Source organism: Rhinolophus hipposideros, assembly GCF_964194185.1.
Source record: "Rhinolophus hipposideros genome assembly, chromosome: 8".
Classification (NCBI taxonomy): domain Eukaryota; kingdom Metazoa; phylum Chordata; class Mammalia; order Chiroptera; family Rhinolophidae; genus Rhinolophus; species Rhinolophus hipposideros.
Genome location: NC_138054.1, coordinates 11397546 through 11469634, shown reverse-complemented (window position 1 = coordinate 11469634; position 72089 = coordinate 11397546).

Here is a 72089-nt window from a genome sequence, read left to right as displayed (position 1 = left end):
TGTACCCACCATCCACTGACAGCTTTGCCAATTACAGTGATTATCTTCATATTTATTCTTTGTTTAGGTCTTTGTAAACTTCCTTATTGCCTAGAATTGGTAATGTAACACTTCATAAGTTCATAAAAATGTTGCCTTTTAACATCACAACAGCCAAATGATTAAGGAGCTATTGAATTCACTCGTGTACCCTTAGAGATTTTCAAAAGCATCACTTAGAGTTTCAATGTACAATCCCCACCAAAGCTAAATGTAACTGGAGTTAAAAATCCTCAAAAATCCTTATACAAAAGTCCTCCTTGGATCTCTTTTAGGGCAAGAATCTTCCTAATTCAGATATTTGGAAAAATCAACTCAGGGAAAGAACTACAGTAGTATAAGCAACGCACCGTTTATCTGTTCATTCAACCGTTACTTGTGTGTGCTACTAAGCTTCTCAAGAATGACAACTATGGGCCGGCTCGGTGGCTCAGGCGGTTAGAGCTCCATGCTCCTAACTCCGAAGGCTGCCGGTTCGATTCCCACATGGGCCAGTGGGCTCTCAACACACACACACACAAAAAGGCAAAAACAAATGTAAAAAAATATATACAAAACAAAAGAATGACAACTATATGAGGAATAAGCTGCTGACATCTCAGAGAAATATAATATACTTCTATAATATATTGTTGAACATATTTCTATATTAATTAGCATTTCATGTCGTCAGTGTAATATGCTTCTGTCCCATCACAGGGTCATACTTATGAACACCTTAGGTCTTAAGGCTTAATGTAATGGAGAGAGTTTTCTGTCAAGTTTGTGTCATGAAACGAGAGCATCTATGAATGGGGTAGCAAAGACAATCTGGATGAGACTTACCCAAGAAGCCTCCTCTTGGACAATAATATTGAGACCAGAAGAAATTGAGACTAGGCAGCAGCCGCCAGGCTTATGTGTATCTAAGGACAACCCACCCACAGGAAATAAGTATTCTTCGATAAAGTTCAACTAAGTTTGATTCACCTAGAGCTATATTATCATCTAGCTTCCATTTCTCCATCAACACCACAGAGGTAAAAGAGCTTTTTTCTAAAACTATAAAAGAGTTGAAATCTTGCTATTGAAAATATTCTTCAGGCTGGTAATCTTACAGGAAAAGGAAATGAACTCTCTTGGGTGTTCTTAGTGAAGCCTTACTGATTTGCTGTGACCTTATCTTCTTTTACCTCTGTTCACAAGTTTTTTTCTCCCTGTGTTTACTTTTCTAGAATTTGCCAGTAAAAGATGTCAGATTCACTGGTCTAAAATTTGTAGAATATCATCTTTTGTAAAACCCAAACTATGTTTTGATCTGAACTTCCAGAATCTCATCCGATTTCCAACACTCTTCAAAGGCTACCTGTGACTTTCTCATGGAAATTTGTTGCCTTATAGTTTCAATCCTCTAAGTTGAATTTCTTTACTGCATACCACAAAACAGATCTCCTTACTGTTTCCCTTATAAAGAACACTTTTGATCAAAATGTCACTCTCTAGGGTATGACAGCAGTAACTACCGTGGAAAACCAACAGATAAGAAGGTTTCAAGATCTTCCAATAAATTATTATCTTTATGGTCAACAGTCTTGATCTAAAAAATCTCTAGAAAGATAGGATCAAGAAACCAGTAAAATGGACCAGATTCTTTGAGTGTGGATATGAGCTACTGAAATAGCAGACATTTTCTGGCATCATGCTTTTTTATATTGTAAAAGATGTAAAGTCTTTAACATGCAGAGAGGTAAAATAAAACACTGAGCCTCTGAACAAGAAGCCTTGAAGTAACCTCCTGTCTGAAATGACAGATCACAGCAATCAACGAAGACATTTATTCTGTACTTGAATCTTCACTGGTGCAATGTGTCACTCTCTTCTAGACTCTAAAGAAGAAAGCTTTTCAAGTGTGTTGTTATGGGACTAACACAGGAGCAATGGGAAGGATAGGCATAATCCCTGGGGGAAGCAGAAATGCCGTGAATCACATGCCCCAAGACCTGTTGGAGGAGTTTAGGATCTTGACCGATGAACTACTCAGAGCCTTGGGAAACATAGATAGATGATGAACCCAATTTCCCTGCCTCAGGCTGAGGGCAATTGTGTTGTTTCAACTTGAGCTGACAATGGGGAAATGTCTCCCCTCCTCATTTCTCTGGTTCTTAGGTGCACCTACAGAACCCATAGCTGCTTGTATAACATGGGAGGCTGGTATATGGCTGTTACATGTGAAACATGCCAAGGTGGGAACTCCACAGTGCCCTCTGTTTGGTATAACCTGGCAAACTGTGCTCATTTCTAAAGATACCCTCAATTCCATAATGTCTTCCCTGAGTTTTTCAATATCCATCGATCATCCCATAGTTTGATCTTTAAAATTAATTGTCATGGTACCTCTCACTTTAGCTACTTATTTTATTGTCTCTCTCGGTGCCTCACATTCCCTAGCCAGTTCAACAGTTTTTAGTAGTAGGGACTATGTTTTAATTTTGCTTGTTATGTTTTCCTTTTAGTGCCTTTCACAAAGTATGAGTGAATGAATTTATATATGTTTGGTTTTTCTATATGTCATCCCTGGAAATTCTAGGTTCTTGATGGTCTGAGACAGTCCCGACTTTCTCCCATAAACGCTTTTTAGCACGTGAGTCCAAGGTTTTGATTAAGAAAATATGATCATGGGATGGCCGGTTAGCTCAGTTGGTTAAAGCATGGTGCCCTTAACAGCAAGGTTGCCAGTTCAATCCCCACGTGGGCTACTGTGAGCTGCGCCCTCCACAACTAGATTGAAAAAACCACTTGTAGCTGATGGGTCCTGGAAAAGCACAATTAAAAAAAACTATGATCATGGTACCTCATTATAGTAATTTCTCCAATATATCTCAATCTTTATCGAGGGGTTGATCACCGAACAATATCCAAGTCAGTTGTAACAACCGATACCTTCCTTCCATGGGAGAAGCAAGCACAATGGTTCACACTGGGCCCTCCTCTCCTAGTCTGTAAATTGCATCCCCATCATCATCTATCAAGGTAAGTTTCCATCAAGAAAAGCCTGAGGTCACCTCCTTTAAATGAATGTGCTACTGCGTTGGTTTTTACTGATACCCTGTCAGCATGACATGTATTTTCAGTTGTTCCCAGGAATGTTGTTTGTTCTTTGGCTGATCTGGTTTCATTTATGATCAACGGCCCATGAGTGTCAAGGGTGCTGCTAGAGTCTGGGGTCTGAAACTTTGGATGAGAAGCTAAGTGAGGCTGCTATAACCCAGTTGTAACTTTGACTAATTTGCAGCATCCTCTGTGCAAACAGAGATGCTGGCCGCACGAGACAGTGCAGGAATAGGCCAGGAAAGCTTTTCTTCCTGTTTCGTGAGTCTAGAATTCACCTGGCTAGATACTCAGGTGAATAAAACTTGATACCAAGGTTTTTAAGCTTGTACAGACCAGTATCTTTTTGTGCGTGAAAGAAGACGCTAAAAACAATTTTAAAAAATATATGGAACTACAATAGGAGCAAACTGCTGCTGTCCCAGAAAGTATGCACTTGAAAGTTCTGAACCTTCTCTAAATAACAGCTCATACACATACATGCTCACACAATTGTGCAGATAAATTTTAAGTTTTAATAGAGATCCCCTAAAGCCAATCCAGGGACCCAGCTGGAGTAGAGGGAGGGACCCAAGGCTAAAAATGCCTGATTTGGAGAGTCTGTCATTTACTTTGTGCCAGCAATCCTGCTACTTTTTAGCTTTTATTCATCCTTTCAGTGACTTGGCATACATTTATCAATTACCTGCTACTTTAAGAATTTTTCTGGATCATGGAGAGAGAAGAATTATGAGAATCCTTCCCCTTGAGGCACTACCCTTCTGATTTGGGGGGCAGGTAATTACTATGCTTTAATAGGCGTATCAGTAAAGTACTGTCATGGCTTAAGAAAGAACATCCTTCCTTAATTCAATTTCTGGATTCTCTTTTTGAATCTATCTTATTGCTGAGGCTAGCAAAAGAGGAGGTGATATGTGAGTTGGGTTTTGAAAGTTTAGAGGTAGTTTGCCAGTGATAGAAGACTGATTAAAATACCTAACTTGTGTGAAGTGACCGATCTTTTGCATTTTTTCCAGATGCAGAAGTAACAGTAAGTTTCATCAACCTGAAGACCAACACAATTGCCAGGCAGTATAGAACAGGGGTTAAGAATGTAGTTTATTAATCTAATGACCAGCTGTGGTAGTTAGTTTTATGTGTCAACCTGGCTAGGCCATATTACCCAGTTATGTAATCAGACACTAGTCTAAGTGCTGCTGTGAAGGTGTTTCATAAATATGGTCAACATATACAATGAGTTGACTCTAAGTAAAGAAGATTACCCTTGGCGATGTGGGTGGGCCACATCCAATCAGTTGAAGGCCATCAGAACAAAAACTGAGGTTTCCCATAGAGGAAGACATTCTACCTCAAGACTGTAGCATCAACTTCTGCCTGAATTTTGAGTCTCCCAGCCAGATGTCAGACTGGCCAGCCCCTACAATTCCTTAGAATAAATCTGTCTCTCCCTCCCTTCCTTTCTCCGTCTCTTCCTATCACCTATTTAATCTTATTGGTCCTGTTTCTCTGGAGAACCCTGGCTGATGCACAAGGGTTGAGTCCTGTGTTTGAATCCTGGCTTTGAATCCTGATCTCATACTTCTGCAGCCATGTGACTTTACACAAGTTATTTGACTTGCCAATATCATATCAATCTCTTTACATGCAAAATGACATAATAGTAATTCCTTCATGAGGTTGTTTAGAGGATTAAATGAGTAAATGTATTTAAAGCACTTCACATAATGCTTAGTATGAGTTCAAGGCTCAGAAATGTTATCTCCTCTTCTATTTTTAAACATTTGTTGTGCCTCAAGTTAATTTGTTTGCGGTATGGAGATAATACAAAATTGTGCGTCATGATAGCCTCAGTTTTTCTGGGGGGAAAGCAACATGTTTGATTTTAGAAGTGCCTTTGACCCAGCACTTTCCATCAGCCACATAAACAGTCACAAGACTGTTCTGCAACTGCTACTTTCACAGCAAAGTGGGTTTCTCCCCAAAAAACTAAGGAAATGACTCTGGAAAGCACAGTCTGGACTCAGACACTTGTCACTGGGGAGCAGCAACCCCAGAGAGATCACTGTAGGGACCCAGGATTCAGGATGCACACTGGGGGTCCTGTGTGAATCAAAATACTCTCTACCCAGGAAGCAAGATGAGGCATCTAAACAGCATTGGGCTCAGGATACATTAAGGTTACTCACCAAAGTTGATTCCTTGGCAAAAATGAACTGCTTTACAGAGGTACCCATCTAATGTTATGTGCTGTGTTGAGCCATTCAGCATTTTTAGTTGGTAATCTTGCTGCGTTTGTTTGTACTTGCCTGCTGTGTACAGAAGAGTCTGTATGGTGGAAATTAGCTGAATGAAAAAGCCCAGTGTCCAGCTTATAATATCCAGTGCTGTGCCATTCCTGGTGGAGGCCATTGGAGAGAGCTGTGCCCCTTGGGGCAGGCCCAGGTGTGCATTTGTACAGAGTACAGTGATTTGGTTGGATCGGAACCTTCCTCAGAGAGGACACCTGAGGAAGTAGTTCAGTGTTGCCCCTAAATATTTGTTGGAGGATTAGCTTAACCTTGGAAGAGATTGTTGGTTGTTTTTGATGGTGGTGATATTTGTTTACGGTTGTTCGAATATAGATCAGGAAGCTGTTGATCCCTGGGAAAGAAATGGGTGAAATGACAGTTTTCAGTTTTAGAGGATGGTTTTATATAATAGGGATTAACTTGGCACACATGGAAAGCATAGATACAAATCACTTGTTCTCTTTTCCAAATATCTTAAAAAGCATCAATGCCCAGTAAATAAAAAACTGAATGATGATTAAGGGGAAATCCCTTTTTGATGGAAAAGTGAAATAATGTGACTATATTCCAGCTTTTTACCTCCTTATGGCCTCGAATCTGGCCCGATACTGCTCAAGTATCTGACTGTGATATAAGGGCTTCCTTCCAGTCTGTATGGACCTAGGGGTCACATATCATCCTGGGTCATACTTGTGGAGACTGGGTAAGTTTAGGATCAATCTGGGACAAGTGGTGATCATAGATCTGTGCATCAAACAGTTCTGGCTCTTCACCTTCTGGACACATAGTAAGATTGCACTTCTTGGTCCCCTTGCAGTTGGGTGACACCATGTGACCAATTCTGGCCAATGAGATAGAATAAAAGTGACCTGAGTCACTTCTGCACTGAACCATGTATTTATCTATGTGAGACCCTATAGTGTTCACTTTTCTTCAGGAATAGCAACTAGCACTACTTGAGATGGTGACTTCTCCATGAGCCTGAGTTCCTGTGTGACTGCAATAAAAAGAGCCCTCCTGATGACCAGAAATGGACATACATCATGATCAAGGAATAGATCTTTTTTGGGGGCCATGTATAGAGATTTTTGGGGTTGTTTGTTATGCAGCATAACCCAATCTGTCCTGATTGATTCAGAAGGCTGATCATAGAGAGTCATAGTTAGATAGATCAATGATCTATGACTATCATAGAATATCACATAAGCAAATTTTCTTGCATTTCCCAGGTGCATTTGCATTCCTGAAAGGTAATATAACATACTCTCCCAAATGTCCAGCAGTCCTCTCATCTCGAGCTTACTCAGAATAGTGCAGATACAGACCCTAAACTAGAGCAGACCTCTTCATCTTGTTCTGGAAGTAAATATTTGAGGACTTGTATGGAATTTGGTCAGGATCTAGAAGTGAGAAGGTAATTTTAAAGTTATTAATTATTAGAATTGGAAAGACCCTTGGAATTATTCATCCAAAACTTTAATTTTACCAAGAAGGAGATCAAAGCTCTTAGAAACAAGGAGAGTGGTTTAACCAAGGTCACATAGCTTGCTGGTTAGTAGTAGAGGCAGGACTAGAACTCGGGGCCATTGATTACATTTTTTCTGTGTAATCAGGGACTACTTATAAAGGTCAAAAAGGGGTTCACTGGGTGCTAAGTCAGCTCAGCAAGCTACAGATGTGTCATTTTTTAGTAACTACATAAAGAAGTAAAAAGAAAGAGATGAAATTAATTTTAATAATTTATTTTATTTAAACCAATATGTCAAAAAATAGCATTATATTTTAACATGTAATCAATATAAAAATTATTAATGAAATATTTTACTCTTTCAGACTAAGCATTCAAAATCTGATGTGTATTTTGCACTTATAGGGACATCTCATGGACTAATCACATTTCCAGTGCTTACTAACCACATGTGGCCAGGGACTGCCATATTGGACAGCACAGCTCTAAATTATTGGAGGGCAAGAGATTCCCTTTGTAAAATGCCTATTTTTGTGTCATACATAACGACACATTTCTCAATTTTTTTGTCTGGATACTATAAACATCATAATACTTGGTCCCTTCATAGGGATGTAAAAGCAATTAATGAGATACTGTCTGAATTTCATAGAAGGTTCTATCTGTCTAAATTCAAGGTGCTATTCTCTTTCATGGATCTGCGGGGAAGTCCCATTAGTACCTATGGGAACTATGCATGCTACTGTAATGGAAAAACAAACATTTCTCATCAGGCAAGGAATAATACTAGGTTACTAGCAGGGGTTGGCTTTCCCAGTGTGGGTGGGGACTTTCTGTTGAGAACTGACGGAGTTATAAGGTCTTCTTGTACTACCACCTGGGTGAAAATCTGGATCATGGCAAGCTGCTGGGTGGGGGAGGTGGGGAAAAGTAAACCCCAAGGGATGAAGATGACATCTTTATGTAAATGAATTTGCTACTTCTCACCAACCCCCCACTCCCAACCAGCTTTTCAAAGTTATAACACATACACCGTTTTTTTTTTTTTTTTCTTCAGAACACAAATAATGAATTGTGGCAGGTTAGGGAAGAAAGATTTAGAGAAATATTGTTTATGATTACTGCTCCTGATGGCTCCTTTTAATTTAACACCCACTCTGTCTCAGGCACTTTGTATGTACTATTTTTCCTCCATACAACTGCCCTTACAGGTGGGTATTATTATCTCTATTTTATAAATGAAGACACTGAACTCTGGAGAATTTAGATCACTTGTTCAAGGTGGTGAGAAAAGTAATCTGAACTCAGAAATAAGTAAAAGGATGTATAACTGTGTGCCTGTCTTTTCAGTATCATTGGAAGCATTGTCGAACAGGTCCACCCAAAGATTATTTAATTCTGCGGAGAAAGGTACCTTTGATTGATTGACTATTTCTTAGGGTTAGGGCCCAACTATGTGAAATTACAGAATCTAATTTATTAATTTGTAGATGCTAAATTACAACTTTTTTTTTTAGTTAATGTATAGTTGACATACAATACCCTATTAGTTTCAGGTGTACATCAAAGTGAATCAATAGTTATCTACATTACAAAGTAATCGCCATTATAAGTCTTATTACCATCTGTCACCATGCACAGTTATTACAATACTATTGACTATATTTCCTATGCTGTGTATTACATTCCTATGACTTATTTACTTTATAACTGGAAGTTTGTACCTCTTAATCCCCTTTACTTAGCCCCACTCTGACCCCTTCCTTCATCTGCTCATTTCCTATATCTATGAGTCTATTTCTGTTTTGTTTTGTTTATTCATTTGTTTTGTTTGTTTAGATTCAATGTATAAGTGAAATTGTTACAACGAATGTTTGTCCGGTAGAGATGCAAATGAATTTTTCTATTATAAAAGATAATCCCAAAAGTTGTGGAGGACACTACCCAGTTTTGTATTTAATTTAACTACCTTTGCAGCATTTCTAAATGTCCATTCTCAAATGCTCGTAGAACTACCTTTATCATCTTATTGGTTGTTTCATTAGTGACTTAAATCAGTCTTTGATATGTACTCACTATAAGTTTATATGAGAGTCAAGATTTGACCTGACTTGTGAACTAACAAGTTAGCCTGCCATGGTTTCATGGATGCTGGCAGAAGACCCAAGATTCCTGGGTGAGAAAAAAAAGAACTTTATGATTATGGTACAGCAAGTAGCATGCATCAGTGTGTCTGTGCCAGTCACCCTTGCCCCCAAGTCCCACAGAAGTGACATGCATTATACTAAGCCTAGGGAACCCAAAACTTTCCTCCTGTTCAGTGAGTCTGCCTTTCCTTTTCTCCAGAGGGAGACACCGTATCTTCCAAGGCTGTCAGCTGTGGAAATGTCCTTGCAAAGATAGTCTGGAACAAAGGATAGCTTGTGCTTTGTTTGTAAGATGTGCAGAAACTCAAGGGAGCCATGGAAAACTGTCTCTCAGTCATCAAATTTTTAAATTTTGAAAATTATACTTTGACTAAAATCTCATGGCCAGTAAATGGCTGAATCTGGATTTTTTTCCTGGCTGCAAAGCTTGAGCTAAATCCCACTACATTTGACCACCTAAAGAGCTCTCACTATTATTAGTTTTGGGGACTTTTCTATCCTAGAATGGAAGTGGTCTTGGCCTGGAAATGATACATCAGGCATGAAAGAGATGGAAATTAATTTTATTACCAAAGTCCCATCTGTCTTGAGATGCCTGAAACACTTATTCTGATGAAACTTTAATAGGACTCTAAAATTAAGAAAACTTTAGGCAATTAAAAAAACTAATCTGTGAGAAATTTAAGAGCAGGGACCACATTTTATTAATCTTTTTATCCTTCGGCCCCAGCACAGTGTCTGGTATCTAGTAGGTGCTCAACAAAATTTTTGTTGAATTAATGAATTATGGGAAGGAGAAACACTCTTATTTATTCCTCTGATCCAATTTCTCTTTGTTTTTTTTCCCCCTCTTCAAGCAAACAAAGCAGATATCTGTTGAACTCATTTATGCCCTTCACTCTAGCTGTTTGTTCCAATAACTTGTTCCATATGTTTATTTGCTTTAGTGTGAAAAGAATTGGCTCACGTTTTCTTTTTTATTTATAGTTTCCTGAGTTTTCAGTCCTGTCCCTGCTTGCTTGTTCTCTTTCCCATACACACCCCCACCCACCTTAGAAGTGTGAAATGTCAATGTGAAGATGGGTGTAACCTCAATCTATGGATTCTTGAAAGAGTTGCCATGGTTTCCAGACAGTCCTCCCAGGCTGCTCTCCCCAGGCCAGTGGATGTGAACTGCTTAGACTGCAGCCTGGGCCTTTACTCCTGAGACACTCCGTTGCTGTCCGTCTGAACAAATGCCCTCTCTCCTCAGGTGAGTGCAGCCCATATGGTGGGAGAGTGAAATGGGAACAGACCCACTGAGCTTCCAAAAGGGGCCTAGAGGAAGTTGACAAAAGGCCAAGCTTTGAAGGGCACAGTGAGTCAATCTACAGCTCAAAGAAAAAAAACAGGAATTAGAGAGATCTACATTTAATTAACAGCGGAGGAGGAAGCCATTTTCAAAGTTACCCTTCACTTTCAGAAGCAAATTATGAATTATTGCCTGAAGAATTGAGCTTTAGAGGGTCAAGTCTATTTTTATGTCCATTTCTGAACCTAAACAAATAGTAATCTACAGACATTTTCTGATTTGACATTAAAATGCCCTAAAGGTCAGGCATAATTAGTGTCCTCCCTCTGGGTGGTTTTAACGCAGGCAATTGGGATAAAGGGCCTCAGGGACTCAGGCCAGCTGAGAGCCATAGTTCCCCCACCTCTATCACCAACCAAGGCCACATGTAAAGTCCCATATTCTAGGTTCATGCTGGTCTTCTTTTTTCTATTCAGCCTAGGAAATGGCCCTTCCCTTGCCTGTCCAGGGATAGGTAATGACTTGCATGTGCCAGGAGGGCCACAAGACTCTCTGCCTTTGTCACATTTTCTCTGGTCTCCCCAAAAGAGGGAGGCCCAGTCAGTAAGAGGATTTTGGCAGGTTTTGTCCCACTTAGAGCTATGCAGCAGTTGAACAGGCAGACTGTCTAGTCTGGAACTGTCCACACAGCAGAAGGATTCCTGTTTGATATGGGAGACTGCAATAGATTATTTCTAAGGTTTTCTCTAAAAGAAAGCCTAAGGTTTTCCAACATTTAGCTCATTTACAGGAAGGCAGTGAGGTGATGAAAAGCAGAGGCTGAAGCCAGACTTTCTGGATTTGAAGTCTGTTACTCACAACCTGTGCTGTATGACCTCAGGCAAAACTCTGTGCCTCTGCTTCTCATCTGTACAATAGGTATGATTATAGCAGTAACTATTTCATAGGAGCTATGCTGCCTTGCCTCATGGGGTTTGTATAAGAAGTGAGCGAATACATGCAGAGTGTAGAACAGCACCAGGCCCAGGGTAAGTGATAGATAAATGCTAGCGATTCTTATTAACTATTCAACAACTCCCACCCCAGCAAAAAAAATAAATAAATAAAAATAAAATAAAAGTATAAAAAGAAATGACTCCTCTTCATCCTGATATTTGGTGGGGCACTTTCAACATTTCCTCCTGATAATCACATCCCACACTGATGAGAACTGGGTGGGGCAGGAGGGTAGAGGAGGAAGCAAAGATGTGATGTGATAGCAGGAAATTATGGAAAAATTAGCTCTGCCCTCCTACACAGTGCAAGTCACAGCTGCAATCATCGTTCTTGTTTGCGGCAGGAAATGCGCAAGAAGCGAGGAGATGGCAGATAGGCAGGGTCACCTTCAGTCATCGTCACTATCTCCATTGTCTTAATACCCTTTTCCCAAGCCGCTCAAAAAGTATTAGTGATGAAGCAATAAAACACCAAGAAGTTTAACAGCATTTTCAAGCTTATTAAGGTCTCCAACTTTCCTGGGTGCATCAATTTGCGCAGATCAGTTAAAACTCTGCCCGCACAGAGAAGGCGCTCAATAACTGCGGGTCCCTGCCTCCGTGCGGGTACTTCCTCCATCTGCACTTCTCAGTTGGCTTTCTTTCACCTATTCCAGGGCTGTGATTTCAAAATCTCTCCAGTTCCCTCAAATCTGTTACCCCCACATCCCTCAAACACACACACTCTTCACAGATTCTATCACCGCCTTCTTACAGAAGATAACAGAGACCGTCAAGATAACTATTCACTGACCCTACTTTCAACCTGGCTTTCCCATGTCATTACTTGTTAATCCATCTCTTTATGTCTGAGAGAAATGGCGTGTCCCTTCATCTCTGAAGCAAACTCAGCTAACTGGGCACTGCCTTTCCATCCTGTCTGCCTTATCTGCTACCTTTCCTCCCTCCTTGTGTTTATAGTTACAGCCCTCTTTTCTGAACATTCTGTCCCCTCTCTTTTAGCTCCTTCCACTTAACCAAGAAAGTGTCCGTATCTCTTTAAACCTAAAATAATCTCCCACCCCATCCCCACCATCCTGTTTCCAGATACTACTCTGTCCCTCTCTCTTCTACATTGCTAAATTTTGTGAAAGAGGACATCGTTTCTCTTCTTGCTCTGTGTGCTTTTCTTGGATGATTTCATCAGTTTCCACGTCTTTGATCAACATCTTCATCATCCGTTGTGGTTCCTGCCTGTGTCTTCTCCTGAATTTCCACAGTACCTCCAATTTACTGTGTCCCAAATGAAGTGCATTGTTCCTCCCAACAAGGTTGCCTTCCTCCTCCCCCGTCTTCCATTTTGGATAATGCTGTCACCACCTCTGCCGTCTCTCTGACCAGAACCCTCAGCGTCATCCTTATTCATTTCCCTTCCTCAGCCTCCACATCTAATGAGTCACAAAAGATTTTACTGAAAGATAATCCACAGCACACACTTGTTGACTCCTCTTAGACATGTTTTTCAAATCTGAATTCCTATTCCTTTTCCCACTGGATGCCTCTGGTCAGCCCCTCACCTTTCTCCTAAACGATATTGCACCTGTCCAGCTGGTCTCTCCCTTGCACCAACTTCACACCTCCTAGTCCATTCTCCAATCTGTTGTCAATAGAATTTATTTAAAATTAAAATCCTAAAAAATTAAATTAAAATCCTTTAAACCTTCATGGGTTCTTTGATACTCTACAAAGTCAAGTCCAAACTTCTTAAATCCTTAATATGGCCCATAGAGTTATCATATTGCTCCACAGTCTCACCTTGACAGTCACCTGCAGCTTTTCTTGAGAGAGTTCTGGAACAGGTGCCCACACTCCAGGCAAGTCCTACTTCTGATCCTTTTCTATGCTATCACCCCTCACAATTTCAGTCTTTTCATCTCTGCTGAAGTCCCCTTTCTCTCAGCTCTCTTCCTGACAGATTCTTTTCCATTCTTCAAAATTTAGCTTAAGAGTCCCACCTTCTGTGAAGCTATTCCCAACTCCCCCCGGCCCCTTAGTCACCCTTCTGTGCTCACCAGTTGTTGTTCCCTCATTCTGCCCCTATTCCCCTGGAAATGCTCAATTCAGTTTGTTAAAAGTGTGAGCAGGTACAGGCAGAATCAGATTGATATAACAAATTAATAGGCATTACGGATGAACCTAAAGTGAAAGTTCTCTGTATATGTTTGCAGAAATATGTTGCTATTTGGAATGATTTCTCTCACTCAAACCAATTTCTAAGCTGCAACTTTCATTTGATTAACATTAGCTATAGGTAGATAGATATAGTCCACACAGAGCAATGTCTTCCCTTCTGAAAATTGTAAAAGTTTGGTTATGCTAAGTCTAAGTGAAAATTTTATCAATAATTAAGACTTTGGCGATCATTGCAACAATGCTTCAAATTTCTGTTTTGTGAAGTAAATGAGTCAACTAAAAGATTTATAGACAATCTAAGGTGGTCCTTCGGGGGATACCTCACCTAAATTGCTAGCTGTGGTTACGTGTGAAATGATCAGAACAGACAATAGGCATTGCAGGAGGCTAGAGATAGTTCTGAACAGAAGGAGGAGAGATTGGACCCATTGGAGGGGCAGCAGTTGTTAAAAATTATAAAAACAAAACAATAATAATAAAACTGGATAAATTTATGTAAAATATTTAAACCCCTTATAATGGGTAGGCTTTTGAACTGGGGAAAAGAAAGAGAAGTTTAAAGCAAGAACAAGCATATTTTCTGCAGAGAACCCTGAAGAAGGTAGCCTGTCTGGGGATGGTGACAAGGAGGAACTTCTTAGGGAAGTGACAGAGAAGGTTAGGGGTCAGGCTGACAAATGGGGACACTAGTAAGTGTTCTTAGTTTGGGGATGACATAGTAAAAGCTTTGAACCAGGAACCGAAGTGTGTCAGTGCACAGATCTGTGTGGCTGGAGAGGCGTGATCAAGGGGGAGAAGGGTGCGAGTCAGCAGCTAGATGACTAGGGACTTGCAGGCCATAAGGATCTTGAATTTTTATTCTAAGTGCAGTGGGAAGCCATTGGAGGGAGTTGAGTGAGGAAGCAATAATAATAAAACTGATTCATAGTTTAAAAAAATTACTATGGGGGCACCCGGTTAGCTCAGTTGGATGGAGCGCATGCTTTTAACAACAAAGTTACCGGTTGGACTCCCACATGGGCCAGTGAGCTGTGCCCCCCACAACTACATAGATTGAAGACAAGGACTTGAGCTTAGCTGCCAGTGGGCGGCCGGATGGCTCAGTTGGTTAGAGCTTGAGCTCTTAACAACAAGGTTGCTGGTTTGATTCCCGCTATGGGATGGTGGGCTGCGCCCACAACTAGATTGAAGGACAACGACTTGCTATGGAGCTGATGCATCCTAGGAAAAACACACTGTTACCCAATTGCTTGGCTATCGTAGAGTAGAAGTGATGGGGCCTGAAGTACAGGGATGGTAGTGGAAGTGGTGAAAGGTGATAGGGCTCAGAATATGTTTTAAAATTGACAAAGGGCTTGATAACGGATTGAATATATAGTAAGAGGGAAAGAGGAGTCAAGAATAACTCCTAGGTTTGTGGTATGAGCAGCTGGGTCATTCATGGAGAGAGGGAAATTAGGGGAGGAGGTGTTTTAGTTGGGAAACAAAGAGCTCTGTTTTGATGATTTAAAGTGAAGACACTGAGTATTACATAGAGAGATGTAGTAGTCTGGAATTGAAGAGTAAGCTTAGAGCTGGAGACACACTTTGAGAGTCACCAGTGTGTAGACGGCATTTAAAGCCATGTGTCAAGAAGATATCACCTGGGAGGGAGACGCTCACCCTGAGGCTGGGGCTGAGCTGAAGAGCACAGACATATTTAATGGAAAGTATGAGGATGAGAAGCCACCAAGGAAGGTTGAGAAGGAAGAGCCAATGAAATAGAAACCCAGGTGGACCTGGTATCCCGAAAACAATAATGTTTCAAGGAACACGTGGTCAACTGTGCTAAATCCTGTTGAGAGGTCCAGTAAAACAAAGACAGAAAATTGACTCCTAGATTTGATTTGATGACTTTAACAAGAGCAGATACAGTTGAATACTGGATATGAAATACTGAATGAAATGGTTAAAGAGAAAATGAGAGGTAAAGAAGTGGAGACACCAAGTATAGATAATTCTTTCAAGTTTTACTGAAAAGGGAGGAAAATATAGGAGTGTGGGGTCAGGGTGGATTTTATAAAAAGGGGAACTATTAAAACTTTTTTTTTTATATACAGAGGGTGCCAAAAAAAGTATACACATTTTAAGAAAGGAAAAAACTATTAAAATTGTAATACTCAATATATACCGATAACAAAAGATAAATACAAGTCACATTTGACTTCTGCAATTACAAGAGGTGCTCAAAGTGGTTACCATCAGCATCCACACATTTCTGATTATGGCGAACTACTGTTTGAGCAACGTTGACCAAAGTGTCCGCTTGTATACGTTTTTTTGCACCCCCTGGTTCATAAATGGAAGTAGTATAGAAGAAAGGGAAAAATATGTGATCAGGAGAAAAATGAAATAAGAGTTGCTAAACCCGTAAGTAGGCAAGAAGCATGGACTCAAGAGAAGAAGTAAACAATTGACCTTAGAAGGTGGGAAATAGTGAAAAGAGTTATGGTTACAGGTATGTTGGTAGAATTGGATAACGAGAAAGCAAGATTCACCTTTTTTTTTTATTAGTTTCAGGTGGATTTACCTCTTCTTATTGTTTCTATTTTCTCTGAGACATATAGCAGTGTCATCTAAGAGAGAAAGTGGAGTAGAGGTCTTTGAGCATTTTAAGCAGAGAGGAAATAGTGTGAAATAGTCATTTTGGAGGATGAAAAACTGAACTGACTGGGCATCTAGTATTGTTAGGAAGTTTTGAAAAGCCAATGAGAGTTTTGTTCATAAATTTAAAATAAAATCTAAATTAAAAATGAAATCTGTTAGTGTAGTTGTGTGCTTTCCTCTGGTCACGTTCTGCTGGAGGGCAGATGCTGAACAGATGGAGACTTGGGTTTAACCAGGTTTGGGAGTTTTGCCAAGTGATTTTACATGGGAGGGAGAGGGAGAGAGAGAGAGAGAGAGAGAGAGAGAGAGAGAGAGAGAGAGAGAGAGAGAGAGAGAGAGAGAGAGAGGAGTTGAGGATGTGTGCAAGGGAGAGAATACCTGGATAGAGCACGGACTTTAAGCTCTGTAAGTAGGAAAATGCACACCTTACAGGCCTGATAGACAATGGAACAAAAACTTGGTGGAGTAAATAGACTTGGGGTCAGTGTGGGTCTGAGAATTGTGGACTTTTACAGTTTATCCATCTATTTCTTTTTTCATGCTTCCACTTGAAAAGACTTCTGAATTTCTAAGACCCAGGTAATCTCCACCATATAGTCATCCGTGTAACTCTACTCTTAATTGATGTCTCCTTTCCCTGGACTCCTGTTACATCTTATTACATATATTTTATTCAAATGTGTTTATGAAGAGTTTCCAAGTGCAGTTCATTGTTAAAAGTACTGGGAACATATATGTGAGCAAATGCAGGTGTGTACCTAAGCCCTCATGGAGGTGTGGTCTATTATAGATTGACAAATGGTACATATTACATGGAAATGGCATTGCACAAGAGTTGAAAATTCTTAAAAATTTCAGGTGTGGTGAGTATTTCTTTACAACCAAGTTGTAAGCCCCTAAGAAGCAGGACTTTGTGCCACTCCAACAACAGGGGCTCAATAAACTTGAAGAATTGATGTTCCCTTTACCTTGAAGATGTTTCCTTCAAATTCTTGAAAGAAAAGCAGTAGGAAAAAGAAGGCACTAGGAAAATTTTCTTGGAGACAGAAGTTTGAATTTATAGTATACATCTAGTTTGGGAAAACCTAGAACAATTATGGAAAAATGTCAAAGAATTCTGGCTGCTTCCTTAATGTAATAATTCCTTGTATTTGTCCCATGATTTGTTAGGACCATATGTTTCTGGTAACCCATCATCTATGTCCTGCATGTCCCTTTCCACATTTATGTTAATTATCTTGAAAGACTAAGCTGAAAGTGTGACAGTCAGATCTAAGTAGGAGGAAATACACTGATTTCAAAATTGTGGTTACCCCAAGTTGTTGGAAGACTTGGTGCTTAAAGGGATAGCTAGTAACCAGGTAGTGACCATGTGTTGAAATCAAACACAGCTTTCTTTTCACCAGATGTGCACATTTATCAGGGACTTTGTGCTAATTATTCAGAGGTCCTCGAACAGCACATGTGTTCTCTCCTCAAGGACAGCCCACGTTTACAATACACATTTATAATCATTTACAGATACATCAGCCAGATGGATTCATTGTTTTACATAATGTCCTAATTGTTTTACATAATATTATGTAATTCTGTCAATGATTAAGATGCATTTCAAGACACAATTCAATGCATAAAGTTTGAATGTAAGCCCAGCTTTTAGTTATGAGAGGTTAAGAAGTAAAGAGCTATGGTGGGTGCCAAGTGGAAGGACTCAGGATCCTTTTATTCCTTTGCACCAGGTACAACTGGTCAGTAATATCTAGTATTCTTTTTTGTTCAAAGAGAACATCTGTCTCTGCAACTGGGTTAGGGAAGTGAACAATTAGTTCAGATGCTGTGATGTGCCTGAGTGCTGGGATGTAGGATAATCATCTTAATTCATGTGACTTGGTAGATGCTAAATGCCCAATTCTACTGCCATGGGTCCCAGTTTGGTGTACAATAGCTCTAGTTAAAAAAATGATAGATGTTCCACTCATCTTTTCTGTCACTACTATCCATTCTATAGAGTTGCATTTATGGACTTGTTTTCAAGGTTGGGATTTCCTGAAAGAAACCATCCCAATGTCTCAATGAAACTTACCTGGCCTTTCAGCTTATAGGTGAAGTACACATTCTAGGAAGATGGGGTCAAGTTAGAAGTCACCCAGCACTGTGGGGATCATGGCAGACAGACAAGTGTCACTGACTTCCTATTCATCTGATCCCACCAGATCATAACACAACAATGTACAGGGCTTCAGGGCAATGGCTGGTGATGTTATAACTTACAAGATGGGATGATACCAATGGAATCTTTACAATCATAGAGAGCTTGGGATCAATCATATCTGGTCTATTAGTTTGTTCAGGCTGCCACAACAAAGTACTACAGATTGGGTAGCTTAAATGACAGAAATTAATTTTGTCACGATTCTGGAGGTTGGAAGTCAGAGATAAAGGTGCTGGCAGGATTGGTTTCTCATGAGGAGTCTCTCCTTGGTAGATGTCAACTTCTCACTGTGTTTTCACATGACCTTCTATCTGTGGTGGTTGTTCTAATCTCCTTTTCTTATAAAGACACCAGTCAGATTGGTTTAGGGTCCACCCCAAAGACCTAATTTAATGTTGGTTATCTCTTTAAAGACCCTACCTCCAAGTGCAGTCACATTCTGAACTACTGGTGATTAGGACTTCAGGATATGAATTTTGGGGGACACAACTCAATTCATAACATCTGGAGAATTTTGGATCCAGTGCACTTCTTCAAGAGATCCACTAATTTAGTTTCTGAAATAGAACCACATAGTAACCCAACAATTCCACTTTTGGGACTATACCCAAAGAAAACCAAAACACTATGTTGGAGAGATATCTGCACTTCTGTGTTCATAGCAGCATTATTTACAATAGCCAAGTCATGGAAACAACCTAAGTTTCCATTGATGGGTGAATGGATAAAGAAGTTGTAATATATATAATTATTCAGCCATAAAAAGGAGGCAATCCTGTCATTCTTGACAACATGGCTGAACCCTGAGGGCATTATGCTAAGTGAAATAAGTCAGACAGAGAAGGACACCCACTGTATGGTCTCATCTATATGTGGAATCTAAAACAAAAAATAACTCATAAAAATGAGATAAGATATGTGGTTATCAGAGGCAGGGGTCGGAAGAGGGGGAATTGGATGATGGCAATCAAAGGTACAAACTTCCAGGTATATGATAATAAATAAGGACTAGGGAGGTAACGTACAACATGATGACTGTAAGTTAACACTACTATATGATATATAGAAAATTGTAAGAGAGTAGATCCTGAGTCCTCATCACAAGAAAATTCTTTTCTTTTTCTCTTTTGTATCTACATGAGATGATGGATGTTAACTACACTTATTGTGGTGATCATTTTCACGACATATGTAAGTCAAATCATTACACTGTACACCTTAAACTTATACAGTGATGTATGCTAATTATATCTGAATAAAACTGGAAAGAAAAGAAAACCCCACATTGATTCTATGAAGAGTAACAATGAATTTTCTAAGCTAATTTTAACACCCAACTTCTCTAGGCCTCAGAGGTCTATTCTGAAATATGGTGTTAATAATACTTGCTTTAATTTCTTTTTCTGATGACCCATTTGATAAGATGTTGGTGATGAAAGTGATTTGAAAATATAAACTACTACACACAAAATATTAATATTAGTAATAATACTAATACAATTATAAAATACCTCTCTCTGGAGTACATTTTATGGGCAAAAGGTCTTTCTGCAAAGGTGATTCTACTACTTGGAAAAGCGTTGGCTGCCGTCTCTTTTCTACATGAAGAATCAGCATTCACTATTGAATGATGGCAGCCTCAACTACCATTTATATGTCTGATAAAATTTCTTAAGTGAAAATATGTCAAATATAAAAAGGAAATAAAGACAGGTAAGAAGTTTTTTGTCTATTTTGCTTTTGATATTGGCCATTATTTCTTTTCCCACTTTGATTTGCTTTCTAGAAATCATCCTGGGGATATTTTTTGGATGTAAAAGTTTTCTAAGCTCATAAGTAATAGACATTTATTATTGCTTTTTTCTTTTTGCTTGTAGAATATACTTCTGTTAGCAGTACAGTCTATGAGAATGAATAGTCCCATTTATCGTGAATCTATTATTGACTATGGAGCATACAAAAGAAGAAATTGTAAGATTGTTTTACATGATTTATGGAAATCTTTGAACCTATGTATCTAATACTGGGTAATGTTTCTAATACTGGGTAGTGTTTCAAAGAAGCTAATTGAGAACACAGCCTGGAGCGTCCTTGTCAGACACTCATGCTAAACACATAGGTAGTGCTTGATGTGGCTGGTATTTATCTGGAGACTTTGATTAAGTCTTGGGGTCACTCTGGGATATTGTGGGGTGAGAAGTGGGTACATAAAATGGTGAGAAATTGGTGAGGGGTGATCACTGGGTTATAGTTACTAATGTGAGATGTATATTTTCTAGAATCAATAAGTGGGAGTGTTAGGAAATCACAATTACTGACATACAACTAATCCCCTGGCTCCTCTCTAAAAGGCAAGACCTTCAGTAAAACCAACAGATCCCTTTGGAGTGGTAGAACAAGTTGTGTGAGATGCTAGGCAGCCTTGACCAGGAGGAAAGAAATCAGCCAAGACTGAAATACATCTCTATCAAAATCATAGTCACCATAAAAGGCAGTGAGAGATAGGTGGCCTTATTCCCTCTGTTACGGGAGTCTCGGTTCTTCTTGACGATTCAGTGAAGAATCAAAGGTCAGCAAGCTGATAAATATGAAAGTAGGGTTTATTAGTGATACATTCTCAGGGAAGAGAATGTGCCTAGCTGAGATGGGGGAGAGGGGGAGAGAGAGAGAGAGAAGCCTAGGCCCCTGGTATTAGTGATATGTTCTTGGGGAAGAGAACGTGCCTAGTCGAAGAGGGAGAGAAAGGCATAGTCTCTCAGTATTAGTGAGAGAGAGAGACAGAGAGAATGAGACAGAGAGAGACAGGGAGCGAGGCAGAGAGAGCAAGACAGAGAGACAGAGAGAGACAGAGAGAGGGAGAGAGAGAGAGAGCAGAAGAGAGGGTGAGAAAGCCTTTGTCTGGAGGACTTACAGTTTGCTGGGTGGGGTGAGGGAGTTACATATTGATTTGGTGGGAAAAGGAAGTGCATGCTCTTCCATGGGAGGGCTTGACCTCCTAAGATGGGTGGAGGTCTGTTGACTCAGATCCTTATCTTGCTCCAGACCACCTCTCATCATCTGTTGTTGTAAAAACATATACTAAAAACAAATATGTGGCTGGAGGCAGTTAATCAAAGCTATTTATGAGCTTTTCCAATAGGCACTATGGACCCCATCCTAACCCTCCTCCTCCTACATTTTCTAACTTCTACCTAACACCTCTCTTTGCTAAACTCTGTTTTCTTTTCCTGCTATTGCCAGCCAGTGGCACAGACAGGTGGATAAGAAAAAGCAAATACTCATTGAAAGCCTATTATGAGTTAGGTCCTTTAGACATCGTAACACACTTCATTCTTTCGATCATCTTCTGTGGGTGGGTTACTATTATCCCAATTTAGCAGATAAAGAAACTGAATCTCCAAAAGACTAGTTGGGATCTAAATCTGGATCTGTCTGGCTCCATTAGTCCATATATTTTTTTTCATGACATCGTGCTGGATAAGAAATGGAGAAAGGTGGATGATGGCAGATGTACTATACCTGTCGGGACATCATACATTGGTTATTATTCATTTTATTAATTATATTACCATAGATGTAAAAATTGCTGTAATTATAATTCCATGCTGTGACATTCAGAATCTCTGGCAAAGAATGCCTTTTTTTAATCAATCAAATTTTAGATTACTCCCTCTTGGTAATCTCTTTACTTTCACCTCTCTTGTGAAATCCTGGATATACTTTATCATCATTGAACTTTTAACTCCCGTTTTTAGTTCTACATCTCCACCTGCCCCTGTCATCTCTTAGAAGTCTCATCATGAGATTGACTGGGTCAGAGCTTATCAGGTATCTCTTATTCATCTTCAGAACTCCACCCAAATCTACTCTTATCTCTATCTGGATTCTCATTTTGAGCTACACCCTTCTTACCACTCCTCTTTATTCCACAATCCTCATTCCTGACCTCTAGTTTATCCCCCTTTCCCATCATTGTTGTAACATCTCCTTCCAGTTAGTGACTTGGCTTAAACATCTAAAAAACGAGTGCATGTCAAGTAAAAAAAAAAAAAAAAAAAAAAAAAATAAAGTCCCTAAAAGTATAGGCCATGCAGATTTACACAAAAGAGGATATATGTATGACACCGTTTACTTTAGATTCCCTGACCCTGTCTCAGTGTCATCTGGGCAATTTTTCACATCCTTTCAGGTATTTTATGTAATGTGAATCTTAGGTACATATTGTTTTGCCACCTCCCTTTTTCGTCTAGCATGCTAATAACATAATCTTTTACAATGTAGTTTTTAATATTTGCATAGTTTTTCCTCTATATCTAGCACTTTTAAATGTAATCAAACCATTATTATTGTACCTTTATTTTGCTTTGCATTTCTTCTTACTATAAATTACCCTGCTGTGAACATCTTTGTATCTTTGTGGCTAAATCATAGTGCATTTCTCTGGTTACTTTCTTTTTTTAAAATAATTTTTTATTTGTCAATTGAAGTTGAAACTAATATATATATTAGTTTTGCTCTACTTTATACCCACTATTTTGTAACTACCAATTTGTACTTATTAATCTCTTCTTTCCATCCATGCCCCTAAAGCCCCCTCTCACCTGGTAACCATCAAAATGTTCTCTTTATCTATGAGTTTGTTTGTTCATTTATTTTGTTTTTTAGATTCCACTTATAAGTGAAATCATATGGTATTTGTCTTTCTCTGTCTGACTTATTTCACTTAGCATAACACCCTCCATTCATGTTGTTGCAGATGGCAAGATTTCATTTTTTATGGCTGAGTAATATTCCATTGTATATATGTACCACTTCTTTATTCATTCATCTATTGATGGCTGCTTAGGTTGCTTCCATATCTTGGCGATTGTAAACAATGCTGCAGTGAACATATGGATATATATGCCCCTTCGAAGTAATGTTTTGAGTTTCTACAGATTAATACCCAGAAGTGGGATTACTGCGTCCTTCTTTGTCTCTTGTTATAGCTATTTTTTTTTAAAGTCTATTTTGTGTGGTATAAGTATTGCTACCACAGCTTTTTTTGTTTGTTTCCGTTTTTATGAAATATCTTTTTCCCATCCCTTTACTTTCAATTTGTGTGTTTTTCGATCTAAAGTGAATCTCTTGTAGTCTCTCTGGTTACTTTCGTACAGCAAATTCCTAGAAGTAGAATTTCTGGGTCAGTTTATATGCTTATATCTAGGGCTATTGAAAAAGATTGCCTAAATTACTTTTCAGAAAGGTTATCTCAGTTTGCTTTCCTAGCACAAGTATGGGAAAGGTTCCTGTAAATAATTAAACAAGAATAGTATCAGTCACTAATTAGTCATGTGGTCTTCAGAAGACCATATAACCTTTATCACTCTCAGTTGATTCATATGTAAAATTAACGTAAGCTCTAAGCTCTTCCTCCATCTATCTTGTTATGCTGCTTTCACATAGTGGGGATAATTGCGCTCCTGAATGTTTTGTCAAAAGGGAACATTCTCAACAGGGATGTGAGATAGCTGAGCCTTAAAACCGAGGAATGGCAGAAACAAAGATAAGGGTTTTCTTGAAGTTTTCTCTTGGGAGAAAGACAGGATTTCTGATGTCTTCCCTTTCACTTTGGCCTCGCTAAACATTGTTCTTCGTGGCACTAAATACTTAATAAAATTGTCTTCATCTTGTTTGCATTTCAGTGGTTAATGTTGGCTATTATCATCATTCCCATTCTACAGATGAAGAAGCAGGAAGTAGGAGGCTGATAGCTTGTTCAGCCTTAGAGGGTGAGTCAGAGGTTAGGCAGGAAAGTGCTGGACATAATTCCTCATGGGATTATGCACATTTAGGCTAGTACTCAGGGCAGAGAATGCTCTGCCTCAGGATATTATTTTGGGTCTATCCAAGAAGGTTATAAGAACCAGTAGGTAAAGCCTTTCAAAACACTCTCCTACAACAGGGAGGGCCCTGATGCCATCAGCAGCTGGGCACTCTTTTTTCGGATCTGATGTGGATTCTCTGCCTCTTTCTCACACCTCTGGCAATGGGCATTCAGGTCACCAGATTATCCCTGCCAAAGGATGAAACTTGGTAAACATGCTGATGAACTCAGACATGAGCTGGTAAAAATAAAGTTGAAAACAATGATGAAATGGTAGCATCAAGTGCAGGAATAATTGCAATTTGGTTTACTTAAATTTTAATTGCAATTTACTTAAAAATAATTGCAATTTGGTTTACTTTGTTGAGCAATGAATATGTGTAGATTCTACGAGGGCAGTACCCAGAATACTAACTGGCTCTCAGTTAAGAGTTCGATGTATGTTGAACACCAGGCTCAAGAGGTACCAAGATAAACAAGCCTCAAGACCTTCCTTCAAGCAGCTCACAGTACAGCAGAGGAGATAGGCAGGAAAACAAACATAGCAGCAAAATCATAAATCGAAATTTATACAAATACCAAAGTAGCGCAGAGGAGGGAGTGATTAACTTGAAAGGTGCACTAGAATAAAACTTCAAAGTCTGCAGCGTCTGATGGGTTGCAGGTGCAACCCCCTTTCAGAACAGATGGACTCCTAAACTTTTCTCTAACATGAACCTGTATGTATCAAAGCCTATACGGTTTCATTATAAAACTGAACGCATGTCCATTAAAATCACATTTGATATTTCAAGCCATTAAATTACCTTTCTTAGCAAAGTAAAAAAAATTTCTTAAGCGAATAGTCACATTGAATTGAAGAGTCATTTGTTTCTAACAAATTGACACTTCATTATTTTCCATTGGGAGCAAATGTGCAACTCCTTTTGCTTCCTCAGAGCTTGTTACACCGAACAATAAGGAGGCGGCTGCATGAGAATGAGCAGGCGCCTCTAGACTGGAGAAAATGCAGCAATACTGTAGAGATTGAGTCTAATTGTTTCAGTAAATGAAGTAAGGGGATGAGGAATGCTTACTGGAATATATGACTGAACAGACTTGAAAATTATGTAAAAACAGCTTTGGGATTATGTGCATTGAGTTAGTTTTCCAGTTTCTAAATTCTACAATAGTGAATTTCAGCGGATCAGATTTCCGCATAACGAGGTGTATATGTGAGAGCTACATATACAAATCCACTTCCCAACTATTTCCTAAATGATTTGTGACATTTAGCGGAACTCAATGGGAAATTAATACTAGAAAATTTTCTTATCTGTGTAGAAGAAACACTGTATAATGTTAATTATCATAATGTTTCTTTTGTAGAAAATAGTTGGAGAAAATCTATGGTTGAGAACAACAGATGTTCTCTATATTGAAACGTTAAGCACTATACTGAGGAAATTCATCTACCAACGGAGTCAAGATTCTGGAGAAGGTAGTAGCCAAGATTTGCATTTGAAAAGAACTCTGTTATATTTATAATTTTTATTTAGCTTAATAAAGTTTTAAAAATTCAAAGATTTTTTGATTCTTTTAGAGTTCCAGGTAGAGGAATTAATCTATGAATGGTTGGAATATTTTATAAATAAACTCTTCTCTATGAAACTGCTACTCCAAAAGATGTTAAATATTGAGTGTGACAGGAATTAGTTCTACATTTAGAAATAAATGTATATATCTAAGGGAAAAATAAAAATATGAGTATGTCGTGCGGGGCGGCCTGCAGGGTCTCAGCTCCCGCTCCCCACATAAGAACGCAGGATGTGGCTAGGCCAAAAAGGAACACCCACGGAGCCATAGGTAGGGGAGTCATATCACTGTAGTCTCACTGGAGGCTGGATTCACACAACATGCGACCTGCTGTCTACTTTTCTGCCAACCCACCGACTCCCCCTCTCCAGCACAGCAGTTATATCAGTGGCTAACTGGCTACAGATGACAGCCGACCAGCCACAGCTGATGGCCATCTACTACCTGAGCCAGCACCTTTCCACGTGAGGCCGAGAGCCTGGAAACTGCTCTCTGGGGCTTTGTCCCCACAGAGTGCTGCTGTGTCTTAGCTTAGAAACATTTCTCCTTCTCCTTCTCCTTCTCCTTCTCCTTCTCCTTCTCCTTCTCCTTCTCCTTCTCCTTCTCCTTCTCCTTCTTCTTCTTAATAAAATGAAGGGTTCTTGAAGAGCAGTACAATACATGATGGGCCATAAACATGTGTGCAACTTCTTCTGTCCCAAATGCCATCAAACGGGTAAGAAGTATTCTCTTAAATTTACCCCAGACTGACATGGGGCACAAGAGAGGAAGTGACTCACCTGGAATCACAAACAAGGCAATTATCAAAGCAGGAAAGAGGATGAGAGCTTCAGAATGTTTCCACACTAACCTTTAGAGGGAAGAAGGTCCCTTACCCCACTAGCTTTACACCACCCAGACCATCTGATTTTCCTATACTTTGTGTAGAAAAATATGCCGATGATAGAATTTGGCTTTTAATGTTTCTAGGCAATTTGGTGGGAAAGAAACCCCAGTTGAGCTTTCACATACTTTCTTTTCTTTTCAGAAATAGAGATATATTTAGGAAGACTGGAACCATGGAAACTCCTATCCACTTTCTTCATTGATCTTTTTTGAGTGCTTCCAGAATCTCCAAAACGAGGACCCCTCCCCTTTATATTTTTAATCAGATATTGCAAAGTGAACTTTCAAATGAGTTTGTCAGCAGCAGATTGAGAGAGGGTCCATGTTCTGAACATGTTTAGTCTGGTTTGTGACTTGGTTGGATTAAAACCCCACAGTAAAAATAAGATCTGGATAATGCCGATTAAGAGGGTTCCTTTAATTTCTCACGCAATAAATATTTAATGAGTATTGGTGTTGGTCATTTTCAGAAACCCACAGACAAAGAATTTGTAGACAGGTACTGCATCTGTCCTCATTTACTGATGTGTCCCCAGAGTCTGGCACAGTGATTGGCACATACATGCTATTTAACTGAATGAATTTGTGCATGCATGCATGCATGAATGAATGAATAAATGAATGATTGAGTTGATTTACTTATATGTTCCCTCAGGCTTTGCAAGTCCAGTACCAACTACAATGCTTGCCATATATTAGGCAATCAGTAGGGGTTCTGTTGAGTTAATGAATTCGAGAAACCATTCAGTAACTTATCTAAGTATTCTGTGTGATTATTTGTGACCCTTCAAAATTATCTATTAGGATTGCCATCTTTTCTCAATTAAAAAAAGTATTATTTGAAAAATAATAATTGTCATGCTCGTTCTATAGTTCAGGTCTGCAGAGGGGCCACTGATGGTGGCAATCCCATGTTTCTATTTAGCACACCTGTGAGGGTGGCCTGGTTTTAAAGCAGATGGATCCAGAGAGAAGCATCTGTGTTGTAATTAGGCTAGAAGAGAAGTTAGGATGCTGAGACTTTAAGGTAATCAGTTAACAAGAGCTCCTGCCAGCTCAGGTATTGACTCCTCTGATCAGGGTTCTCTTTTATACAGTCTATTCCTGCTGTTACGGAAAAACAGTCTGGGAGGCACGGAGAGAGCTGAAGACAGGGAGCAGCCCTACAGCTCGTGCTAAGTGAGGGAAAAGGGCAAAGACTACTTGTTCCTGGTGATCTCTCTTAATATTCATGGAAACCTGTGAGGTAGACATTATTATTATCATCCCCATTTTACAGGACACTGAGACCCAGAGATAGTAAGTAAATTGCCCAAGGTTAAACAGCTAGCAGGTGGCAGAACAAAGATTCTAATTCTCATTCAGGAAGTTTGCCTCCATTGCTAATCACTTTTAACCATCATGTTAGTTTATATGTTCTCTTTACTTGGCAAATCTTCACTTATAGAATTTGGAATAAGACAAGTATTCACTTTAATAGGACACTTCATTTTAAACTTTTTAAAAAATAAGGTGTCCTTGCCTGTAAGACAAAACTCAGAGAATAGTATCTTGGAGACCATACAACAAATCTCTAGTTTAAAAATATCCCCGATGCCTATTAATGAATTATTTTAACAGTATCCTAAAATATATGGCCCTGGCCTGGGAAAGTAAAATCAACTGCCACAGTGGTCTTGCACACTGGGACATTTTTCCTCACTGTCAGCCTTTTAGGTGTGGGGTTAGCTGAGAAGAAGGGTCAAGTGGATGACTTTGAAGCATGCCAGGCTGAGGGTAATTTGGGAGGCCTTGGTTGGCTTCTACTGGGCACTGCTTTCTTTTTTCACCCTTATATACTTTGAGAATGCAATATAATTGATACATACCAGTAATGAAAGCAAACTCAGGGACAGATATTAGACACCACAGAAATAGGTGTGCTCTTGAATGAAACGCTTCGAAGTATATTGCTGTATTACACTCGTTTTAGCTTTGGTTTTTATTTTATGCTTGAAATATAGGATAAGATTAGTCGTGTTTCTGTTTTTACAGTTACTTCTTTGACCATGTTTGGTTTGGCAGTTAAGAAAAAAATCAACAGAAGGATTACATTTCAATGGCACAACACCTAATCCTCAGGCAAATGATTTGTCCACGCTTAATATAAAGTACTTAGGATGTATTGTTTGATGTAAACACTAGTTCTAATAAAATGGTGCCTGAGGTACAGTTCTTTGACTTATAATACCCTATTTGTGTTGGTCTGTACATGTTGGATATAAAGCCATTATGATAAAATATATCCTATTTAGCCTGATAAAAACGAAAATCAGAGTATAGGACCCATACCACGAGAGACAAGATGCTATAGAACACAAAGTCCCTTATAACATTTGGAGTCAGCACTGGGGACAAGACATTCAGCAATTCTCTAGATGGAAACTTCCCAACCTTAGAGGAGCATCAGTTTAATCATTTCAGGCACTTTATTTGGATCTAACATTGTGCTGAACCCAAATCCATTTACCCCATTTACTTGCTGCATTTGTGGAGTTTTTATAACCAGGAAGGAGCAGCTGCATCAAAATAGTGAATTTCAAGCACAAAGGAAGGTTAAAGGAGGCACGTACAATTCAGCCTACTTTGGATAGCAATCTCTGCTCTCAAATATCCACTTGTTATAACCTTTTTCTCCAGGACCCCGTGCTGCTTAGAAGCATGCAAGGTTAATAATAGCAGGCAAAAAAATGCTAGGCATTTCAAGACGCAACATTCATCTTACCGTTGCACTAATGCAGGGATGACAGAAAGTCACTTTCAACCTCCTTTCCTGCTGCTTATATTACCTGCGTGTTGCGAGATACTCCTCCAGGTATTGGAGAATGATCGCTGTTCATACGGTGTTATAAGAAAGATAGGTATATTGTCCATTATCCTCATCTGAGTTAATGCTTATAAATCAGCAGAAACTCCACCTCAATCCACTTCTCTCAGTCTCTGAAGAGCAGAGGCTCAGTAATAGCTCCATTCACAGTTCATCTGGCGACTCGCTTCCAGAACACCGGTGATTGAGAGCCGTCTCTGTAATTGTAGCTTTAGTCAAAGAATGAAAAATCACAGGGCCTGAACTGAAGTGACTTGAATTTTCAGGTTCCTGCCTTATGTTGACTCATTTGCAACTCTTCAAGAGTCACAGGAGAGGTGAAATTTTAAATGAGATGCTGTTTTTTGATTTGGGTTGCTGTCTTAATTTCTGTCTTTCCAGGGAAAAGACTCATTTAAAGTTTTTGACGTTGCTTTTGGCTGAGATTTTTATTTTGAGGGTATTTACAAATAGAACAAGTACTTGAATCCATGAAAATATCTTCCCTTTGACGAAGAACCTGGAAGTAAAAATGAAAACAGAAATGGCAACGAAGGGGAAGGAGGAGGGAAGATGGAAAAATGGCGCCTTTCTGTCCTTCCGCTTCATGGTGTTGCTTAACCATTACAGCTCTCTTAGGAACCTGTGTTCCTACTGAAAGCCACAGACACAAACATGACGTCAGCACTCACAGTGATTTCCAGTCCAGAGTGGGTTACATGTCGCTAGACATTGTGAAGAGGGCAGTGACATCAGTGAGAGGGCCTCTTTCAGCCCTCTCTCTGCTGTCCCGGTCCATCTGCCTGGAGGAAGGAGGCGTAGGTTCCAGTTAACTGAGGGAAGCTCAGGAAAGAATGGCGCGCTCATTCCTTTTAGTACCTGGTATAGAACTAGAACCCAGAACCCAGTACTTAGTTGAGTCCAGTAGGTGTGCATTCAGGTGTTGAGACCAGACCAGGAACTATGTTTCAGTCTTTCCAGGGCCTCTCTGCCAACCGGGACCAGTGAAATTTTCTGACAGGGTCTCTTCCCAGGTCAGGTTCCTACTCATGGGAATGAAGCTGAAAGCAGATCCTACATGAGAGGTAGAACTGGGATTAGAAGTAGAAGGAAAATAAGAAAAACTTTTAGTGATTGGAAAAGAGGCACTCCTTTGCTCCAAAAAAACTTCTCTCCAATTAAATCCTAAATGGTTTCCTATCCTGCCTTCTTTTTAAATTTTTGTTCAGATGCTCAATAGTGAAGCTAAGCAGATTCTCCATCATCTTCCTTCTCTGCCATAGGTGTGGTTGCTTATATTCACTATAGAGTTCAAACCTTTTTTCAATAGGCTTTAAGTCAACTCCATGTAAATTTTTTTGTTGATTCAGAACTTTGTTATTTCATATACACTGTCTCAGTTAAACAAATGAAGGGATGGGTTGGGTTTAGGAGTCTTTTACTGTACAGAGATTTCTTTTTTCATTACAAATGGTGTTTTTTAAGTGAAGCTATTCTCTTTCATTTTTGAAAACTCCTTCAGAGGCATACTAATGGGATTTGCTCTTTTATCCAACTACCTGGGAGTGTGCCTATTATTAGCATCAAGACCCCTACTGTAAGAGCATTAGAGAAAAAGCCACTTGTGGAGCTATTCTTTATTATGAAAAAAAGGCTCATCTTCAGAATCCAGAATCCTTTCCTGGGCAGGGAACAGGGGAGAAATGGACTGTCTGGGATATCATAAATAAAGAAAAAAAAATAGCAATCAGAAACCTGATACAATACCTAACTGTACCTAGAATTATTTATTTTGGTTATTGATATAAAATGTTCTTGCTGTTGATATATTTAATTTCTAACTTACTTTTAGTCTCAGATAATATCATTTTGGTTCTAGAATTTTCAAATAGATTCCAAATTCCCTGCCTGGGTGACTGTATTCTGAGGGCTGTCTGTAATCAGGAATTCTCTGCCATCAGTAATTTCCTCAGTTCAAATGTTTATTTTGTAGTCTCTAAGGTAGATGGAAGAGGCTAGAACTATAGACTCACTCTTTGATCAGAGTTTTCTGTGGTTAGAGGGCAATGGTCTTCCTAGGAGTTCAGTTGGTTTATCTTGTTCCCACAGCTTTTCTCACGTCACTTGTAAAGGATCGAATAGATATTATTTCCACTTTTCTCCATTTTAACAAGGGAGAAATTTTAAGTCTGGAAAAGAGACTGGTCTTTTGCAAGGTCACTCAGGTATCTGCTGAAACTAAATGAAGGACAAAGTGGGGGAGACAGTCCCACATTTGGATGGAGGTGGAGTGAGTGTGGGTCAGGATTATGGAGGAGATCCAGATTGTTGCATAAAATCTCTTTTCGTTCCAAATATGTGTGAATGCGTATAGTTGACCCTTGAACAACCTGGGTTTGAATTGCATGGGCCCACTATGCGGATGTTTTTTTCAATAAATATGTACTGTACTGTAAATGCATTTTCCTTCTGTTTTTCTTAACACTTTCTTTTCTCTAGCTTACTTTATTGCAAAAATACTTATGCAGTATATAATACATATAACATATAAAATATGTGTTAATTGACTGTGTGTGATTGTTTAGGCTTCCAGTCAACAGTAGGCTATTAGTAGTTAAGTTTTGGGAGAGTCGAAAGTTATATGGGGATTTCTCAACTTTGTGAAGGTCGGTGCGCCTAAGCCCCTATTGTTTAAGGGTTAACTGTAATTTCATGGTGCCAAGACAGATGTTAGGTGAATAAGAAACTGTTCTTAGCTGGGCCTTGTGTTTTGGTGCGCAACAATGGGGTGCTTCAGGTTCACCCCTAACTTATTTGTCCTAAATTCATTACTTTTAAGTTTCAGATTTGTTGGTTTTAGGAAGACTAACAGTGTTAAATGTCTGAAATGCAGAAGAAACTAATCTTAGTTGTTCTTCAGGGAAATCCCACTATTCATTTTTCCTTTATTTTCTCTTCACTCCTCAATATCTCTAAAACCCATTCACTTCCTTCCATCCCTATGGTCACCTCTTGAGTCTAGGCTGCCATCATTTCTCACCTGGACCTCTGCAGGGGTTTCCTGATTACTCCCCTGTTTTCCATCCCACATGTCACTCATTCTCCACAGTTACAACCAGAGTTCTCTGTAGACAATAAATCCGGAGCTGTTTAAAGCCCTTTGATGTTTCCCCACTGTTCTCAAGACTCTCCAGCCTCTGGACACTAGTCTTTCATTCACTTTCACGTCCCAGTCATGGATATTTTTCCACATGTCCATATGTGGAAGAGGAGTACAGCTCATTCATTTCTACCTGCTTGGAGCAAGTCTAGTCATCTTTCTTGACTCAGTTTAAAGACTGCACTCAAGTCTTGGGGGATACCCCAACCCCAGACCACGGGAGTTCTTTCAGTTGCAAGTTTCCATGGCACCCTGTAATCAGCCTTTTATGGTCCCCATCAGACTTGTAATCTCCTGTGCAGGTTTGCCTGCCCAGAAGACCTGCAAGCTCAGTATTGGTTGCTTGTGAATGACAGGGGCCACACCTGTTCTGTCCATGGCAAGTACCAATTATGTGTCGGTGCACGGCATGTGCTTAATAAAAATTTATGAATTAATATAACATTCAAAGGCCTAGTGACCTCAGGTTCTTTGTAAATTTGGCATCCTTTATGTTAAAAAAGATCCAGTCCTTCCATCTGAAAAACAAATTTACTTCACAGCGATCCAAGGACGATCTCGAATTCCCCTTTCCCAGTTTTCATAGTAAAGAATGAGAAATAGACAAATCAGATCGAACAAGCAGATGCCCCTTTGATGCCCTCCCCTCTCCATACATGCAAATCAGTTTCAGAAGGGGAGAAAGTCAAAGGCAAAACACAAATTCAGGTTTGTTTGGCCTTCCTTAATTAGGAGATAATGACAGCAGTCTTTATTTTTATTGTTATTATGATTCAAAATGAACAAAACATCAGCTGTTGATTCTGGCATGTAAAGAATGTGGGGCTGGTTTGGGAGACTTAATTCTCTGAACACAATAGGTCACCAGTGAGGGGGTAGGTAGGTTAGCAGAAGCCTAAAAAGGTAAATGTCTTGAGAAATAAATGTAGAAAAGTATGTTTAGTCATCGTTATCCTTGACAGTTTCTACAGCTTTTCCATCTGATGGGAAATCCATTCTGTTCCGAGGGAGCTGCACATGGGGACTTGTGCTGGAGGGTACACACGTGGAGTCCTCCTTTCGCAGTGCCCACAGCCACGTGGGGGAATCAGGCAGCTACACAGGCAATTGCATTATACGTGCGGGATGGAGGCAGTATAAGCTTTTATGGTCGTGCAGAAAAGATGCATCTAACAGTCTAGCAGGGACAGGTGGCATTGGGTGGGTGAAAGTGGCCAGAGAAGACTTCCTAGACGAGGTGATATCTAGGTAGGCCTAAAGGACAGTGGGGTTTGGTGAGACAGGCAGATGGGAGCGCTGTGATCTTGCAAACGCAATCTTATGTAAGGAAATGTGCCTGTCTGGAGCTGGAATATATCTATTATGATTATACACCAACAATATTCATGAATATGTGATACCAGTAAAATGAATCACTGTATAAAATCAGTGGCTAGGAGTTGTCCAACATCTCCAAAGCATCTGATGGAGTCTGGAGGGTTAAAGGAGGAATCCTGTCACCATGCTGACGCCACACCAGTGCAGACAGAATGTGATCAAAGGAGATCGTCCAATGGGACTAATCTCACCTTGAAATTCTTCACATGCAGTGCAGGTTAACACGGGACAGTCTTGGCCTGCCTCCTCCCAATAGGCTCTCTGATCATCTGCGTAAGCTGTACTGGTTGTCCCGACTGAGGCCAGCTGTGGCGCTAGCCTCCTTCCTAGCAATACTGGAGGTTATTTGCACCAGACACCTTTCTAACAGGTCACCTGCTGAAATACCCCCAGGTGCCTTTCAATAAGATAAACTGCAAATTAAACAGATATTTTGTGCTGCCTTGTCATTACAGGGATCCGGTAGGATAAAATACAGAAACTGTGTTTTTCTCTGCTGGTGACATTCTTTTGTTGTTGTAGCCTCCGTAAAAGGGCACCATTGAAAGGACTGAAGAATATGAAAAATGGTATCCAGATCTCTCTTTTGGAAATGGCACAATCTTTAACAATCTGATAGAAGAGGGGGAAGACAGAAGAGAGGGAGGGAAAGAAGTGAGGGCAGCAGTGCTCTGAATTTAGAAACCTGGCCTTGCTATCTGGATCTCATTTGGCCCAAGAATGCAAGCATCAGATAAAAATAACAAGTCACACAGTAGAGGACAGATCTCCGGCTTCTCCCCTGCCTGGGGCTGCACATGCTCAGTGCGTGCCTTTTTGGTCTAGAAGCTCTGAGCAGCATTCCCCAGCAGAAGGCCGGAGTGAGAAAGGCCCTGTGTTTGATGTATGAGCTTTGGCTTGCCATCGTGAGTCACCCCAGAACTAGCTGCAGGCAAAACAAAAATCTTTTGTGATTAATTAGAAAAACTGGACAATTATGAATTGACTGCACACAGCCAGGATATGGGAGTATAAATAGTAATGACTCTGGCAGAGCCGATGAACACCGTGTTTATGTGAGATCACTGGAGAAAGGCAAATTTTTAGCATAGAATCTGCTTCAATTGAAGGATTTCTGATCTTTGACTGTTTGAGGGTCTTGACCAAGATTCCAGTTGACACCTTCAAAAGGGATTCTAGTTGACTTTTATTCGACACCCCTTCATACACTGGTTCTTTGTGCCAAATTGTCCTTCTTTTTTTAATTGACCCCGAACGTATCCTTTTCAGCAGTTCTGTGAGATTGTTCCCATCTTTTGCTAACCCCCCTGCCAGCACATAGGGTTATTGGCTGGTTATTTTGCCCTTCTGGGGCATTTTTCTTCCACTGTTAAACCCTCAGAGAATTTGAACACAGATATCATTTTTATTCCGAGACACTTGTTGGTTTTATCTTCAAGGGAAAAAGGAATGACCATGAATGAACTGTTTTATCAGAGAAAGGAGAAATCCAAATTTTATAGTGAGTTATTGGATTACTGATTTATTCTGTTTGGAGAATGTAAAGTGGAAGGGTCTTCACACCACAAAGTTGGTTAAGGCTTTAAAAAAACCCTTGTGTATGTGAACATTATATTTTTTGGCAGGATGTAATCTTGCTCCCCACCACCCCCTGCACTCATAAGCACATCCTACGTAGTGGAGCTAGGAAAGAATATATCTTTTAAAAAAAGTTCACAATGAAAAATAATTAAACCCTGACAGTGCCTGCAAATGTCAAAATACAAATGCCCTCCAGTGATCATTTTTTAACCACCAGGGTAAGCAACTTTTCTTTTGTCCTGGGGCAACAGTGTGTAGCACAAGAAAAGGCCATCTCGCTGCTCTCTCCCCAGCACCTACCTACTACACTTTGATAAAACATCTTCCAGACCTTTGAAATTTGGTTTCTACCAGGCAATTAACTCAGTCTTAACGTGCATTCTTCACATCCAAGGGCCTTTGCAGGCTCTGTGTTTGCACTCGCCAGCGTTCACATTGTTTTCTATTATTATTCAAGCAGTGCCGCCTCAGTAGTAAACCCATTGACCATTCAATCAGGGCAGTAGCTGCTGCGGATAATTAAAAGTTCCCAACCTCTTGCCCCAAGGCCAGGCTAGAGCCAGTCAGAGAGGAGCCAGGTCCTGGCTGCTCGGGGACCAATCGATCAGCTGATTAACCCTTCTTACTGATTGGTTAGAGCTGATTGCATCTCCAGGAAAGAAATCTCCTCTGCCCCTGGGGCACAAAAGGCAGCTATCCATTCAAGGCGGCTGAGAGAGTGGCCCCAGCAGTCACTGTCCACACACAAAGTAAAAGGAAGAAAAGAGAACTCCTAATACACCATTTCCAAGATGTTTATCTCCTCACCACTGTTTCCTCTGGACTCTCTCTGATTTTATTTCTAGACAGAAAAGCTGTTTCGGCTTCAGGAATGATGAAAAAGACTCCTGGCATAGTCGTTACCATTATATAGCTTGTGAAAAGGTGTATTCTTTTCAACTACAGTGTCCCCAAGTGTCCCCTTGCAAAGTGGATGAGGTCAGAAAACACTGAAGATGCACCCTTCATAAGTGGGTCTCTCTCTTAGAAGATTGCTTTTGGACCAGTCAACTCTGGTAGGGTTTGTATATGCCATTTAGTAAATATTTATCTTTGGGTATGGATATACAATCTTTTCAATTGTGCTTGCATTTTGGCACTGTGTGTAAAAGATACTGCATGGGAACAGGGGCATTGAAAAAAATGACTGCCCTGTGTTGTCTTTGAAGAGAGAAGCTGAGATGCTATCAGACAGGTGTAGTGCGCAGGACCATAATGAGCAGGTCCCCCGGTTTTCCTAAAGACTGAATTAAGCAGATTTGGTAGGAGAGCCCAGCAAGGAGGATCCCCTGTGAAAGCCTTGGCTCTGCAGGTCCCAGGCTTATCATCCTATCTGTAGCAGAGGGGAGAAAAGCCGAATTTTGCAAAGAAGATTTTGCAAATATTATCTTTGCCTCCATCTTCAAGAAGGCCAAGCTCCCACTGACGTCAAAGGCAGGTGGCCTGCGCTGAGCGTGTGGGCTCAGGCCACATGTCAAATGCTTTAGTGGAAAATGTGGCGGTCAGATTGGGAAACAAATGTTTTCCAGAATGTTCATGATTTGTCCTTGCTTGGGGATACTTACCAGTGGAACCACAAGAACAGAAAATTCAGAGATGTTTCCAGGAACCCAAACATTATTCACCTTACAGTGAAGTTGGTGGTAACAGAGACTAATCTTGGATTCTAAGAGGACTAGTCACAGAAGAAGCGGCTTTATTCCATGAGCCCTCCTCAGAGTGTAGGGACCGCGCACTTTGTGAGTTCTCACAGGCACTGGTTATGGAGCTCTTCACTTTGGGGTTCTGCTTCTCCCAAGAGGCTGAGGGGAAGCAGGTGGAAGCAAAATGGAAAAGAGCTTTAAGGTCCTAAAAGGAAGGAACAATACTGTAGAAACACCAAGAATGATAGTTCTATTTTCACTCTCAGAAGAACCAAAATAATCAATAATGATATGACCCTGGATATATTTATTAACATCTCAATGGCCTCAGTCTTCTTGTCTTAAAAGTGAGTTTATTAGATCTCTCTCTCCACACACACACACACACACACACACACACACACACACACACAGAATTTGTTTTAATGGACTAACAGCCATTTAATTTAATTCTTAAAAAAATACATTTCTGAGATCAAAGCAGAATTTGTAAAACTTATGTGTAAACCAGAGCTGTATGCCATTAGAGGAAAAGAAAACACTAGGAAACCTAGGAGGCATGAGATCCTAACGCCGGTCCTGTTAATGCCATTATTTAGAATTTAATTACATGACACTGCTAAATTTCATGTGGAAAATAATACAAATACCTATTTTTGGTCTGTTGGAAGCTTACAATCTGATTTGTGTAATGAATGTTACTTATTAAAACGCCCATGAGTCTACTTGGTATTTAAAATGTTTTGAATAAAGTGTTTTTACTTGAAACTACTTTTCTGTATAAGATTTCTAGGCAAGAGAGGAAAGGTCTTAGAAGAGAAATAGGTCTTAGAAGAGAAATAAGTAAGGCAGTACTTGTTAATTTTTTTGGTTGGATATATTTGACTATATTTGGGAAATTGGGTCATTTATGATACGTAGTGTAACTCAAAATTCATTGACATACCTCTGTAGTTTAGAAATTCTTGTTCAGAAATTCCCTCATGGCAGTGTTAATTGTGCATGATTTTGGCATTATTCCGTAATTTCTCTTTTATCATAAGGGAATATAGTATTACATACTATAAAAGCAAAATGTAAAACTGGATTTCAATCAGGACAGGTGATACTTAAATGGAAGGCTATTAGGGGCTCTCCCATCTTGAGGAAGTTAAATGCAGCATGCAGTGCTTTCTATGTTCCTAAGCCCCGACCCCAAACAGTGTCGACAGTGAGTGCAAACTGAGCATCAGACTTAAAACAGGTAGGATTCCTGGGAGGGAAGGCCTGTAATGTGAAACTCAGATTAGCCTTTTTCTCTGTGGTAAAACAGACCACAAACTATACCTACTCACTCATCACACCACCTCACGGCAGCTACTCTTTTTAAGGATATGTTTATTTTCTAAAGAAAGCTGATAAAAATCACGGACTATACGTGCTGTATTAAGTGAATGAGATGGATTCTCTTTTAGTGATTTTGCTTGTAAAACATTCTTCCAGTTTTGCTCAGCTATGCCCCAAAGTTTAGCAAACTGGACAGGGACGTTGGAGGAGTTTTTTAAACACACGAAACAGGTACAAGGTCAGTGTTTCTCCCCTTGCTCTTTGTTTTTGAAAGTTTTATAGAGCACCCAACAATCAGCACAACCAAATGTCAAAGTTCTCTTTATATAGCAACCTGTGAAACCAGATAAGCTTACTGGCTCATCTTTTTCAGTGCCAATGTGATGCTCATATTGATTAATTCAGTAGAAAGGAAATGCAAGTAGTCACCAGATGGGTGTTTCTTAGGGAAGAGTACACACCAACATCCAACAAAATTTTTTTCAAAGCTTCAGCTATGGGACATTAGAAAGAAAGAGTGTACCCTGTCCACATTTTCTTTTACATAGGCCGGAATGCTATGTTTGGCTTTTGCTGTCTCAGTCTACTTAGGAATTCCTAATGAGTAAAGCATAGTGTTTAACAGTAAAATATGGTTATGACTCTTAAATGCAGACTACATTTAACAACCGTATATTGATTTTTCCTTGTAATTTTATTTCCATGAGCATTTCTGGTTTCTTAATTAGTAGCCTTTTAGAGAGAGATTTAACATTCTCTCTATCAGAGGATTTGGCTTCTATGATATAGCCTCTCAGGGAAGAGAAAGTTCTAGACTTGCAGCTGGGTCAAGAGGGAGAGGGTCAACACTCTGTGCGCACATGGACAGATGCTTTCCCTCCCTAGCCCTGCAAACACAATTAAGACCAAATAGTGTTAGGGAACCCGGTGACAAAACTCAACAATTTCCAATTGCACACTCACCCTGTAACGGGAAAGAACTGCTTACCCCATGTTCCTTATTAAACTGAAGTATTTTATTTAATGAGCATGACTCATGCAAGGTGTTCCCATAAATCATCGGCTGGTTTACAAACTCAATAACTAGGCTTCCTGCTATAACTAGGCTGTGCACACCTTAAATTATTAACACGCCAGGGCCTTAAGGCAGATCTTTGATGATGATGATATAAACACTGTGAAGACAAGGTGCTCTCTCAGCAAAAGATTATTGACTCTAATTACCATTTACCACAGGAAAAAGAAAAGAAATGACAATAAAATATGAGGGAGAATTGAAATCTAAGATTTAATTTTATGAGGAGCTTTAAACGCCTCTCCCCCACCCCCCAACTTTTCCCCTTATTTTTCTTTCTTTTTTTACTTCTTGTTTGTGGCTGTTGTCCCAACCTTACTGCACTGCTGGTGTATAATGATAGCCCATGGTTGGCTAACCTTAAAAGGCTGACAGTTAAGAGGAAAGAAAGGAGGGAAGAGAATGGAAGCAGGAGAGACTCTGCAGTTGATATTACCTACATTCTTGGAAATGTGAAGGAAAAAGGCCGGGGGGAAGAGAAAATGATAATACGCTGGAAAAAAATCCCAGCTTTAATTGTTTTCACGTATACAAGTAATAAAAAGGTTAAAGGACTAATATGCCCGACTGCAGTCATTTCGGTTTAGTAAACTAGAACTTCAGGTTAGCTTTTTAAAAGGAGTCATTTGCTCCTATTATGTGCTTTGGTTTTACTGCATCCGACAGTTGTTGAAAGGATGCAAAGAAGTTAAAATGAAAGAGGTTTAATGATAAGACAGCTTATTAAAAAGTGAAAATCCAGCAAAATGACACGTTTTGTAGTCACATGAATAGTATGTGTTTCATTTCAGGGTCTTGGAAAGTGGACATCAAAACTGGAGAGGAAAAGGGAAGGTCTCAGAGAATCCAGAGGAGTGCCCAGGACAGAAGGAAGGGCAGAAAAAAGAGAGGCTCCATTTAGCTTCGTGCTGTCAAGAGCTTTTGTTTTCCTTGTGGTTTTGAGAAGACTATTTGCTCAGGTAGGCTAAATTGTTGGCTCATATTTCCCCTTCACAGGAACTCCAAGTGGTCATTTAATATTTATTTCTGGAATCATAGAATGTTGGAGTTGAAAACAATTTGGAAATTACCAATGTCCTTAGTTTACAGATGTGAAAATTTCAGTGGAAAAAGGTGAAGTTATTTGGCTAATAATACCTTTCTCTCCAGTCTGTAGAGGTTTGAATGAAGAAGGGACCCAAACCAGCTCCTGACTCTGCCATAAGGTGCTCATGGGAACTTATCTTAGAATCATAGAAACGTGGTCTGTGATTGGGAAATTTCCTATCAGCCTCATACATAAAATAGATGACACTGAATACTATATCTGCCCTGGGAATATTTAAAGCAGGTCTCATAATTCAACAAAAATATTAAAATATAACCAGGACATGGGCGAGGAAATCTGTGATATATGTTTACAATATTTTTATTTAAAAAGCTTTTAAAAGGAATTTTAGGATCATGTCAGATTTTGGGTATTAGCCAGATTCAGGGGCACAAGACTTTGCTCCCGAGCATTATTTACTCTAGTATTTCCTGGAGGTCACACATTCATCTCATCCTCCCATCAAGACATGTGTAGATTCTTGGGGCAGCTGGATGGCTCAGTTGGTTAGAGCAAGAGCTCTGAACAACAAGATTGCCAGTTGGATTCCCACATGGGCCAGTGAGCTGCGCCCTCCGCAACTAGATTGAAGATAACGAGCTGCCACTGAGCTTCCAGAGCGGCGGTCTGATGGCTCAGTTGATTAGAGCTAGAACTCTCAACAATAAGTTTGCTGGTTCAATTCCCACAAGGGATGGTGGGCTACGCCCCCCTGCAACTAAAGATTGGGACGAAGACTGGACTTGGAGCTGAGCTGTGCCCTCCACAACTAGATTGAAGGACAACAACTTGGAGCTGATGGGCCCTGGAGAAACACACTGTTCCTCAATAAAAATTAAAAAAACCCAAGACATGCATAGATTTTTTAAGTGATAGCAGATGTGGGGGCTATTACAGGCACTAAGAGCCTTCTTCAAAAGGCCTTTTGGTGCACCTGTGCTCAGTTCCCCATCTGGTAAAGCAGGCGAGGTTTGGCTGTCTTACCCTTGGATCAGGAGCCACTTCAGAGCAGCACTCAGGGACAAGTCCATCACACCCTTTCTTTGAAGAGCAAAAAGTGAGTGTACACGTAAAGCCAACGATGTGCAATGCCTTTCAATGTTTGGGGAAAATACCCACATATTTACTGTAGTTGTTTTTCTCTCGTCATTTTGTCCCTGTCCAAGCAATATCCCACACTGGGGATTAGAAACCAGAGACTGTGACACTCATGATCCCCAGGGCTACTCTGGGTGGTTCCCAGGGGCCAGGGTGTCCTGGTCAAATTCCAGTTGAGATTAATTGTCTTCATGATCTTTCTTATTTGGGGCATCCAGAACTTTATTGTTTATTCTTATTTTTCTCCTTGGCAGAAGAAATGTCATGTAAATTTGCCTTTCTTCATTAAATAATGGCTTTTCTTTACCCTCCCAGTTGTATTCTACCTTGTAGCCACAAAAATATTGACAGAAATAATTCCTATGTATGGTATACACACAGCCTTAGAAAAACCTCAGATTCTTTTTGGATGACCTACACATTGTTATTTTTGTGGGTGACCATGAAATAAGTAATTGCTAGGGCAGAAGACCTAAAATTATGAGTGTGTCTACATTAGTGTGCAATATTCATTGTTAAAGGTGAAATTTACACAACAAGATCATTTCTTGCTCTTTGCCTTGGGCTGATTATAATGCAAAGAGCCACAACGGAAGCCTCTTCTTGAGCTCCTTTTAAGGAGGCCTGGCATGGATGGAGACGGCTCTTCCTAGCATGAGCGGCTGGGCTCTGCGCTGAGAGATTGCCTGGGGCGGAGTCCTGCTGTTTGCGCTCTCTGGCCTCACTCCCAGGGGTCGAGCCAGGGCTTAGCAAGCTTCCACTCATCAATCTAACCTGGGGAAGGGGAACTAAAAGAGGGGGGTGTGTGTGTGCACGCGCGCGTGCGCGTGCTTCCGGCTGTCTGGAAGCCCAGGAAGACTGGAGCGTGAGCAGAGGCAGGGTGAATTCCAGGTTCGGGAACAGCTTCCCCAGAACACTAGAACTATGTCTCCATGCTTCAGTTGAGGACTAGAGACCCAGTCCAGCCTGCTCCAGCTGAAGGTGCCAGAATTCTATGCAATCAAGTTTTATTTCACTACTTGGTTAACTCTTTTTCTTTTAAAATACAGTACTTTTTTCCCCCAAAAGCATTGTATTGCAGTACTGTTCTATGTGTATATATGCAGATAAGCCTTCAAAGAAGACAAAACTGATTATGTTTTACACTTTTCTTTCTTTTTCCTTTTTCCTTTTTAAAGCATTTTTATAATGGAACATTTCAAGCATATACAAAGTAAGACAAATAGTGTGCAATTGACCCCCTTGTACCCATTGCACAGCTTTAACAATCAGCAACTGATGGCCAATTTTATCTATACCTAACTCACTCCTCTATCACATTGTTTTGAGGCAAGTCTCAGACATCATATCATCTCATCCTATGCATTTCTATTATTCTTAAAAATTGTAAAATATATATAACATAAAATTTACCATTTTAACCATTTTTAAGTGTATAGATCAGTGGCATTAAGTAATCATCACTACCATCCATCCACAGAAAATTTTCTTCTTCCCAAACTGAAACTCTACCCATTAAACACCGACTCCCATGTTTCCCTCCCTGCAGCCCCTCGCAACCACCCTTCTGCTTTTCATCTTTATGAATTTAACTACTCTAGGAGGTACCTCACAAGAGTGGAATCTTACAGTATTTGTACTTTGTGACTGGCTTATTTCTCTTAGCATAATGTCCTCAAGGTTTATCTGTGTTGTCGCATGTGACAGAATTTCCTTCCTTTTTAAGACTGTAAATTCTGTTTTATAACCTGTTTCTTCATTTAGTAAGAGAATGTGTTTAACCCTCTGGTTTAAATATCTCCTTCCTAATAGGTATTATTGTTTGCTTTTGACATGTTTATATAGAAGGATACAAAATAACTGATTCCAGAAGAGAAAGTCTTTTCTTCTGTCAAAACCGTTGGTCGTGGTGGAAAGAATGTTAGTGATGCTGTGTCTTGAGTGGCTTAAAATCATGAGCACGGGAAACTTATCTTAAATGTATTCATTTGTGGAATTTTGCATCTGCATATTCCATATACCTTTGACTCCCCTGTCTCATATACTAATTGTATCTTGAGATCAGACACTTTTATAATACTTAACAGGATGTTTTCTGTGGGTGTCAAAGATAGACAACCTGAGGATTTAAGTGCACACGATACAGATAGCAGGATCATACTTCTAATCTAAAACGTCTCTCTCAAGAACCCCAAGTCCTTTTGGAATTAGCTAATTTGTCTCCAAAATACCTCAGAAAAGTTGTGAATCACTTTCCCCAGTTGACAAATAAAGAGGGTATATATTATCAAAATCAATCAATACCTGAACAGTAGAAAGCCAGGCAAAACAGGACCCTTATTTTGTCTCTGCAGTTATTCCATCTGTCATCTTAAGGCCTGTGCTACTCTGAGTCATGATCTCTTTTTACGATAGAATGAAAAACGTCCTGTGCCTGTCACATAGTAGGCTATTCCTATTAGTTGAAAGGTAATTAGGAATGAATTAGCCTAAAACACGTGGCCGAGGCAAAAAGACCATAGAGTGTTCTGAGTCTCCTCAGGCCCACTCCTTCAACCTTCCTCCTCTGTTGTGTTGTGCTCTGCTGATCGCCCGGCTCCATGCTGCCTGTGGGGGGAATGCTTCTGGGTGATGATGAGCAAAGGGAGGGGCAGCCTTCTGAACCTACCTCACCCTTGCTCTAGTTCCCTTGCTGCTGCCAGTAGGAACCAGCCTCAGGCTTCATCCTTTCACACAGTTCCTGTTCTGGGCTGTAGTCTTGTTCTTTTCTGTTGCAGGCTCTGATCACATCATCTTTATCTTCTCCCTTCCTTTTGGGAAAAAGGGAAATGATGATAGGAGATATGGGAGAGCTACAGGAATGCTTAATATAGCGCCTGCTTTTTGCATATGAGTGGTATGTGGGCACGCAAATATGAAAGTATAATAATAGTTCTTTCTCCTTTCCGCCTGCCCCAATTCTGCCCACCTCCAAGTCACCTCCTTCATAAAAGCTCTTGCCTGACCCACTCATCATCATTTAGTCATCTGCTTCTTGGTTGTCACTTGTAGTTGCCACTTGTGGTTATTTTCATCTGTATGGTTTTTTAACCTCTTGTGATTCACTACAGCTCCCTCAACTTGATAGCCACTCCCTTTGGAATTGGGCCAGGACTGCGAGTTATATATTTGTAAAACTTAGCATGGGAGGATGGGGGACATTCAGGACATTTCGTATTAGATGAACAATGGTTGTGCATCAGAAGACAAATGAAGGGACAATGACCTCAATTTGGTCATATGACGTCACACGGAAGTGGAGATAAGACAGGAGAGTAGGGCTTTGCCTTTCCAGCTAGCACTAGGTTGTCACTGCCCCAGAAGAAAGCAATTTGGACCTTGCTCGCAGGTGTTCCATGCTCCTTTTGAGGTTACCATTAGATGGAAAAGCCGCCAGAGTTGGCCGTATCCTCTAAAGTTACTTAACTGGAATACTCAGCTGTTGACCAAATGAATATATGTTTTTATGGTTTGGTTGTCTGTATTTAATTTTAGTAGTGGAGCAACATCTCACCTGTGGTCCCTTTCTAGACTGCTTAACACTTAACTTCAGACCGATAATGGTTTTACCGAAAAGGGCTTGAGAACACTGATAGTCTTTGTAAAAAAAAAAAGGCTTCATGATATAAGTAGCTAAGATATTATTTAAGATAGCTGACAAACTACCAATCTTATTTGCTAAATGTCTCTCACTGAAGCATGCCAAGTAGGCCATAAACTAGATGTGATAACTGGATTTTTTTTTTTGATATCAGCAGAGAAGCTTAATCTGAATGCAGCAGTACATAAAACATTTCTGTAATGAGAAATTTGCAACTTAAAATATAATGCTTTTGTAACTCCAGACCTCTGGGAAAAAAATAAAATGAGTCATTAAGTCCACGATAGACAATATGCGCATTCAGCTTTAAATGTGTTCACCAAACAGCCTCTTTTCTCATTGATGTGACTCTTTTCCTTTATCAGAAGAACGTAATCCTCCGACTGCAGGAGAGATTCTTAAATTGGGGACTAGGAGTTATATATCAGTCTATACCCGTTTCCATCTATATTTACACTGGAAATAATATTTACCTTTTTGCAATATAGTTTACATGCTTATACAATCTTTTACATATGAAAGTATAGGCTGTAGAATTGCAGAGGTAAAATTTACTTCTCGAACTTCCGTCTGATTATTGGCTTATAAAACCAAAGAAAGGCAAGAACGCTAACTCCCACCTTCCCTCCAGTAGGTTACATTTATGGGGATTAACTACATTATTCAATGTATTTCTTAAGAATTAAATTAATTATAATGCATTTGGATTCCCTGAGCATTCTTACAATTAATTTGTGCTATTGAGTTATCAAATATCCCTTTCTTAAGGGATTAGCTCATTTCTGATGTTTTGCACCGTTGTCCCGAGAAGTAATTTTGGACTGAAAAAAATTAGATCCTTTTTCCACGGATTTGTTTTTAATCTCCAAAGGAATTCTTGGAACACTGGAATAAAACAGTACAACAGTGGCTAATCCCTTAAATAAGGATTTCTGATCACCCAATAACACAAATTTGTGAAAATAGGGGCCAAGGAAATAATGCTCTACTCATCTTCTCTGCTTTTTGCATACTAAGCACCAAGACAGTGCTTATTTGAAATCCATAGTTCCAGGTTCACTATAGAGCTATTACATTCAATTTTTTTAAAAAATGGTGTATGTTAATAACGTAGTAGGTGAACAGATATCTCTGAAAATACCCTGAATTTTTAAAATATCTCAGTTTGAGCTTCAAAAATTCTTCCCATAGTGTCACTTAACTTCCTTTCCAAAATCAAATCTGATCATCTTTGACCCATTATGCAAGGGTGGCAAGTGGCAAATGGCTTTTATGTAAGGTTAATGGTGAGATTGTTGATCCTTTTTAAAACATTAGGTCCATATAGTAAGGATTAAAATAAAATTCAATGTTAGATGATCTCTTTACACATATTTGTTTTCTTTTTTTTTTCATTGGTGAATATTGGGGAACAGTGTGTTTTTCCAGGATGTCAAGTCACTTTTCAGTCTAGTTGTGGGGAGTGCACAGCTCAGCTCCAATTCAAGTCGTTGTTTTCAATCCAGTTGTGGAGGGCGCAGCTCAGTGGCCCATGTGGAACTCCAACTGGTGACCTTGGTGTTATGAGCGCCTCACTCTAACCACTGAGCGAACTGGCTGCCCCCATATTTATTTTCTTAAAGTGATCTAGTCAAGTCCTCATTTACCTGTTAAAGTTTGAAGGTCATGTGTTAGAGCTGTGATGTCATTAACAGGAAACAGCACAGCTGAGAAAATGAAGTTCTGAAATTACTTTCAAGAGCACAACAAACCTAGGGCATTGTGTATAACATTTTAGCCAGTAAAATCAGAAGATGTAAAGAAAATGTTTTGGATCCATTTTGAGAAAACTGAATTTATATTTCAAAAAATTACATTAATTGAAACTGAACCGAAATTATTATAAAATTAAACCAAATTTAAATGTATCCATAAAACATTATCCTGCACTTGGCAATTTTGCATTTATAAAACAGGTGTTTTTTAATGCAATGTGTATCGTTATGGTAAACACATACTTAGATTTTTTTTTAAAGGAGAGTCTTTTCTTTTTTAATTTTTACTGGGGAATATTAGGTAACGGTGTGTTTTTTCCAGGACCCATCAGTTCCAAGTCAAGTCGTTGTCCTTCAGTCTAGTTGTGGAGGGCACAGCTTAGCTCCAAGTCCAGTCACTGTTTTCAATCTAGTTGCAGGGGGCACAGCAACTAGAATTGAACCGGCAACCTTGTTGTTAAGAGCTCGCACTCTAACCAGCTGAGCCATCCGGCTGCCCCGGAGAGTCTTTTCTTGATATCTTGAAAGCTCATCTAAGTGCATGAAATAGAAACAAAAAAAGACACTTTCTTTTTTTATTGTTTTTTTTGAACCTTTATAATTTTTCACTTTTATTTTCAGTTATAGTTGACATACAATATTATATTAGTTTCAGGTGTACAACGTAGTGATCAGATATTTATATGTCTTACGAAGTATTCACCTGATAAGTCTAGTACCCACTATGCACATGTGGGGACAGAGTCCCAGGGAGCAGTTTCCAGGCTCTCGGCCTCACATGGGGGAGGTGCTGGCTCAGGTAGTAGATGGCCATCAGCTGCGGCTAGTTGGCCGTCAGCTGTAACCAGTTAGCCAATTAGACACTAATATAACAGCCACGGCTGCATTGGTTGGTCAGTCGGTTGGTTGGCAGCAGAGAAGCGGACAGCAGGTTGCAGGTCGTGTGGATCCAGCCTCCAGGGAGACTATAGTGGTGAGACTCCCCTGTCCATGGCTGCGTGGGTGTTCCTTTTTGGCCTCACAATATCCTGCGTTCTTATGTGAAGAGCGGGACCAGAGACCCTGCAGGCCGCCCTGTATGACACATGGCGCAGTGAGCAGGGTCTCCCGCACGACAGCACAGTTATTACAATATTAGTGTCTGTATTCCCTATGCTATAGTTTATATCCTCATGACTATTTTTATAACAGGCAATTTGTACTTCTTAATCCCTTCACCCATCCCCCCAACTCTCCTCCCATCTGGCAACGATCAATTTGTTCTCTGTATCTATGAGAAACTTTCTTTTTTCACATTTCTACTGGGTAGTATTTGATGAGGATATTATTAAATATTCAATCAACTTGTATGGATTACCATCACCATATAGCAATATGTATGTAGACAGATTTTAATGTTTTAAACATTTAATTTAATTTTTTGTTATATTAGTTTCAGGTGTACAAAATAAAACGATTAGACAGTTACACCCCTTACAAAGTGATAATCCCCTTAGCCTACTATCTCTCTGAAAGCTGTTATACCATTGACTATGTTCCATTGACTATGTATACCATTGACTATGTTCCCTATGCTGTACTTTACATCCCATGAAGATATATCTACATATATATATATATATATAAACTATATATATATATATATATAGTTATAGTTGACGTTCAATATTATTCTCCTTCAGCTTTAGGTGTATAGCACAGTGGTCAGGCATCTACACAGTCTATAACGTGATCCCCCTGATAAGCCCAGTACCCATGTGACACCCTACATAATCTTTACAACATTATTGATTATATTCCCCATACTGTATTCCACATCCCCCTGACTATTTTGTGACTACCAACTTGTATTTTCTAGTCCCTTCACCTTATCCTCCATCCCCCAACACCCCTCCCATCTAGCAACCATCAGTTTTTTCTCTGTATCTCTAAGTCTATTTCTGTTTTGTTTGCTCATTTATTCTGTTCTTTAGATTCCACATATAAGTGAGATTATATGGTATTTGTTTTTCTAAGTCTGACTTATTTCACTTAGCATAATATTCTCTAAGTTCATCCATATTGTTGCAAATGGTAATATTTTATTCTATTTTATAGCAGAGTAAGATTCCATTGTATAAAAGTACTGCGATTTCTATATCCAATCATCTATTGATGGGCATTTTGGTTGTTTCCATATCTTGGCTATTGTGAAAAGTGCTGCAATAAACATAGGGGTGCATATATTTTTTTGAATTAGTGTCTTTTTGCATTTCTTTGGATAAATATCCAGGAATGGGATTGCTGCGTCATAGGTAGTTCTAGTTTTAATTTTTTGAGGAACCTCCATATTGTTTTCAATTATGGCTACACCAATTTGCAATCCTATATTTGCAACCCAATTTGCACAGAAAAGGGCTCCCTTTTCTCCACTTCCTCACCAACACTTGTTTTTTGTAGACAGATTTTTAAAATGTGGGCCCACAAAAACTTCAACTATGCACCATTATTTTGCTTATTTTATCCTCCATTTGTCAACACTCTCCTTTTTTATCCAGTAGAGCAGAACAGTAACCTTCTTAGGAGAATAAAAATGCAACCAAATCATGAGCACTTCTTTCATGAACTGACATTCCTATGAAAGTTACAGTAAAAGAAATTCAAAATCCTACTCACTTTGCCTGATACATATTGCAGTTATGAGTTAAAGAATAGCCCACACTTAGTTGCAAGATACTTACGCAATTACTCAATTGTTTTGCTTTGTGGACATCCTGTTTTGGGGGAGGATAAGTTAAACTGTATCCCATATTAGCTGTCCTTCCTCTCAATGCTTTTAGCAGCTTATTTCCTTCTCCACCTTTCTGTTCCCACTTCCATTCCTTCTATTTTTGATTAGGGTGAAACAGTCCAGAAAAGCTGTTGGATGGCCTCCACTGAGGCTTCCTGGTAAACCAGTGAGTGAAAGAATGCATGTATTAATTTTGCCTCAGTTCTTTCACCTGCAAAATGGGCGTGGAAGTGGCTCTCACTTCACAGGATTAGTAAATCAGCTAATGTCTGTAAAGCGCTAAGTCGGGCTCAAATTTCAGGACCTGGCCAGTAAGCACTTGATTTTATTTTTTTCAGTAAATATTTATTAAGAGTCTACTACATATTAGACAATGCTTGGGGCACTCGGGACCCATCAGTGAATGACAGAGATGAAGAGTCCTGCCCTTGTGGAACTAACATTCCAGTGGGGGAAACTGACCATGAACTGTGAACATAATTTGAAGTATGTTAGTAGATAATAAGAATGATGGGGAAAATATGTAGAGCATGGTAAGAGGAATGGAGAGGGCTGGGGTGTGTGGGTGCAGGTTGTAATTTTTAAGTCGGATGGTAGTGGAAGGCCTTATAGAGGGGGTCATGTTTGGGCAAAGATATGGCAGAGATGAGGGATTTAACTGTGTGGATATCTGGGAAGATTGTTCTAGACAGGGGTAGTGGGTAATGTGAAGGCCCTAAAACCTGATCTTTGGGGAACAGCAAGTCACTTAGTCACCTTCGGTGTCAGCCCATATTCTGATCCACAATTAGAGGTGGGTGAGCGAAGAGGAGAGCTGTAGGAGAAGTCAAAGAAGCAATGAAGCCAGATCACTTAGGGCCTTGTGACCATTGTAAGGACTTTGACATTCAATCTGCAGGAGAGACATTCGCCTGCACAGGAGAATTGAATTGTCTAACTTACATTTTAAAAAGATTCCTCTGGCTGCAGTGTTGAGACTAGACTAAGGGTCTTTATTGCTCATTGTTGCAGCCTCTGCGCCTAGTAAAATGGCTCCCTGGGAATAGGGACTGCATAAATATTAAACTGAATTGGATAGTTTATTTAAGATAGGTTGTTTCTCTAGTCCTATTGCTCTAGTCCCATATTGCTATTATTTTGCCTTTGTCCATTTAGCTTTTCTCCCCTCGTTCACATTTTCTTCCTTGTGCTTACTAGGGTCTTTTAGGTGGCAAGGAAAAGAGCCACTCAGTTACCTGGAATGTAGGGAGGAAACCCCAACTGCCTTTCATCAAAGCAGTTGACATAAATGTGCAAATTACTTGGGTGAGACAATGGAGAGGGGTGGGGCTGTGGTAATATTGTAGATGCATGCTCTGCCTAAAAAACGTGCACAGTGAAACTTCAAAAATACTGTGTAGGTTAAACCAAAACACATCTGTAGTTGAACAGGGTCGAGCTACATGTTCCTGATGGCTGTTTAATGTCAGTTGACCATAGAGGTGCCTGGGTACAAAAGCAGAATGTGAGATAGTCTCAACTTTGCAGAGCAGGCATCATAGAAAGCTAAACTGTCTTCTACTGAATCTTTGTGCCATTTGGAAAAGTCAGGACTCCTCTGTGTGGATGCTGACCAGAGCCAGTGTGCTTGGCCTAGTGGGTGGAGAGCACTCTCTGTTTCCATTACTGCTTTGCCCCTCTGCCAAGGCTTTTGTGCAGTGCCCAACCTGCACATCCCATCTTTTAGGACACAGCAAAGATCTAGCAAAACTGCGAAGTTTGCTTCCCTCTCAGCAGCAGGCGTATCTTCCTCTTTGCTTGGGTGACTTTCCACTTTGGTGTACTCAGCTGCTTTCTCTCACTCTGCTTTTTCTCTCCTGTCATCATGAGCTTAGCAAATCTCTCTCTCTCTGTCTTTAGTTCAAACTCCTTGAAAGAGAATTTGGTGGGTTTGCCTAGTCACCTGTTGGTAAAGATCGTGTCCAGGGCAGCTTGTTAGTGCTTATGTCAGGAGCCCATTCCTAAACCAATCCTCCCTACCCAGGGCACAAATGTCACAAACCCCAGCAGAGAATACACCCACTGAATACCATCCTGAATAATGTAATTTTCAAGAGCAATGTTTTGCTCTGGATTACATCTTAGGTAAAGTGACTTAATTTGTAGGAAAATATCCAATAATGTCATAGTGAAATTTTCTCTTTTAATACCCTGGGAAAGAAACTAAAATGCATAATAGTGTAATATAAATAGTGCTTGTCTTTACCGAGAGAGGTCATTTAATTGTACAGTTTAATAGTGAGTAAATGCAACTAGTGAATGGGCTCCTTCTGTTATGCCTAGTTCTAATTTACGTAGTCACCTTATCCTATGTCAGACCTATATCAAGTTACTTTCTAAATATAGGTTTCTGTGTTTCTATTCTTGCTACCATTCTGTTGGTATCATTACCACCATAACTTTCTTACTGGTATCTCAGTTTGAACCTTCCCCTTCCTTTAAACCATGGCTACATTGCCACCAGAACGATCTTTTCAGAATGCAAATCTGATAAGTGGTCACATCACTGTGACTTAAATTCTTGCATGACTCTATTGCCTTCAAGATGGACTCTAAGCCCTATCGTGTTCTATACAAGACGACCTTCGTGATTTACTCCCTTCTTGACATTCAAGGGCTATTCCTCCTACACTCCCAAATCTTGGTGGATACCACACATTTTAGTGAACCTCTAAGCCTTTTGATATGACGGCAAACCCTTTCTCTTCATTTGGCCAACTGCAACTTGACATAAGGGGTGCAGTCATTGAGAAGCTCTCCTCACTCTCTCTACAGACTTAGGGCCTCTCTTTTGGGTGCTTTTAGGGTTTTGGGCTTCCCTGAATGAAAACATAATGTATCTGTTTTATTGGTTTCCATGGTTGTCTCACTTACTCTATTGTGGGCTTTTGGAAGACAGCAACTCAGTGTACCCATTTCTACAAATCCCGGAACTCTCAGCATGCCTGACTCAACGGTGGCTCAGAAACATTTCGAATGGAAGTGAATGGAGGAGACCTTTGTCCTAAATGTTCCTCTCCAAAAGATACTGAACTTTGTGGAGTAAAGTTGACTTCTCTTCCCACTCCACTCTCAAACCTCTATTTTCGGAAAAAGAGGATACTCTTTCTTCTTTTCTCCTTCCTGTATTTTACCCATTCTATTCTCCATAGGTTTCCTTAATGTTGATTCCCAAACCGGATCTGACGATTGAGAACCACTGAGATCTATGGAAGTCTAAAACCTTGGATAGTTTATCTTTTGAGTGCTGTAGTCTCTCAAGTTTGATTGATCTCAAATCTTAGATATTGAAATTGCTTTAGCTTTTTGGAAAGGCTGACTTAATGGAGCTCATATTTGTGAAGTGCAGTCTAGTTTGCCTGAGAGTAAAGGAAGCTTTACTGACTTTCAGGCCAAGGAGGAGAGTCCCTGATTGTGGCCTAGAAGCAGGGTTCTCACCCAGGTGGTTGTCATACTTTGATCACCTTTCTGGGTATGGCCAATCATCAGAACGAAAGAGAGTTACTTGTATTTCTTTCTCCTTTCAATTTTCTTTTTTATTGTATCTCACATGCTAACAAAACCCCAATTTTTTTACATGGCTGATTATCCAAACCTTCCCTGAGGTCCTATTTCCTTTCTCTCCCTCTAACAAGCAAATTCTCTCTTATATTAATACTTTAAAGTGTCTACAAGTCTTCTTCTATAATTCAGTTTGATGGCCACCTGCTACAAGGAATTGATGAGCTGTTTGGTCTGATTAGGAGTGTTTCTCTCTTTTGCATACCTCTTAAGAAAGATTCTACCAATGTGTCACCAATCTAAGACACTCGTTTGCTATTTTACTTTAAGCAGGCACTACATTATAATTTAACGGCCTAATGGAATCCCTATTCTAGTTGACAAACACTGTGGCGCAAATGATTTAATTTACTAGCTCAAGCATTAGTCTACATATTATTGTACTGATCAGTCATTGCATACTAAAATCACTCATCCTTAATGTAATGATTTGGTATCCCTACAGAGAATTCCAGTCATCAGAATGTCATTAGATACAGTAAAAAATGAAAATTACTATTACACAGCAGTAAACACTATTAACTGTTAGTTAAAATAGCATTTAATTTTAGTCTTGCAAGAGTTTACAAATTTCCAGTTTACTTGGACCTCAAATAATTGTCCCTGCAAAGCTAATGACACTTCTGCCAATGAAATGACAGCATGAGGAGGGGGTGATGATGAACTGGTGTTTTATATAGCAGATGTCATGATGTGACAGTGCAGAGTACTTGGCTATCCAGGACATTTCATTGATAAGGAAAAAAAGAGTGCTGGTGTCCTGAAAATATGAAGCAGAGTAGGAGAGTTTGTATGCCTCCAAAGTGCAGGGGAATGTTAAGCATAGTTGGGAATAGGAGGAAATAATTCCTCCTGGGCTGCCTTTCTGTGTCTTCATCAGCTCTGGCATTCCAGAGGTCTGCAGCAGTGCTGATAAGCTGGGGCTGCCATCAACCTCCTGCAAGTGTCCCTGGCTGGGGGATCTAATCTTGTTAAGGAATTATGGGGCTGGTTGGAAAGTATGTATTTTTGCATAAGGCTCACCAACCCTAGGCTGACAAACAGTACCAGCGTAAGTTGCAAAACATGCATTTGCCTTGAAATGGCCTTTCCCTGTTGTAGCTTGAGTCCAGCATTCCCTAGCTTTAAATAAAATCAGCAGCAACATCGACCATGCCTATAAATGTGGGCACTCCGTGGGCTACTTGGCTCTGGAGCTCTGTCTTCATCCAAGCTGTTGTGATTCATTCCCTTGTTTATTCTATAACTGCATATACTGAATTTGAGTTCTGTGCCCAAAATATTGAACTTAGATATGCAAAGGGACACTAGGGACCCCTCTGTATATACAGAAGACAATAAAAACAAAATAACAGACAGCATCACTTCCTGGTTTGCTTATGTTTCTCATGCCAACCCAACAGGGAAAATGATAATTGGAAATGACCAGCCCTGGTAAGACAATGGTGGAAAGAAATGGTGCCTAGTCTGCAGGGTCTTCAAGGAGAGCTCTGGTGAATGCCAATCCTATTTTAGTATATGTGCTGCCAAAGCAAGCACGTGAATGCCAATTCTAAATCGATGAAGTGGCAGGACATGTATTGTGAACAGTGTTTCCAGTCTGTAGCATGGTGCCGAGAGCCACTTTTCATCAAGACTATGCCATGGAGAATTGCCTGGAAACGGATGCTTTATTACCGGTGTCATGGCAGAGTAGAAATACTTGGCAGCAAACAGCATGCAGTGAGTAAGGAGACATGCACACTCCTACCAAGGTGACAGTCCAGGGGCTTGGCTGCGGTGTGCTTGGTCCTGCTACACTGACCATTCACAGATTACACATAAAGTCCCATCAGGGTGGACCCTGAAATGGTATCATTCAGAGTAATTGCATCTTTTACTTTGAAAAGAACCCGGAAGAGATACAAATAAAAGACATTGCCACTCTGTGAGAAAAAAGGACACATGTTTGCCACCTCTATCTGACTCAACGATTTACCTGTATGAATTTTTCAAGATACATGTGTCTAGACCCTTGGGTGACAGAATCCTTCTCCACTGCTAGGATGAGCCCTCAAGTGCAGATGGCTCATCTGTGAAATGGATATTTCTTAGTAATCTTTGGGGTCAAAAATCTCTGAAACCACCCTTCTAAAAGTGTCACAGTATAAAGGGCTTCTGAATTCTTTCCCTTTACAATTGCCCTCATTCAACCTGCTGAGAAAGTTAACGAAAAAGGAACGTGTGGAAATCATCTCTCACTCTGTTAGTAATGCTGAGTAGGTCCTGGCAAAAGTCTGCCTTTGTCCTATGCTCTTCTCCCTTCCTGGGGGCAGCTTGCGTAGGACTAAAGGGGCCAGCACTGCGGTTGGGCTGCTGCCGATTCCATTGCATTTTCAGGGACCAGTCAGTCTAGCCTGGCAGACACTTGGGGTGTGTGTGTGTGTGTGTGTGTTTGTGTGTGATCTACAGAGTTACGGCACTCACATTTCCATTTGTGTTCCTAAACAGAGACTTTGGTTAGCTTTGGACATGAAATACATAGAAATCCCTTTGTTGGCATATCCCTAAGTGAACATTTCTGTCATGAGTTGACTATTCATCAGAAACAACGAAATCCAGTAATTTAGCCCAGGACCAATTTCTGTATCTCTAATGTTAGGAAATGGACTGAAAATGGAGAGGACCTGCATATTCGTCAGGATTCCCCAGAGAAACAGAAACAAGGATTGGCTGACATGATAATGGAGGCCAAGAAGTCTTACGGTCTGCTGGCTGCAAGCTGGAGAACCAGGAAAGCAGGTGGTATAATTCAGTTTGAGTCTGAAGGTCTGAGAACCAGGGGAGCTGGTGGTGTAAGTCCCAGTCCAAGGGCAACAACGCAGGAACCAGGAGCACTGATGTCTGAGGGCAGCAGAATATGAATTTCCTAGCTCAGTCAGTGAGCAGAGTCTCCCTTCTTCCAGCTTCTGTTCTAGTCAGGCCCTCAGAAGACTGGATGAGGCCCACCTGCAATGGGGAGGGGGATCTGCTTTATTTAGTTTATTTATTTAGTTTATGCTATTTTCTTTCAGAGACATTCTCAGAGACACCACCAGAAATAATGTTTTACCAGCTGTCTGCACATCCCTTAGCCCAGTCAAGTTGATACATAAAATTAACCATCACTACCTGTAAATAAAACAGTTAACCCTTACTGTTTTTGTTCACTGTAAAGTATAAGACTGACTTGTGAGGTACTTTCTTAGCCTTCAGTGTTGATTTAAGTTGGAAAGAATGCTCAGAAAATAAAGCATTTATATTTACATATTATATAATAATATTATTTCCTTATGTATCTTGTAAGATAGATGTCTATTATGAGATTATATACAGAGGGTACCAAAAAATGTATACACATTTGAAGAAAGGAAAACACTGTATTAAAATTGTAATACTATATACTGATAACAAAGGATGAATATAAGTCATGTGTATACATTTTTTTGAACACCCCTGGTATATGTATATATAATATAAATGCCAGAAAAAGTTTAAAGCACGATATAACAGTAAAATACTATTATTATTCTATGTTTTTATTTTGTTAAAGAACATTGCTTTACAATATAAATATACAAAGAGGTTAAGCAGTGCATCCAGTGATTCTTAACCACATATAAGAGCACAGACTCGAGTTGCACAGACTCGAGTTTTACAGAGTTGGGGTAACCTGGGCTATTCAAAGTTTCCATCTTTTGATTCCCCCCCTCCCACTTTCCCTGTTACTTCCCAGTCACCTTCCTGCTGGAATCCTCCACTCCTGCTAGCCTTGTTTCCTTACACTTCCCCTAGCCTACCCTGGCTTTTCCTGCTCCTGCTTCTACAGTCAATATCTCCACCTAAAATGCCCTTCTCTCTTCTCTCTGTTTCTCCAGATTTCACTCATCACAGGACGCCTAGCTTAACTGTCTCTTCTTTCATGAAAACTTGCTTGTTTATTAATTCATTCCAGTAATATTTGCTAGAATCCATGATGTGTTCACCTGTGCGGGGGACACAGGGATGAATCAGGTGTGGGATATCTATCCAGGTATAATAATAACAGCTAACACTTAGGACATTTATCACAAGGCAGGCATGATTTAAACCGCTGCAAGTCTTAACTCAAAAGATCTTTGAGATAAACCTTCGTTTATTTTCATTTTATAAGTTGGGAAATGGGTGTAGAAGTTAAGTGACTTGTCTTTGGTCACACAGCTATGAAGTTGAAGAACTGGGACTTGAAACCTGGCAATCTGGGGAAAGAGCAAGACAAGTGCAGACTTGTCAAAAGTTTAGAATGAAACTGCCCAATAGTTAAAAGATTCTTCTAGGGTCTGTTTTTTCCTGCCTCTAAGGGAAAATGGCCTATTTACATGTGGGCTTGCTGGACCTTGAAGAATTAGAAGGTAGAACAGTGCAGGGGTTTAGTTCACGGTTGGCAGGAGGCCAAATCTGAGTCCCAGCTCCATGCTCATTAGCTATGTAAACTTGGGCTAATTAATTAATATTTCTGTGCCTCAGTTTCCTATCTGTTAAATGTGGATGATGATGGTGATGATAATGCTAATTAGTTCATTGTAAGAATTAAATGAGAGGATGTATATAATAAAAATGGACATCTCTGTTACATTTGCTATGGCAAGGCTCTAAACTTATCACATACTGCGATATTGTTTTTAACTGCAATGCAAACTCATTGAACTGTCTTTTCATGTTTGATGCTCCATCCGTTGACTATTTTACACTGTTATCATACAAACACAATTTCTCTGAGGACATGTGCAACAGTCTGGAAGCTGTGTTCCCAGCACTTCCAGTATTTGGCTCTAAGCTTACTCTTTACATCAGACCCTCTCTCATGACTTCTGTGATATTAGTTCACCTGGGACAAACTAGTCATGCTTACACTGTCGACACACACAGTCAGGAGGAGTTGATAATTTTATTAATGTAGTACATGAGCTTAGCAAATGCGTAGGGCAAATAAAACTGGACCCAGTTTTGAAAATATCTTGAAGATATAGTCTTTGGAAGAAGTGATTAAATATTAGGGGTGTAAGGGATCTCTCTCATCTACCTTTTCAGATTCTTCCCTATTTCCACCACCACCAATTAAAAATAACATGATTCTGTTCTCAGTATTCATGAAACTAGAATTTCTTCACAAAGAATTCTAGTGTTCTGGCTTTGGGTGGTTCCCTTGGAACCACTCACCTGAAACATAGTGTCCTATCAGGTGGGTCTGAGTCTTGGAGTGACTTCTCTTCTGGTTGAGATATAATACAACCTTGGTCTTAGGCCTTATCTGAAGACATCAAGTGCAGAATAATGAATTCTGATATGCTAGAAACTCTTCGTAACACATATTGCAGTTCCAAAGAACTTGATAGAAGGTGGGTCTATCTTGGGCATTTTCCAAGGGGATGGCATTTCTGGAAATACTTGAAGATCCTTGCTATAACACTATCTCGCAATGTGATTTGGTGGTGTGGACTCATGGGACAGTGTTATAGTGAATACACTTAAATTCTAGTTAACATGCATGCTGAATGTCTTGATAATTATTTTGGTCAGTTTATTTTTAGTTGATGTTTGGTTTTCTTTCTGAGTAAGGGTGATTCTTCCAGTGTCTTTGCTAGATTGCATTTCCCTTTATGAATCCATTCTTTAGGAATAGAGTTTCTTCTGAAAAAGTCACTTCTGTAAGGCAAAAAACAAAAGGGAAAAGAAGGAAAAATCAGGAACACAAGTAAAAATGAAGGAAACTATCCTGGTGTCCGGCTTGGAGATAAGACATGGCATAATGCTTAAAAGCCAGGACTCTGGCGGACAGACAGCTCTTCGGTATTGGTGTTGCTGCCACTCACTTCTTGGCCAAATGACTTTTTTTCCCCTGTTTTTCAGTTCCCTCTCTGTAAAATTATGTTAGCCCCTACCTCAAAGGGCTGTTCAGAAGACCTAACGAGTTAATATGCCAAAGAAGTTAGAAGGGGGGTCAGACGGGTGGATCAGTTGGTTAGAGCGTGAGCTCTGGGCAACGGGGCTGCCGGTTCGATTCCCACATGGGCCAACGTGCTGCACCCTCGCAACTAGAATGAAGTCAATGGAGCTGCCGCTCAGCTCCTTGGTGGCCAGATGGCTCAGTTGGTTGGAGTGCTGGCTTTCAACCACAAGGTTGCTGGTTCGACTCCTCAACTCCCACAAGGGGTGGTGGGCTGTGCCCTCTGCAACTAACAACAGCAACTGGACCTGGAGCTGAGCTGCGCCCTCTACAACTAAGATTGAAAGGACAAGTTGACTTGGAAAAGTCCCAGAAGTACACACTGTTCCCCAATAAAGTCCTGTTCCCCCTCCCCAATAAAACAAAAAAAGAGAGAGAAGTTAGAAGGGGACCTGAAACATGAGTGCTGTTTTCATAGTCAGTAGCAAAAGTTCCTAGCCATGCGTTTTTGTACCCATCTCTTCTGTTCTGTCCCCTGACCAATCTGAACAAGCATTGTCCTCGTGCTTTCTACCTTAGTTTGAAGACTAGGACAAATCATCAAACGTTGGTTGTTTACCCTTGGTTGATTGACTCATAGCCTTTATTATGCACAAGTTTCAGTCCATGGGTTATCTCTTTGGGTATTTGACACTATCAATCTACTTGGGCTGCCATAGCTAAATACCACAGACTGGGCAGCTTAGACTTTGAGGAGTTTATCCTCTCATAGTTCTGGAGGCTGGAAGTCCAAGATCAAGTTGCCAGCAGGGTTGGATTTGGGGGAGAGCTCTCTTCCTGGCTTGCAGACGGCCACCTGTGTTTTCACTGTGTCTTCACATGGCCTTTCCCCTGTGCATGTATGGAGAGAGAGATATCTGGTATCTCTTCCTCTTCTTATAAGGACCCTAATCCTGTTGGATTAGGGGCCCATTCTTGTCACCTCATTTAACCTTAATTATATCCCTAAAGGCTCTATCTCCAAATACATTTACATGTATTTTTCATCTCTAGAAGTGTGATTTGGGCCTTTTCAATATTGTGCATGTCTCTCTTTGGCATGCTTTTTTATTCCTCTACTTTCTTGAATGTATAGAATGCAGTTTTAACAGCTATTTTAATATCCTTGTATACTAATTTTATACCCTGCATTGTTTCTGGATCAGTTTTGATTGATTTTCTCCCTATCATGGGTTATGGTTTCCTGCTTCTTTGCAAATCTGGTCATTTTTCATTGTACCCCTGACATTGTGAATTCTACCTTTTTGGGTACTGGACATTCTTTTATTATTTTAAATGTTCTTGAGCTTTGTGCTGGGATGTAGTTCAGATACTTAGAAAGAGTTTGATCCTCTTGAGTCTTCCTTTTAAACTTTGTAGATGGGACCAGAGCAGCCTCTAGTCTGGGACTAATTTTTTCCTACAATGGACATTACATTCTGAGTACTGCTATCCAATGCTCCGTATATCAGGAGGTTTTTCCACTTTGTCAGGTACGAACTCGAATTATTCCAGGTACTGTTTGAGCTCCAAGGATGGTTCTGTCTGCCCCCTTTGGGTGGTCCTGTCCTGACTTCTGGTAGTTTCCTAATAGGCGTGCCATGATTAGTACTTAGCTGGAGACTCGCTGTGGACCCGCTGCAGATCTCCAGAACTCTCTGTGAACTCCAGCCTGGTGGGTCTTACTGAACTCTCAGCTCTCAACACAGGGAGATTGCTGAGCTCCTTCTGGATACCCCTGCCTACACTGTGGCCTGGGAACTCTCTCCAGGTAGACTGCTGGACAATATGGGTCTTTCCTACTTGTTTCCCTTCACTCAGGGATCCAATATTTGAGATCGATTGTTTCATATATTTTGTCCTGTTTCTTAGTTGTTTAAAGCAAGAGGGTAAACCCAACTCCTATCACTCCATCATGACTGGAAGTGGGCATCCTGAAGTATTATTTCTATTCCCATTTTAAGGATGAACAAGTAGAATGGTGGAGTGGTTAGTCCAGAGCCCAGCCTACACAATGGCTGCCCTACTAATCATCAGAAGCCAACTCCTAAGATTTTAGGTACTTAATAAGGCTTCCTCCTACATCTCAAATAGTAATTAATTTAAAGGAGTCAAATAACTTTGTTCAAAACCTGGAAATAGTATTTTTAATAAGCGAATGGTGCTCATATATATCCCTAAGGGCAAAAAAATCACATTTTGATGATTACTCACCCTCAATTTTTCATGTATAAAGGAGTTAAGGAGTTTCTTTGTCTCTCCTTATTATTTTCTCACTAAACATTTATTTATGGAAGAGATTTAAGAAACACTTAAAATTTAAAATAAATGTAAAAGACAACAGAATTATTGCTGAAAATTACAGGAATTAAGAATTACAGTATTAAGAATTACAGCACGTCAGTAACTGGGATTTGCCAAGGCTATTTATGACATGTAGGTGAAGTAGAGATATAAAACTATAAACTTAGTATTATGCACAACTTGCTTTCTAGCAGTAATTTTTCTCCATTCAAGGAAACATCACACCCAAAAAGAGGGACATTATAGTAGGGATAACCCAGGATCTCCTCTAATTTTTAAGCTTAAAAAAAAAAGTCAAGCCTCTGGTACATAAATTATGATAACTTACCATCAGTGTGTTGCTGTGACAGGGGGCTGTGAGCCTCCACTCTCCTGGTAGGACCGTGATACAGACCTCAGTTTGGTCACTGTTAGTCTGCTAGGGCTTCCGTAACAAAGTACCTCACTGGGTGGCTTAAACAATAGAGACTTACCTTCTCACTGTTCTGTAAGTTAGAAGTCAGAAATCAAGGTGTCAGCAGGGTTGGTTTCTTCAGAGGGTGCTCTTCCTAACTTTCAGATCCTGCTTTCTCTCTGTGGCCTCACATGGTCTTTTCTCTGTGCATGACTGTGTCCTTATCTCCTCTTCTTAAAAAGACACCAGTCACATTAGATTAGGGTCCACCCCAATGACCTCATTTTAACTTAATTAGCTTTTTAAAGACCTATGTTTAAAAATAATCACATTCTGAGGTACCAGGGGTTAGAACTTCAACATATAAATTTGGGGTGGGGTGAGGGAGGAGACACAATTCAGCCCATACCCATCACCGACTGGAAAAATTAAGCCGTCTATCTAAACTTCCTGTTCTTCAGCCTGCCCCTACAGGCTGAGTGGCTTGCTCGGATCTGAACATGCAAAGGATTTTGTAGGGAAACTCCTGTCTCCCTTGTTACCTTCACTCTCCCTCATGTGTGGTGTTCAATAGGGACAGTAGCTAGATCTGGAAGGTCATGAGATGTCACCCCACAGTGACAGATGAGCTCTGACTGCCAGGATACCACAAATCACAGTGCAGAGCAGGACATTGTGGAAGCCTTCCTCAGTGGGGCATCTTACAGAAATATTTTCAATTGAGGAGTGGCGAGGAAGACAATGAGGCATATTTCCTCTGTGGCAGAGTTTGGCTGTGCCTTCCATCTCTAGTAGGCAGTTTTCTTTGCAAATCTGCCTATCTTATTTATTTCTGGAACATATTTGAATCCTTACTTTATTACCTCAAAAGCGTACTGTAATCCTGATCTCTGGTTGTGTTTTTATTTAAACCAATCTACAAATGTAGCTCATAAACATTAGTGGAAATGAATTTACATTCTAAAATCTATTAATCTAACCCTACTCATTATATAAGTGAACCGATAAATAGCAAATAAATCAACCTATGTGAAACAATAAAATAAATTAACCAGTATCATTTAAATAATTGCCATCACTAACAATCATAACAAAGCCTAACAAATTAACACTTTAAGGGAGTTATCATTTTAATTCCGTTCTGACATAAATAGCACCAGACTTCAAATAGATTTTGGAAACCACGTGAGGAAAACACAGGTGTTGGAATTGGGCCTGAATTTTTCATGCTCCCCTGATATTTAAATTTGGACTATCTTTGAAAGAAGGCCAAGATCCTTGCCTCCAGCCCTGGCTTTCCCAAGGTACTCTTCCTCCCCCAGTTTTCAAGGGATAGGGCATGTCAAGTCTAATGCATGTGGCCTCTTACAAGGTCATTTTCTGTTCTTAGGAGCAGGTAGACTGTACAGTGGGTTGCTAGGGAAGCAGCGGCTCTCAAATCAGGCTTTGTTACCTTGCTTGGCTATTTCCCAGCACTGTGACTTTAACTTCTGCAGGCCTCAATTTTTTCATCTGTAAAATTGAGATTAGAATTTGCCTGAAAATGACCAAATCAGATAAAGCATGTAAAGCCTTCACAGCTGGTTATTGTGTGTTCAATAAACGGTTAATGCTACTTCCATTACTACTACTGCTGCCACTTCACAGAAGTGTCTATTTCCTTCCTCTTCCCACGGCATTGTTTTTCTTTTTCTTTGACATTCTACTTTGCTCTCTAGACATAGAGATATTTGTGTGTATATGTGTGTGTGTGTGCATTTTGATGCATTTCTATGCTTGATATGGAAGTGGAGAATCAATTCTAATTAATCTCTGACTTCCTATGAAAAAGAATTACAGCATTTACGCAAAGATTTTCTACTCCCACCTCCTGCCGGTGCCTTCTCCTATTTTATTTTTTAGCTTAATGATTAATTTTACTCAACAAATACTCATATATGTCACTTATGTATCAGCTACAGTTCTGGTTTTTTAAGTTACACTTTTTATTTTAAGACAATTGTAAATTAACGTGTAGTTGTAAGAAAGAGTACAGATAGCTCACGTACCCTTTACTCAGGTTCCCTTAATGGCACCATCTTGCAAAACTGGGATAGCGATAGTGATAGTCAAGATGCAGACCATTTCTATCTCTCCAAGGATCTCTCATGTGCCCGTTGTAGCCAGACCCACTTCCCTCCCATACCTCTCCCTCTGGAAACCTTGGCATTCATCAAACTGTTCTCATTTGTATAATTCTGACAAAATTGTAATAAATCAGATCATATAGTAGATAACCTCTTGGGATCCCCCCCCTCCCTCAGCATAATTCTTTGGAGGTTGCTGCAAGTATCAGCACACATACTCATTTACATATATGCATATGTATGGGTACTCTTCCATGGTATAGCTTTACCACAGTTTATTTAATCATTTGTCTGTTGAAAGACATCTGGTTTTTTTCCAGTTTGTGCCTATTATGAATAAAACTACTATAAACATTTGTGTATAGTTTTTTCCTTCATTTCTCTAGGATAAATGTCCAGAGTTCAGTTGCTAGGTCATGTGGTATTTGCATGTTTAATTTTTTAAGAAACTGCTACACTGGCTTTCCAGAATGGCTGTATGATTTCTGTGAGCAATGTGGGAGTCATCTACTGTCTCTACATCCTTGCCAGCAATTGCTGTTGTCACTGTTTTTTATGGTAGCCATTCTAATAGGTGTGTAGTGATAGCCCATCACAGTTTTACATTGCATTTCCCTAATGGGCAATGATGGTGAACACTGTTTCGTGTGCTGATTTGCCATCTGTATATCCTCTTTGGTGAAGTGCCTCTGCACGTCTTTTGCCCATTTTCTAATTGGATTGCTAGTTTTCTTAGTGTTGAGTTCTGAGCGTTTTTTATTATTCTAGATCCTAATTAGGCTTTTGTCAGATATGTGGTACGCAAACATTTTCTTCCAGTCTGTAGCTTGTCTTTTCACCCTGTTAACAGGGTGTCTTTCACAGAGCAAAAGTTTTAAATTTTGATGAAGCCCAATTTATTATTATTTTTCCTTTGATGGGTTATGTTTTTGGTATCGAGTCTAAGAACTCTTAGCCTAACCCTAGCTCCTGAAGATTTTCTCCTTTTAGTTTTCTAAGATTGATAACTTGACATTTTACATTTAAGACTGTGATCAATTTTGAGTTAATTTTGATCTAAGATAAGAGGGTTTGGTCAGGTTCATTTTTTTTTTTAACATTAGTTTATTTATTTATTTTTTTGACTCTTATTTATTTAAGTGTGTTTTTCCAGGACCCATCAGCTCCAAGTCAAGTGGTTGTTTCAATCTAGTTGTGGAGGGCGCAGCTCACAGTGGCCCATGCAGCGATCGAATCGGCAACCTTGTTATTAATAGCTTGCGTTCTAACCAACTGAGCTAATCAGCATCCCCGAGGTTCATTTTTTACCCCTTATGGATGAGCATCCACTTGCTCCTGCACCATTTGTTGAAAGGCTATCGTTCTTTCCTCCACAGAGTTGCTTTTACCCCCTTGTCAAAAATAACTTGGGCATCATCTGTGAATTTGTTTCTGGGTTCTCTATTCTGTTCCATTGACCCAAGTGTCCACCAATACTACACAATGTTGATTGCTGTAGCCATATAATATGTCTTGAAGTCAGGCAGAGTGATTTCCCAGACTTTATTGTTCTTTTTCAAATATTTGAACTATTCTAGTTCCTATGACTTAGTTAAGATGAGGTCATACTAGATTAAGGTGGGCCCTAAATACAATGACTGGTGTCCTTATAAGAAAAGGAGAGGGCACATAGAATCATAGAGCTACACAGGGAAGGAGACCATGTGACGATGGAAAGAGAAATTGAAGTTATTAATATGTTATCAGAAGTTAAGAAATATCAAGGATTGTTGACAACCACTAGAAGTTAAAAGAGAGGCAGTTAACATCTACCTCAGGGACCCCAGAAGGAACCAACTCTGCCAACCCCTTTATTTTGGATTTCTAGCCTCTGGAACTGTGAGAGAAAGCATTTCTCTTGTTTTAAACCACTCAGTTTGTGGTAATCTGTTATGGCAGCCTTAGGAAACTAACACAAACTTATATATCAGTTTGGGGAGAATTAACATCTTTATTATGTTGAGATTTCCAATCCACTAACACCATATGCCTCTCCACTTATTTATGTCTTCTTTGATTGCTTTCATTGGCATTTTGTAGTTTTCAGCATACAAGTCCTGTACATGTTGTGTTAGATTTACTCCTAAGTATTTTATTTTTGAAAGTTATAGATGATCTTGTAATTGTTAATTTTGATGATGGGCATTTAATTTTGTCAAAGGCTTTTTATATATCAATTTATATGATAATGCAATTTTTCTTTTTTAGCCTGTGAATATGGTGAATTACATTGATTGTTTTCATTATTGAACCAGCCTTGCATCTCTGGAGCAAAATCCACTTGGTCATGCTACATATAATTCTTTTTCTATGTTGCTGAATTCTATTTGCTAATATTTTGTTAACAATTTTTGTGTCTATATTTATGTAGTCTGTTGTTTTGCAGTTTTTTTTGTTTGTTTTTAATAGTCTTTCTCTGGTTTTGGAATCAGCTTCATAATATGAATTGAAAATCGTTCCCTCTTCTATTTTCTGGAAGTGGTTTTAGAATTGGTATTAATTCTTCTTTAAGTATCCAGTAGAATTCACCAGTAAAATCATTTGGGCCAGGAGATTTCTTTTTGGGGGGATTTTAAACTACAAATTCAATCTTTAAAAATGGTTATAAGGCTATTCAAATGATTTGTTTCCTATTGGGTGAGTTGTAATAGTTTGTACTTTTAAAGAGTTGGTCCATTTCACCTAATTTGTCAAATTTATGTGTACGAACTTGTTTTCTTATACTTTTGATGTCTGTGGTGTCTATAGTGATTTATTCCTGATATTGGTAATTTGTTTCTTCTTTTATTTCTTTGTCAGCCTTGCTAAAGTTTTATTAATTTTCTTTATTGTTTTCTGTTTTCAATTTCACAGATTTTTTTTCTTATCTTTATTATTTCATTCTTGCTTTGGGTTTATTTTACTCTTTTTCTAAATTCTTGAGGTGGGAGCTTCAAAAATTCAGTTAAGACTTTCCTCTTTTCTAATGCATGCATTCAGTGCTATAAATTTCCTTCTCAGCACTTCTTTATCTATGTTACACAAATTTTGATATATTTTACTTTTATTCAGTTTAAGTAAAATTTTTTTCCTTGCGACATCGTCTTTGACTCAACAATTATTTAGAAGTGTGTTGTTTGTAAACACATGCTGTATAATTTTAATTTTGATCAGATCTGTTAAGGTATGCTTTATGGCCCAGGATATGGTCCATTTTGGTGCATGTTTTATGGGCACTTGAAAAGTACGTATTCTGCCATTGTTAGGTACATTGTTCCATAATTATTGATAAGAGCTTGATGGTGTCATTGATTTTCTATATCCTTCTTTATTTTTTGTCTAGCTGTGCTATCCTTTTTGAGAGAAGTGTGTTGAAGTATCTAATTCAATTATAGATTCATTTCTTCTTTTAGTTTTATTAGTTTTTGTTTCACATATCTTACAGCTTTGTTGTTTGGTGCATATGCACTTAGGATTGCTAAATCTTCTTGGTAAATTGATTCCTTTTGTCATTATATAATGTTACTTTTTGTCTTTGATGATTTTATTTGCTGTTAAGTCTTCTTTATCTGATATCAACATAGCCACTCTTGCTTTCTTTTGATTAATGTTTACATGTACATCCCTCCTTACTTTAAACCTGCTTATATTGTTATATTTGAAGTGAATTCCTTGTAGACAGCATATAGTTAGGTTATGTTTTTAATCTACTTTGACAATCTTTGTCTTTTAATTAGCAAAATTCAATGTAAATTATTACATTGAATTTAATAATTTAATATTATTATACAAATATAATAATTAAATTCAGTGTAAAGTCAATGTAATTATTAATATGTTAAAGGTTACATCTGTCATTTTAGCTTTTTGTTTCCAGTTTGTTTACTCTATCTTTCATTTATCTGTCTCTCTCTCTGTCTCTCTCTCTCTCTCTCTCTGTCTCTCACTCACTCTCTTTCTTTTGTCTTCCTCAGGGTTACTTGAACAGTTTTTGGAATTCCATTTTGGTTTATCTAGTGTTTTTGAGTGTATCTCTTTGTATGTTTTATAGTGGTTGCTCCAGGTGTTGAATTTTATATAAATAACTTATTGCAATCTACTGATGTTGTCCTTTTACTGGTTTTAGTAATGTGTAGAAAACTTGCCTCCCTTTATGTCTCTACACTCCCCCTTTATATTATAATAGTCTTAAATATTTCCTCTACATACATGTAGTACTATAACACACAGTGTTTGCTTCAACCATCAAACATAATTTAGAAGACTCAGAGGTGAAGGAAAGTCTATTGTATTTGCCCATAGTATTATTTACTATGTTCTTTGCTTCCTGTCTGCTTAGAGAATGTCCTTAAGCCATTTTTTAAGAGTAGGTTTGCTGGTGACAGATTTTTTTAGTTTTCCTTTAACTGAGAATTCCTTTATTTTTTCTTCATTTCTGATGGATAGTTTTGCTAGATATGAGGTTCTGGTTGACTGTTTTTCTTTCAGCACTTGTAAAACTGTTGAGCCACTTTCTTTTCCTCAATATTTAAGATCTTTTTTTATTATTTTTTAAAGATTTTATTGGGGAAAGGGAACAGGACTTTATTGGGGAACAGTGTGTACTTCCAGGATGTTTTCCAAGTCAAGTTGTCCTTTCAATTGTAGTTGTGGAGGGCACAGTTCAGCTCCAGGTCCAGTTGCCGTTGTTAGTTGCAGGGGATGCAGCCCACCATCCCTTGCGGGAGTCTAACTGGCAACCTTGTGGTTGAGAGGATGCGCTCCAACAGACTGAGCCATCTGGGAGCTCAGTAGCAGCTCAGCTCAAGGTGCTGTGTTCAATGTTAGTTTCAGGGGGCAGAGTCCACCATCCCTTGCGGGAGTGGAGGAGTCCAACAGGCAACCTTGTGGTTGAGAGCTCAATGGCCCATGTGGGATTCCAACTGGCAGCCTTCTGCATTAGGAGCACGGAGCTCCAACCTCATGAGCCACTGGGCCTGCCTGAGCCACTTCTTTTTGGCCTCCCTGATTCCTGATGAAAATTTTGCTGTAATTCAAATTGTTTGTTCCCCTTCAAGTGATGTGTTATTTCTCTCTTGCTGCTTTCAAGATATTTTATTTACCTTTAGTTTTCTGAAGTTAGACTTTGATGCATCTTGGTGTGAATTTCTATGAGTTTATCCTACTTGGGGGATTTGCTGCAATATTTAAATGTATATGTCTTTTATCAAATTTGGGAACTTTTCAGACATTACTTTTATTTCAGCTCTCTCCGCTTTCTCTGCTCTTTCTGAGACTCCAATGACACAAATGTTAAATCTTTGGTTATAGTTCCACAGGTCTCTGAGTCTCTGTTTTTCTTCTTCTTCTTCTTCTTCTTCTTCTTCTTCTTCTTCTCCTCCTCCTCCTCCTCCTCCTCCTCCTCCTCCTCCTCCTTTCTTCCAGTTTATTTTCTCTCTGATGTCCAGTTAGGCTAATTTCCTTTGTTCTATTTTATTTCACTGATTCTTTTCTTTGTCCTCTTCATTTTGTTATTGAGCCTGTGCAATAAGTTTTCTATTTTGGTTATTGTATTTTTCAGTTCTAAAATTTCATTTGGGTTTATATCTTCTTTTGTTTGCTTAGGATTTCTATTTTTTTTTTAACTTTTATTTATTTTAAGTATTTTAAGTATGTGTTTCCAGGACCCATCAGTTCCAAGGCAAGTAGTTGTTTTAATCTAGTTGTGGAGGGCACAGCTCACAGTGGCCCATAAGGGGATCAAACTGGCAACCTTGCTGTTAAGAGCACCATGTTCTAACAAACTGAGTTAACCAGCCGCCCTGAGAATTTCTATGTTTCATTTGCGATTTTCTTGTTCCAATGTGTTTGTAATTGCTTTTTTAGAGCCTTTTTATGATTGCGTCATTAAAGTCTTTGTCAGATAATTGTAACATTTCTGTCACCTCCATGTTGGTATCTGTTGATTGTCTTTTCACTCAGATTGACATCTTCCTGGTTCTTGGTCTGATGAGCGATATTCAGTTGAAATCTGTATATTTGTGGTATTATGTTAGATTCTAGATCTTATTTAACCCTTCTGTTTTATCTGGCTTCTTTTGATGCTCTATGACAGTAGAAGGGTGGTACATCCTCATTACTTTCAGGTAGGGGTAGAAGTCCAGGGGGCTCCTCATTAATGCTGAAAGGGGATGAGAGTTTCAGCTCTCCATTAGGCCTGGACTGATAGCTATGTGGCTGGGAGTGTAGGAGTGCCCTATTACTGCTGCTCTTGTGGCCTCCACTGACACCATCGTCTGGTGGGGATAAAAGTTTCAATTCCTTGTTTGGCCTTCTTTGAGGCCAACCAGTCTTATGGGTGTGTTTGCGCACTTGTTACAGCCTCGTGTGGGTGGAAGTCTAGACTCTACTAGGCCTTTGCTGGTGTGGGTGTGGGTGGGGCCACAGTTTTTTGTAGTGTTTTCCTGGAGTAGAATAGTTATTATCTGAGAGATTTTCTGTCTTGATAGGCTGCCTCTTTTCTGGTGCTTGGTGTTTTTTTTTTTTTTTGTCAGTGTTGGAGTTTCCAGGTTGTCTTCTTAGCTCCAAATCTTAGATATATGTGGCGAAAGGAAAACTCATGGAACTAATCACTGTATCATTCAGGGGTCCTTAGCTGGTTTGCTTTCTTCTCTCTACCCTTCAGAGTCTTCTCATGTTTGTTTTATATACAGTGCCCAGGGTTTTTGGTTGTATGTAACAGAAGGACTCGGGAACAGTATACCTACTTTTTCATCTTCTCAGAAGTGGAATTTCTAATTGATTCCTCCTGTTTTAAGGAGAATGTTGAGTCCATCAAAGTTTCTTATTTGTTCACTTCAGTATTTCTTTTCATAAAGTTTTCCCTCATTTCCTGCTGCTGTAGAGGAAGAAATTCTACTACTTCTCTGGGGTTATAGTCTCCCCTTACGGCTTCCAGGCCATTCCTCTTGTCTGCTCTGAAAACTTGCATCATCAATTATCTCTTCCTGCTTGTATCTTGAGTCTTATTTGATAAATACCCTCTTTCAGTGTGAGGCACACTTGTCTTAAAGAAACTGACTTTTGACCTGTTCTTTCCTAAGACAGTCTTCTGTTTTTTCTTTCTCTTAAATGCCAGTCTTTTTGAAAGTATTATCTCTATTCTCTGCTTCCACTGATTTGCCACCCTCTTCACCCTTAATCTTTTGCAATCAGTCTACTGACCTCACAGTCTATTAAAACTATATTCTCAGAAGTAACCAATCAATTCTTGGAAGTCATTTCCAGTGGCCTTTCCTCAGTTCCTATCTACTTTCATCTCTCTGCAGCATTCGGCACCACAAGCATTTGGAAATTCTTCTCTCTTTGGACTTCATGGCTTTGAATTTCCCTCGTCTTTCCCTGGCTTCCCTTCTTCCTCCGATGTTTGTCTTGTCTTCAAGGTTCTATCCTCACTTTTCTTTTCTCTCACATTCTATGCCATGTTTTCACCCCCATGTCTGATTCTAAAACAATATGCAGAGGATCCAAAATTTACATTTTTATCTCCAGTTCTGAATTCTTTTTTGGGCTTCACTTTGACATTTCCATGTACCTTTCGTTTGCCACCAAATAAATGT